The sequence below is a fragment of the Acinonyx jubatus genome, chromosome C1 (genome assembly GCF_027475565.1).
Source record: "Acinonyx jubatus isolate Ajub_Pintada_27869175 chromosome C1, VMU_Ajub_asm_v1.0, whole genome shotgun sequence".
NCBI classification, from domain to species: domain Eukaryota; kingdom Metazoa; phylum Chordata; class Mammalia; order Carnivora; family Felidae; genus Acinonyx; species Acinonyx jubatus.
Window position 1 is genome coordinate 115,971,803 of NC_069381.1, and position 68,893 is coordinate 116,040,695.

At 55.2% G+C, this 68,893-nt stretch overlaps 2 protein-coding genes and 2 long non-coding RNA genes across 9 annotated transcripts; all 4 read right to left on the reverse strand.

The window, feature by feature from the left end:
* Nucleotides 1-16,535: 16,535 nt before the first annotated feature.
* On the reverse strand, nucleotides 16,536-22,152 carry LOC128313992 (uncharacterized). 3 transcript variants are annotated; one of them, XM_053214890.1, is made up of 4 exons: nucleotides 20,083-20,402; nucleotides 18,762-19,186; nucleotides 18,569-18,675; nucleotides 16,536-17,352 (listed from the first exon to the last, which is right to left on the reverse strand). In XM_053214890.1, exons 1-4 carry the CDS (start codon nucleotides 20,247-20,249, stop codon nucleotides 17,248-17,250), a joined length of 804 nt encoding a protein of 267 aa, XP_053070865.1. In that variant the 5' UTR covers nucleotides 20,250-20,402; the 3' UTR covers nucleotides 16,536-17,247. The 3 variants fall into 3 exon arrangements, 1 of the variants encoding a protein (XP_053070865.1); XR_008295260.1 differs by lacking the exon at nucleotides 18,762-19,186 and having other exon boundaries at nucleotides 16,545-17,507; nucleotides 20,083-22,152; XR_008295259.1 differs by having other exon boundaries at nucleotides 16,546-17,507; nucleotides 18,762-22,152.
* Nucleotides 22,153-22,159: 7 nt separating this feature from the next.
* Nucleotides 22,160-24,984, reverse strand: LOC128313994 (uncharacterized). The gene is made up of 4 exons (XR_008295265.1): nucleotides 23,744-24,984; nucleotides 23,441-23,511; nucleotides 22,857-22,989; nucleotides 22,160-22,711 (listed from the first exon to the last, which is right to left on the reverse strand). It is a non-coding gene; the product is annotated as an uncharacterized LOC128313994 (long non-coding RNA).
* An 836-nt stretch (nucleotides 24,985-25,820) lies between these two features.
* LOC128313993 (uncharacterized) lies at nucleotides 25,821-37,260 on the reverse strand. Of its 4 annotated transcripts, none has more exons than XR_008295262.1 (6): nucleotides 36,448-37,260; nucleotides 29,648-29,854; nucleotides 28,731-28,872; nucleotides 28,137-28,198; nucleotides 27,718-27,924; nucleotides 25,821-27,623 (listed from the first exon to the last, which is right to left on the reverse strand). It is a non-coding gene; the product is annotated as an uncharacterized LOC128313993 (long non-coding RNA). The 4 variants fall into 4 exon arrangements; XR_008295263.1 differs by having other exon boundaries at nucleotides 25,821-26,241; nucleotides 26,552-27,924; nucleotides 36,448-37,258; XR_008295264.1 differs by lacking the exon at nucleotides 27,718-27,924 and having other exon boundaries at nucleotides 36,448-37,259.
* A 13,935-nt stretch (nucleotides 37,261-51,195) lies between these two features.
* On the reverse strand, nucleotides 51,196-56,945 carry INHBB (inhibin subunit beta B). The gene is made up of 2 exons (XM_027056002.2): nucleotides 56,437-56,945; nucleotides 51,196-53,965 (listed from the first exon to the last, which is right to left on the reverse strand). The coding sequence occupies exons 1-2, from the start codon at nucleotides 56,882-56,884 to the stop codon at nucleotides 53,190-53,192; spliced, it is 1,224 nt and encodes a 407-aa protein (XP_026911803.1). The 5' UTR covers nucleotides 56,885-56,945; the 3' UTR covers nucleotides 51,196-53,189.
* Between the last annotated feature and the right edge of the window lie 11,948 nt (nucleotides 56,946-68,893).

A 68,893-nucleotide genomic window follows, 5' to 3' on the forward strand; every position in this document is an offset into this window, starting at 1 on the left:
TTTTCAATGTCACTTTGGTGTCCTTTACTGAATAGAAATCTTTAATATTGATTTTTTTGTCTTATGGTTTGTTCTTTTTAGATCTTGTTTAAAGAGTCTTTGCCATTTGAACTCAAGCTGAATATGAGATAATAATATTGAACAGGGGGGCTGTCATCATTTTTTGTGTGGATATAAAAATGTAAAAAATAAAATAAACAGGTCTTTTCCCATTCCAGGTCACACACACAAAAATTCTTCTACACCTTCTACTATTAATCTTATAAATCTGTCATTCTCATTTAGATCTTCAATGTGTCTAGTCTACTTTTATATATGATTTAGGGTATGGATACAACTTTATCCTTTTCCATATAGTCAGTTGTTCCAGGATGATCTACCAAAGTCTATTCTTTCCTGGTGTTCTGTGTTGCCATCTGTATCACTCTATCTTGTCCCTGTATACTCATGAGACTATTTCTGGGCTCCCTGTTCTGGTCTATTGTCTGTGTGTGTATTCCTGCTCCCATCTTATTGCTATAGCTTGTAGTATTCTTATTGTCTGGAGGAAATAATACCCCATCAAATGGGATATTGTTTTGGCTGTTTTCACAAAGATCATAAAGCAAGAGTTTCAGCAAAATAAAAGTTAATTATGTTCTACATAAATTCCTGAGCTGGTAGGCAGTTCTGCACATGGGCACTCAAATTTCCAGGTTCTATCAACTCCGTTGCTCCTCTGTTCCCTTGAAGACGATCCTCATCCATGGGGGAGAGTGGCTGATTGTTCAAGCATGTGAAAAGGAGAGAGATGTCCTTTTAAGGACGTGGCCCCAAAGTTGCTCACATGTCTAGTCACATTTCATTGACCTAAACTTGGTTACAAGCCACATCTAGCCACAGAGGATTCTGGGAAATATGGTGGCTGACTGGGCAGCCATGTGCTTGGGCTAAAACTGTGGAGTTTTATACTAAGAAAATGTAGAAAGAAATGTAGAAAGAATATGGAGGGGGGGAAAATGTCTTGCTATTTTTTTTCAAAGTTGATTTACTACTCATGGACCTTTATTTTTCCACATAAACTTTGGAATGAATTTGTTGACTTCTTTGGGAAATCCAGTAAAATTTTGTGCTAAGATTGCTTTTTAATTTACAGATGACTATGGAGTTTGTTAATATCTTCCCTATGTTAACTCATCTCATTTGTGGATATAGAATATCTCTTTATCTTTTCAAATCTTTTAAAATTTCCTTCAGAAAACAGTCTGTTCTCTCTAAGAAAGTCTTGTTTGTTTTCTGTTAGATTAATTCCTAGATAGTTCTTAGGTCCTATGATGTGAATAGTTATCTCCGGTTTCATTATATGTTCTGGCCACTATTGCAGTGACAGACCAGGGAGTGGCAAACTATGGCCTGCAGCTCAAATTCAGCCTATGGCCTGCTTCTGTATAACCCACGGAGATAATAATTGTTTTCATGCTTTGAAAGGGTTGTTAAGAAAAGAACGAAAAGGAAAAGGAATGTAGGATAGGAACCATCTGTGCCCCGCAAAGCCTAAAGTCATTACTATTTGGCTATTTATAGATAGTTTGCCAACCTCTGGTGTAAAGGAATGCTGATATATTTTTTTAAGTTTATTATTTTGAGAGAGAAAGAAAGAGGGAGCAGGGGAGGGGTAGAGAAAGAGAGAGTCCCAAGCAGACTCCACACAGAGCCCAACTTGGGGCCCAAACTCACAAACTACAAGATCATGACCTGAGCTGAAGTCAAGAGTCGGACACTTAACTGACTGAGCCACTCAGGCACCCCAGGAATGCTGATATTTAAAAAAAATGTTTTTTTAATCTTTATTTTTGAGAGACAGACAGAGTATGAGCAGGGGAGGAACAGAGAGAGAAGGAGACACAGAATCTGAAGCAGACTCTGTGCTGACAGCTCAGAGCCTGACGTGGGGCTCAAACTCATGAACCGCGAGTTCATGACCTGAGCCAAAGTCAGGCACTTAACTGACTGAGCCACCCAGGAGCCCCTTTAAGTTAGACATTCATCTTGCCACCTCATGAGTTTCTTACCAGTTCTCATTGTTTTTCTGTTGATTTACTTGGGCTTTCCACGCAGTTTATAGTGTCTTCAACAAATGATCGTCTTTTCTCTTCCCTTTCAATCCTTATGTTTTGTTGCCTTTTCTTTGTCTTATAGCATTGGCCATTCGCTGTAATACTATGTTAAAAAAAAACAAAACACAGTAGTGACAGTATAAGTATAACTGCCTTGCTCTAAATCTTAATGAAAATGAACCTAAAGTTTCTCCAATGATTAAGATTTTGCAGTTTTTTGGGATATGAACTTTATCAAGGAAACCCCTTTCTATTCTTGGTTTTCTTAGAGGTTTCAAAACAGAAATAGCTACTAGAATTTCTCAAGGGCTATTGAAATAATCATACGATTTTGTTCTTTCATTAATAGGAAGAACTGCATGATAGATTTTTCTAATGCTAAACTATCCTCCAATTCCTAGAACACACCCCATGTCCACTATGCTCATAAGTTAAATAAGTCTACAATTTCCTGTACTGTCCTTATCATGTTTCAGAATCTAGCTTATAACCAGCATTATTAAATTAATTGTGATCTTTCCTGCTTTGTCTAATTCTGGAACGAATTTTGTCGGAGAGCAAATTTAATAAAACTCACTTATAAGACAGTCTGGACTTAGACTTTTTTGTAAAAAGAATTGTGTTTTCATTTCAATTTTTTAAATAACTATTGACCTGCTCAACATTTTTATTCCTTCTTGAAGGAATTCCGTTGCTCCGTGTTTTCCAGGAATTTAATCATTTTGCTCAGGGGAATCAGTTTATGACCATGTGGCTATTCTTACTATTATTATATTCTTAGACTATCATTTATTTGTAGTAATTTTCATGTTTTATTATATCTTGTATTTGTATATTTATTCTATTTTTTTTATCAGTCATATTGCTTTATTCAAAGGAGCAACTTTTGGCATTCGGTGCCTTGTCTTTTTTTTTTTTTTTTTTTACCTCAAATTTCTGTTTCCTCAAATTTCTACCTTCTCAAGCTGAATGCTTCACGTGTTTGTTTCCTTTTTTCTTGTTTTCTGATAAATGGATCTAAAGCTATATATTTTCCTGCGAGTCTTTTTTTATTTTTTAACTGTGTCTCAAAATGTGGCCATACAGAATTTTTATGGTCATTCAAGTCTAAGTATTATATAATTCCCCCTGGTGATTTCCTCTTTAATCCGGGTGTAATTTACTAGGATGTTATATAGCTTCCAGACATACAGAATGTTTGCGACCATTCTTCAGCCCCTGATTTATTATTTTATTGCGTGGTCATCAGAGAACATAGTTTGTATGGAGTTGATTCTAAAGCCTGCACGGAGACTTCCTCTGAGGCCCAGAACAAGGATGATTTTTGGAAATCCTCCGTTCAGGCTTCGATAAAACTTGCACTCTCTGTTTGTGCAACATGTTATGTGCCTATGTCAACTTCAGTTTATTCATCGTGTCTATCAGGCTTTTTACATCATTTTTGGTCTGCCTGCTCTATGACTCGCTGAGATGTAGTGAAACTGATGATCGCCATCGTTGGTTTACCAAAACCGTCTTTCTAACGCCAAAATCCGACTACATCAGTCCCATTGCTTTCGAAGAAAAAAGAAAGAAAAAGGAAGAAATTCTTGGCGGGGCTTGGGTTCATGCCACGCTCATGCCCCTCTTACCCAGACCCGGCTCACCTCCTTCATCAGTTCACCTCTGCTCCATCAACAGCCCCCTCCCGACACACGCCTCACGTTCCCACCCCAGGGAACCCCTTGCTGTGCACAAACAAGAGGGACGCCCTCCTTTCACACCCTGTGCCTGCGCACTGTGACTCTTCCCCCTGGATTTTCTCCTGAGGCCTATCTGGCTCCTTGTAAATACTCACTTGCCCTTCAAGATTCAGCTCAGGTTTCCCACCACCGTGGCCCCGCAGACACCTGGACTGCAGCCAGGCCTTGCCACCTCCAACTCCCCTCGGGTGCCATACCCTCTTCTACCTCTGAGCCTCTGCCCAGGTGGCCGCTCCTCCTGGGGAGGCACTTCTCCAGATGCTTCTATGTCTGCCACGTCTTCATGACCTTAGCCTGGCCTCCCTTTCTCTTAAAAAAAAATTCCTCCCCCTGTTGCACGTGTTTCCTTCAGCGACATCTTGCAAACATTTATTGGGTGTCCCTCCCCTCGCACCCCCCCATTCTGCCACCTCCCTACCCCCATGTGCTACGCTTGTGGTTGACACTGAGTAAAGGGATAAATGAGACTCCAGGCACCTCCCTGGAGGAATTTCTACTCTGGAGCCTGGAGTGGCCCAACTCAAACGCCAACGGGCTCCAGGGAGGTACCATAAACCCATCCGCAGCCAGACGGCTATGGCGAGACCCCGTCCCGTGTAAAGGGCACAGCTATGCCTCGGTCACCACCACTGCCAGTGTTTGAAAATGTGGGCCCCACGTGACCCCGTTGCCCAACGTTTCGAGAAAAGCCATAAACTTGAAGATGTTGCTAACCAACTCAACTGTTTCTGGAAACAGTACTGAGCAAACGGAAGAAGCCTGTGGCCTGTGGCTGCCCAGGCTTCAGCCTCTGGTCTGGAGGCATGGTGAGAGGGCATCTAATCCAGCCAGAAGGGAGGTTCCCAGGGGAGAGGCCACTTGAGCGGGTGCTGGGTGATGAGCAAGAGGAAAGAGTAGAGAGGATCTGGGGAGACTGTTCCCAGAAGAGGGACAAGAGATCAAATAATAACCTCACCTCGGTGGTTCTGGGTGGCACCCACCTTGCCAGCCAGGAGCAGGGAAGGTCTGACAAGCCTCCCTGGGCGCCTGCGTCTGCCTCCACCTCAGGTTGTACAAAAAGGACCTCCCACGCGTGGGGCCCCCTCGTCTGCCTCCACCCCAGACCTGGCCCCCTCCACAGGAATGGTAAAGGGGGAGGAGAAACCAGGGCCCCTTTGCCACGCCTGGGCTGGCACCAGGGGAAGCCAGATTTAGGTACACAAGGCCAGGACAAGACTGAGGCCCATTTGGCGGAGACGGAGCCCTGGCTTTGGGGGTGGTGATGGGTGGGGCAGGCCACAGCTTCCAGGTGCCCCCTCCACAGACCTGGCACATCCCTGCTGGAGGACAGCCTCCTCTTTCGCTGTGAGCCAGGCCAGCCCGGGAGACAGGTGGACGGGAGGTTCAAAGAGGGGCGTGCCCTCTCCTTCGGATGGCCTGGCTCTGGCGGGCGTGTACCCCACTGGGTTGTTTTGTCTTTTGTGTTCAGTAGAATTTTCTGTTTTCTGAGGGGGTGGGGAACTATTGGAAGACTTTGTGCCAGAGCCGACAGGAGAGGGGCTCCCAGGTTGTTCTGGCTCAGGGCCGCAGAGGTGAGAACAGGTATGACGAGGCTCCCTGTGCCAGGGGCCTCACTAGGCCAGCATGCCGCACCCTGCCCCCCACCCCTGTGCCGGTCTGTGAGTGGCGCACGTTCGCTGGGCACCCACTGAAGTGTCTGAGGGTGGAGGGAGTCTGGGGGCCGGGAGGGGCTTCAGGAAAGAACACAGAGCAGGAACGGCAGGCAGGCTGTGTCTTGAGAGGTAAGGAAGTGTTTGCCAAAGTGATAGGGAGAAGGGCACTCCGGGCAGCGGGAAGAGCTTGGCAAAGGCACAGAGTGAGAACATCCCGCAGTATCAGCAAATGCCCGCTGGCTCTTGGATAGGGGCTTATAGTTCAAGGGAATGGGGACCGTGGGGAATGCTGTGGAGCCTGAACTTCATCCTGCAGACCGTGGGGACCACTTAGAGAAGCCACCTGGGCAAGGGAGGCGAGGGGCAAGCCCCGTGATGCAGACCGGAAGCTATGAAGTCTGCTGGAGACAGAGCCGGCAGGACTCAGTGAACAGGTGCCGGGGACGGGGGCGGGCTGAGCAGTCACCCCCGATGCTCAGGGTGTCTGAACTCTGCCAAGAGCTCTTTTTCCCCAGAAGGCAGACCCTGACACCAGAGAAAGCTTGGTTGAGTGCAAGGTTTCGCCACAGAAGCTCTCTGCGCACTGACCTTTGTGGGGTCACACTCTCCTAAGGCCCAGAGTGGCACATGGCCTCTGTCAGAGACCCGGGGATTCTGTTCCTGGGACTCTGAAGCCGTGAGTCCTCTTTTGGAGTCTCAGGGCTCTAGAGCCAAGGGACCCATGGGGCAGTCCAGGATGCACTCTGCAGGGTGCTTTTGGAAGTGAATCCCTGTCCCCAGCAGCAAGGCCAGGGGAGGGGGTGGGGGGCTTGGAGTCCAGCTAAGCTGCCATTGAAAGCTAGCTCTCACCTGGAGACAAATGAGACCCTGGCCTGGTCTCTCGCCTGTTTCTTCAAGCCGCATACTGTGCTAAGTGACCTTCTGCTTAATTTCATCCAATCGGCACAAATTTCCAGGGCAGGCACTTTCACTTGGCCTCGTTTAATAAATGGAGAGACTGGGGCGCCTGGGTGGCTCGGTTCGGTTAAGCGTCTGACTTCAGCTCAGGTCATGATCTCTCGGTCGGTGAGTTCGAGCCCCACGTCGGGCTCTGTGCTGACAGCTCAGAGCCTGGAGACTGTTTCAGATTCTGTGTCTCCCTCTCTCTCTGTCCGTCCTCTGTTCATGCTCCGTCTCTCTCTGTCTCAAAAATAAATAAACGCTAAAAAAATTAATAAATTATTAAATAAAATTAATAAAATAATAAATTTATAAATTTATTAATACATTAATTAATAAATTAATAAACACGCTCTGTTTCCTCTTTCTCTCTCTCAAAAATAAATAAATATTTTAAAAATTTTTAAACAAAGGTTGTAATCGTCCGAAACCACCCACATCCAGGGCCCGAGTTGCTCAGTATCCGTAGGTCTCCCAACCCTGACTCTGTGCTTCTAGGCCTGGCGAGAGAAGGAGCCAGCCCCTGGGAGACACTTTGCCCTCCCCATCATCTCCCATCCCTACCCTCCTGTGCCCTGGGAAGTTGTCGGTCAGATAGAGTGGCCCTGTCCCAAGTTAGTTTTCCTGTCTTTTTTTTTTCTGCCTCAAAGCAGAAGACAACCCCCCAAATTCCTAAAATTCCAGAAACTGTCAAATAAACCTCTTGTGTCTGTACCATGTGACCTTGGGCAGGTCACACAGCCTCTGTGAGTATGGACCACGAGAGGCAGGTGGGGTGGGAAAGCTTCCCAGCAGGGAAGTCGCCCTGCGCCTGGAGGGTGGCTGTCGAAGCTGGTGCAAGTTGTACAGCAGGCGGGCTGGCACACACACTTGGACTCATGCACACTTGTGTGCCCAGTCACAGAGCCAAGCAAAGCCTCTGGAGTAAAAGGAGGCAGGAGGGTGTCCTTCCCACATGTCCCCTTCCTTCCAAGGCCACCTAAGCCTCCAGCCCCTGAAGCCACCTTGGGTCAACACATTGGCCAAAGAAGCTTAGCTCCTCTGGCCACCAGCAAAATGCAAAGTGTCCCTGGGACGGTGGGTTTCGGGGCTAGGCCTGCACCCCACCTCCCCCTCAGCCACAACCCACAGCACCTATCATTGTGGCGCCCGTAAGAGCAGACACATGCCCTCAACAAGTGACTTCTCAACTCTCGGTCCCTGCCAGAAATGTCCTCCCTGGGGCCCCGCACCCCTACACCCTCCACACACACACTCATTAACATACTCCCACAGGCACACGCTGTCGTGTGCACGCACATTTACACACCAGGACGCATGTATGCACACTCACACAGACGCTCACACAAAGCCCAGCAAATCTCAGCACACCGCGTCAGATGCTCTTGCCCACAGCGTGGGGCCGGTACCTGTTAAATTATGCCAACTCCACCAGAAGAAAGGTATTCTCTTTTAAATCGATTCTTTTTCAACAGCTGCTAATTATATCCAGGGGTTTGGGGCTTGCAAGCCTGAACATCCTTCTAACATTCATTAATCTCTCTTTTTGACAGGGAGCAGACCCCAAGCTCAGAACCATCCCACGGACAACCACACCTAGCTGGAATTAAATAACCATTTTTGTTTCTGTTGCTTCCTGTAAATGGCAGATGTAAGGTTTTCTGTTTACGGTAGTGGCATGGTTTCCTTTCAGACTGAAGGGTTGTTTTTTTTCTGGTGTGTGTGTGTGTGTGTGTGTGTGTGTGTGTTTAGTGCATTAATCTAAAGAAAAATATTACATAGGTAATGGTGTAGGAAGTTCCAGAAAACGGCACAGGTGGGCAAGATTTGACTGACTCAAGGATCACCTCCAACAAAAGGTCCTTTCTGACCCTCCCCTGTTTGGGGTGCCCCACAGTTGCTATGGTAACCATGTGCTTTTACGTCTGCCGCCCCTGCGGACCCTAAGCGACCTATATCCCCGATGAGCCACACTGGGCCCAGGGCCGCGGCTCAGCCAGGTCGGTGCTGGGTTTTGTGGGGTGAATGCGTTAGCACCCAAGTCCCGGCCTCTGCCCAGTCTGGCCATCCTGTTCATGCCCTTGCACATTTATGTCATCTTTGGGTCCAGCCCCGTCTGATGGATCAGCCTCCAGTCCAGAGGCGCAGTGTTGCCCAAATCTAACCTTATCTCTTTCTGAGAAGCGCTGACCTCTCTCCTGAGGCGGGATTCAGTTTCCCCCCTGCCTGCCAGACCCTCCACTGGGATGTGCCCCCACCTCCATTCCCCCAAACCCACCACCCACCTCCCTCTTCCCCAGACTACACCAGCACCACTACTCAGCTCCAGCCCTGCCTCAGTGTCCCCAATGGAAAGCTGTGGTGTCATCTGTCTGTCCTCCCTTAGGGTCCTCCCGCAGCCAGGGTCATGAGGCCTGAGGGGGCACCTCCCCCCCTGCCATTGCTCCTTGAATCAGATTCTGTTCACTGCCTCCCTGAACCGGCACTCTGGCCTTTGAGCACCTCTGCCTTCAAGACCCTCCCTGCACAGTTCAGAGGATGCTACTCCCTCTTCAGCCCACCATGGCTCCCTATTGCTCACAGAGCAAAGTGTGAGGAGACTGGCATTTATGGAGCTCCTTCCATGAGCTGTAAACTGGGTGGGGGTTTACACACAGCACCTCACTTAATCTTCATGATAACCTGCCAGATGAGGAAACTGAGGCTCAGAGAGGTGAAGTCAGTTCTTGAAGGACAGAGCGGAAGAAAGACAGTCCATGTGGAGAGAATCATGTACAAAATGGCACAAGGGCATGAGGGTGTTTTGTGAGTCGGGGAAAGGTTGGGTGTGACTAGAAGCAAGCGAGGAGGCCCAGGGAGATGGCCTCTGACTTCCAGGGAAGCAGGCTGCAGGAACTTTTTTCTTTTTAAGTTAATTAATTAATTTATTTATTTATTTATTTATCTCAACTTTTTAATTTATTTTTGGGACAGAGAGAGACAGAGCATGAACGGGGGAGGGGCAGATAGAGAGGGAGACACAGAACCAGAAACAGGCTCCAGGCTCTGAGCCATCAGCCCAGAGCCTGACGCGGGGCTCGAACTCACGGACCACGAGATGGTGACCACCCAGGCGCCCAATTTATTTATTTTTGAGAGAGACGGCGTGCAAGCGGAGGGGAAGGGCAGAGAGAGAGGGAGACACAGAATTGGAAGCAGGCTCCAGGCTCTGAGCTGTCAGTGCAGAGCCTGACGCGGGGCGTGAACCCACGAACTGTGAGATCATGACCTGAGCTGAAGTCGGATGTTTAACCGACTGAGCCACCCAGGCACCCCCAGGTCGCAGGAGATTTATACCAAGATTGGCACGAACAGTAGGTGTCTTAGGAAGACAGGATGGAGCGGGGCGGGGGGGGGGGGGAGAGGGTGAAGTCCAGACCAAGGCAGCAGGACCTCACGAGGAACGGGGACCCACTTGCTAGAATTCGCCAGCTGGGTGTTTCAAGGCCCACGGAGGAGGTCAGAGGCGCTCCGAGGTGTCTAGAACACGGGGACTCGGCACCCTCGCTCTCCTCTTCTTACCCCTCCACGCCACCCGACTCACTGTGTGTGGATTTGTCTGGCTGTCATCTCTCCTCACCCCGCCACCACCCACAATCCGCAATGTGAATTCCACAAAGGCGGGGACTCTGTCCGTTCTGTTCCCTGCCGAAGCCCCAGTGCCTGGCCCCACACCGCGTTCCAACGAAAATATGACGAACGAGTGAATGATTCAATGTATTCGCCGAATTTGTACTTGGGAAGGTAGAAAAGGAAATCTGTCCGTGGAAAAAGAAAAACAGCTCCCCCCCCCCCCCCCCCCCCCCCGCTACCCTTTCCCCGACACTCCGCAGGTAATCGATGCTGACCTGGGGGGTGTTTGTTAGCAAATCGGTTGGACTTTCTTTCTCCTCCTCTGAGTCCCTGTTCTCTAGCAAGAGCCGGAAGGGCGGGTGTGGAGCTCACACACCTTTGACTACCCAAGAGGCAGTGGGGATGGTGGGCAAGAACACAAGAGACACAGGAGTTGCCCCCCGCTCCCCCGCCCCCCACACACTGCTGACCCCTGGCTGAATTTCCTCCGTCTTGGCAGTTGCCTGATAAGCCTGCGGGGTGAGAAAGGGGTGATACCTTTTTACCTCCCCCTGGATAGACCAGGGAGGGTGGGGACGTCTGTCCTCTGGTGGTCCTGTCTTCTTCTGGGATGGTCAGACTTTAAAGGAGACCCCCCAAAGACCCACCGACCTACCCACCTGCCTCTGGACACTGTCTGACCTTGCAGCAAGGCCGGAGAAGGAGGGCCTGTCCCTAGCCATGGGGCTGCGGTCTCTGGAACACGGCACAGTGCCCAACGCATGGTAGGTGGTCAACCAATATTCTTGAATGAACAAAGGACTGTCACTCTGAGTGGCTCGTTTTTCCTGGTGTGTAGAGACGCCTTGACTGCCAGGTAGTAACAATTGCCTTCATACTCTCCATGATCATAGTGACCCCAAAAATGGTCACCCACAAGAATGTCACCACGCATTGGTGCAATGCCTTCCTGTGGGCTTCCCTGAGCTGACAGCAACTCTTTTCGTTAAGATGTAAATCACATGCCCGTCTTACAAGTGGGGACAACTTTGAAGGTCACTGCCAGCCCGGGAGGGGAAGCAGGACATTCTGAGGCCCCATCCTGCTTTGCGCTGCCTCGGGGAACCTCTGATCCTCAGGGTGTGTCGTTGGGGACAGGTTGTGGGGAGATCTGACCTCACCTAAGGGCGGTGGTGAAAGGCTGCTCCGGCGGCGGGACATAAAAGCTAAGTTTGAAAGCCAAGAGCTCCTGGCATTCCCCTGGTGGGCGGGCGGGTGGCAGGGTGTAAGCACTCGCTAAGGCATCCCATTGTTTCTTCTTGAAAAACATCAGGCCGAGCCGTGCTTCCCAGATCCTTGTTCCTGGGCCGGCTGACCAGAAGCAGTAGAGAGCAGGGACTCCGTGCAATCTGGGGCCCTGGACCGCCCTGGCCTCCCAGGTCACACAGTCCAGCCCTGCCTAGACCTGCTGGCTTCTTAGTGCCCAGCCTGACATCATTCAGGGAAATCTGGGCCTCTCCTGGGAGACTCCAAGCTCCCTAAGGCAGGGTGGGTGTCACTGTGTGCCCTCAGTGTCCTGCCCTAGCTGAGAGAGGGAGAGGGAGAGACCTCACAGTCTCCTGCTCCTGGGGGAAGAACTTGGTGAGTGCCAGGCTTAAACAACGGCTGGCCCTCCTGGGTTTGCCCCCTAACCTCCCTGCAGGCTGGGCTATTGGGGGTCTGCTTGGCTGGCAATGGCCTTAATGGCAGTCGAAGACAGGTGGCTCTCAGGTTCAGGGTCTAGAACCTGTAGAACAAAGGCTGGGCCAATCTGAACCGAGGGCTGGGCCGGTTCATGGGGAAAGCCAGAGAAAGTAGAGAAAGTCACAAGGTGCTACTAAGACTCCTGTAGGCAGAGGGAGGGGACAGGAACCACACAGAAAAAAAAGAAACAGAGACGGGAAGTGTCCCTGGCCCAGGAGGGAGAGTACAGGGGAGCAGAGTGGAAGTGAACACAACACCCTCAGCAGTCTTGGTTCTGGAGGCTTCTGGTCCAGGCCGTCCATGTGTACAATTACCCCCTTCTCTTCCAGCAAATGGCAGCATCTCTATCCTCAAAACCAAAGTGGCCCTGCCAGCACGCATCCCCCCCATCCCTCGTCGTATTGGTTTACTCTGCATTCAGGGGACCTGTGGCCCCCACAGATGGGGCTCCTGACTCCTGCTTCCCATGCGGAATCTGTCTCTCAGCCAGCGGCTGGGAGGCACTGGCGGGGGAAGGAAGCCCGCTTCCCTGTGGGACCCCGGGTTTTGTGATTTTCATCATTATCACATGGCACTTTAAAAATCAGATTTATGCCCCGGACTTCCATCACCCGCAGAGCAGCTAATGCCATAGGTACTTTGTGCTAGTAGGGTCTTTTAGCCCCATGGCACTGAAGACCTTGTTTCGAGCTACATCCCAGAGTCCACCACGGAATCTGTACTTGATAAATACTTGTGGCAATGAATGAATGAATGAATGATAAAAATAGCTAATACTCACTTGCTATACACTGGGCCCTGTTCGGGCTGCTTTTCTATAGTATTTCAGTTAATCTTCACAGCCAGCTAAGGGTGAGGCACTGCTTATAGTGCCCATTTTACAGATGGGAAACTGAGGCTCCAACAGGTTGCATGGCTTGCCCAAGGTCCCTCAGCCTAGGCCTTGATCTCACCTCTGGAGTTCTCCTGCTCAGGAAACCTCACCTGCTGTTTTGAGGGATGTCTCACCACCCTAAACATTTTATAACCAGCACTCAGGGTGTCTGCTGCTCCCCCGTCCCAGGCTCCTCCTGTCCAGTGAAGTTTTGCCCTGCATATTCCATCCAATCCCACTGGACCGAAGGAAAGAGTAAGTCCCGCACATTTGAGCTTGAGTCAGTTGCGAGCAGCTCTCAAGCCAGGCGGCCAGCGTCGGGGAGGCAGGTGGGGCCTCTCTGCAGCCGCTTGTCTCTCCTCATGTCCGCCATCCATTTAACATGACGTCCCCGCCCCTCACCAAGTTCCAGCCTACGCCAGGCTCTGAGCAGGGCACTGGGACTGAGGAGAGGAGGGGCCCTAGAGCAACCCACAGGAGTGTCCTGGGGGCCACTGCCCCAGAGAGCCCCCCGGGGGCTCCGGAGAGTAAGACCACCTCGCCAGGCAGTGATCAGAACCACCTTGGTGGCATAAATGAACTTGTGGACGATGACTCAGCTGCCGTGCGGGTTAGTAACTATTGTGTCCCTCACAGGCTGGGAACCACGGAGAGAGCCTGCCGGGAGGACATATTGAATTGCCTAGCATTTGTGAGTCTTTGCCCAGGTGACCTTCCTCAGATCCCTCTGTGGCCCAAGGCAAGTATACGGAATAAATCAATTCAAGGGCTGCCCAGGCTCTGTGCCTGAAAATGGCACCCCCGGGGTCAGCAGGGTTTAGAGCAAGGACTGTCATCCCACACGCTGCCACCCCCTGCACCCTAATCCTCACGAGGCTATGGGAGCCTCCTAACGGCTCCAAGACTCCAATGCCCCTCTTGACATGGGGCAGCAGAGGCTGGCTGTGGCCCTGGCCCTCCCTTAGGGTCACCTAAGCTTCTGTGAATAGTTCCCGAGCAGAGCACTGGGATCGCTCCCAGCCAGCAAGGGGTCAGCCCCAACCCTCTGTGCGACCAGGGCTTTCACCAACAGCTGCACCCTGCCAGCCTCGGGACCAGGAGAGGAGGAGGTCCTTCCTCCCCGACTTCCCTACATCACCCCTGGCCCAGCCAGGGCAGGGGAAGGCAGAGGAGAATTCTTTCCATCTCCATCTCCTAAGAAGTATCCTTTACAGAGGGCTCCCTGTGCACAATCCACTCCCGACAACAGCCCTGAGAGGTCAGCAGGCTGGGCCATCAACCCCACTTGACAATTGGGAAAACTGAGGCTAAGGCCGCCACAAGGCCGGTGTCAGAGCTGAAAGCAGCCTTCAGAGCTCCAGAACACTCCCCTGCCCTTTCTGCCCCCCCCACCCCCGCCATGGCAACTGTCCCCCATCCGTCACTGACTCCCTGAGAAAGAAAAAGTGGCAGCCGGATGGGACGATCCATAGCTGGGTTGTGAGCCCCTGTCCTCCTCAGTGCCCCCATGGGTGGCAAGGCCTCTCAGAGATGGCTACAAGGAAGACCAGGGAAGGTGTGGTCTGCCCTGCCTCCGATGAGACTGGTTTGGGTGTTGGCGTGGGCACCGACCGGCACAGCAAACTTCTGCGAGTTTAGTCTACACTCTTGAGCACACACGTGCACGCATCCAAGCGTGCGCACACAGCCCCGCCCTCCACCAGCACTCCCCAAGTGCCCCGTGTGTGTGCGTGAGAGAGTGGGTGGGTGCCGGCATCTCCAGAGCTCGCTCAGAGCCCCCCCCCCCCCCCCCCCCCCCCGCTCGTGGCTCTGCGTCAGCTGCAACCTTATGCACGGGCAGCCGCCTCTGGAGAATGATTTGAAGGCTCCCAGAAACATCCTTCCCCTCCCCCAAGCCTGCCACGGGCCTTCCCAAGGCCCCGCTGAGATGCAGGATGGGAGGGGACCCCAGCAGAGGTCTCATGGAGGGCCAGGTGCTGTGCTAAGTGATTTACGCACACCTTTCCTCCGTATCCCCACAACAACCCTGCGAGAGGGCCATTATTTATTTCATGGTTCACCACCCTTTTGGTAGAGCTGAGAAAAGGCAGGCTCGGGGAGGTGGACAGAGTCGTTCAGGTCCCAAACAGAAAGGCGCAGACCCAGCACTGAAACCCAGGTGCCCTGGGGTCCCCATCAGACTAAGAAAAGAGGCCAAGGGACCAGGTCCTTTGGTGACTCCGGCCTGGCTCAGAATAGAGGAGTCTCAGGAGAGAGAGAAGCCCAAGATGGGACGGCACAGGCCACCCTGAAAGAATTTTCTCGATTTGCAATTCAGCCACAGTCGTCCACAGCTCTTTAAAGTAATAAGACCTAAAAGTGGCCAGGGCCGTGCTGTCACCAGATGTGCATACACACACACACACACACACACACACACACACACACATGCACGAGCATACACACATCCACACGTGCATCCGTGGCAAGAATGACCCTGAGAAGAAGGAAACGTCTGCGGGCTGGGGACGGGGAGAGGGTTCTGGTACCCTGATGCCCGAGGACAGAGATCGATACCTGAGAACGCCCCCTACACCCCATTCTTCAGCCTCCCCAGACAGTTGCTGCCTGTCTAGCAAACCCCCAAGGGGCCCCTACTTCGAGCTGGACCCTGTGCTGGCACACGGCCTGTGTCGGCTCACTGTCCCGACTGTCTCAGACATGGTTAAGCAACATCCCAAGAGGACACAGAGCTGGACTCTGAACCTGGGTCTGTCAGACTCTACAGCTTTGGGTACTTGAGGTGGTGCGGTTTGGGGAATGGAAGGGAGAGGTAAGACGCACTCTGGAGCCCAAGGTTCGTTCCAAGAGGGAAGTCGCAAAGGAGATGAAGGCCGTGGACTGCCAGGGACACCTCTTCAGAAAGAATTTTCTAGCCAAGAGGAGGCTCAGAGAAGTTCGAGGCCCACGGTGGGCCCTCGAAAGGGGCGGGTGTCCTTTCAGCCCAGGACCTGTCATCTGGGGAGGGCGGATGCCAGCAACCAGGACCACCGAGCAACAAAGGCTGGGACACCTGTGTTGGTGGTGGGGGTGACACCAGATCCTAGGTCACCCACTGGGGACCTACAGGCAGAATTTGGCCCTCAGGTATGTTGTGCTTGGTCCCTACAATACCGGTCCACAAGTGACGTTTTAAAAATCTTGGGGCGCCTGGGGGGCTCAGTCCTTTGAGCATCCAGCTCTTGATTTCAGCTCAGGTCACGATCCCAGGGTTGTGGGATCAAGCCCCGCATTGGGCTCAGCTCTGAGTGTGAAGCCTGTTTGGGAGTCTCTCTCTCTCTCTCTCTCTCTCTCCCTCTGTCCCTCTCTCATGCTCACTCACTCTCTCAAAAATAAAAAGAAAAATTTTTTTAATCAAATTAGTTGCCAACATTTAAAAATCAGGAGGTTGTTGGAAATCTAACAACCAGGCACCGATCTGCAGGTGAGTAGCAGCTGTCCACCGTAGAGGGGCTTGCACATCTCCCTGAAGTCCCCACCCCTCCCTAGGGCCCACCCCAGTTTTCCGTGTCCTTCCTGCCAGTCCCTGTGGGTCTTCGATTTTGCCAGACCTTGACTGGATGGGGGGCCTTCTAGAACTTAGATGCCAGGTTCTCAGGCAAGCGGATCTATTTCCAACACCTCCTCAATGTGCCGGGACCTGTAGGGAAGCCCCTAGGTGTCGGAGACATACAACGTGACACGACAGTGTGTGCGAGTAACTTGCCCTCCAGTGGGCGAGCAGAAAATCGAACTCAAGGAGAAGGCCCATCCCAACACTAAGATTCTGGGATGCAACGAATAGATTGGAAGCGGAAAAGGAGGAAAATAGACGTAAAGGGAAAATGTAACCTGGAGGCCTGGTGGTAAGAATAAGGTGGCAAATATGGCTGCCTTTTTAATATTTCAAAGTCTCTGGGATGGCTCCATTTGGTGGATACGAGTGCATCGTTTAGCTAATGATGTGTGACAAACCACCCCGAAACTTAGAGGCCTCAAACAACAGCCATTTACTCAGCTCGACATCATGCAGGTCAGCAATTTAAGTCTGGCTTAGCTGGAAGGTTCTTCCGGCCTCTGCAGGCTGGAGGCTGATCTTGGCTGGGTGGTTCATGCATCAGAGATGGGTCAGCGGGGGGCTGGCCGGTCTAGGATGACACTCTCACGTGTCTGAGGTCGGCTGGTGGTCAGCTAGGACGATGATGGGGACTGAGCCGTGCGTCGCTCGTCGTCCAGCAGACCAGCTGCGCAGGGTTCCAAGAAAGTGAGCGGGAGCATGCGAAACTTCCTGAGACCGAGGTCTGGACCCGTTTCACAGTCACTTCTGCCATGTTCTGTTGGCCAGAGCAAGTCACAAGGCCAGGCCAGATTCAGATGGTGAGGAAACCAGCTCCGTCTCTGATGGGGGAACTGCAAAGTCACTCCGCAAAGAGTGTCTGTATAGGAAGAAATGTATGATCTACATATTTTCGTCATTGATCTACCACAAAGAGAAGACACACACAAGTGGCTTAAACAAGATAGACTTTTACTTTTCTCTCATATAAAGAAGTCCAGCAATGATTGGGAAGCTCCTTAAAGTCCTCAGCAACTCAGACTTCCATCTTTCTGCTCTGCCACTTTGGTGCACCGTCTACCCTTAAGTGGACCACGTGTTCCAAAATAGCCACTGGAGCTCCAGCCATCAAGTCTTCATTCTGGGCAGGAAGCAGAAAGAATTACAGTGGAAAGGAGAGACGATGCACTAAAGAGCATGCCTTCCCACTCAACAACTTTTGTCCAGGTCTCCTTGGTCAATACTGGCTGTAGACGGGGGCAAGGGACGCGGTCCTTGAGTTGGGGACTTTGCCATCTGAGTAAAATCAGGTTTCCGTGAGGAAAAAAAAAGATACGGAGAATAAATACGAGGTATGAAACTAGCAGCATCTGCCAAAGGGAAGAGAGGTAGAGGGGAAGAGTTAGAGCCTCTTGGCGTTTTAACTCTCTCGAGAGCAATGAAGAACTCTTTTCCAATTATCTTATTTGTGAGATTATAAAGAAAATGAACATCCGTGTGCCTAACAGGTAGGAAAGAATGATCAGTCACTACCCCATCAACAGGGCCTACAGACCCAGGACCCGTCCTCAAATCATCCGTCCTGGAGAGGCAACACCCCAACATAGTAAGTCTCCCCACATCACCCCCTTCCCTCCAGCTGAGAAGCCTGGGAGGGACCCCGGCCCCAGGAAGGGCCCGACTCCTATCCGGATCGTGTCTGCAGGGAAAACCTGGGGGCACTGCCATGCCTTGGGTGGGGGACAGCTCCCCTCCACCCTCGGCCCTCCAGACCTGCCGGCTTCAACTACCTCCCCTTCTCTCACAAGACTTGCTGACTCCAGATGAGCCCTCCAAGGGCCCTAAAGGGGACAATAAACGTCAGGAGAGCCTGACGTCAGAAGGAGGTGATAAAACATAAGAAGCAGACAGAGCTTCTCAAGTCTGGCCCAGACGCACGGGCCCTGACCGTGACTTCCCGCCCAAGAGCCATTTCCTCAGACATCTGCGTAGCCGCGACACCTCACGCGAGAGGCTGGGCCTGGGGCAGAGGACAGAACGGCCTGGGAGCCACAGCCTCAGTGTCAGCCTCTCGGCAAGCAGAGCAGAGTCACGGCCGAGCTGCAGCTCCCTGGAGGCTGTTCCTCCCCCAGCCCAAGGAAGAGCAAAGCCCGTTCCATTTGTCATCCAACGGGGTATTGACCAGACACCCGCTGGCACCCACGTCCTCTGCCACAGTCATGTGGCCACCTCCAGGCTCGGTGCTCTCAGCTGACGTCAAGCAGGAGGGATCTGAGCCAGCGAGGGCCACCAAGAATTCTATGGCATCGCCTTGCTCACGTGGAATGAATACCATGTCTCAGGACCCCCGGGCGCACCTGGGGAAGGAAGGGCGTGCTGTGCGGAGACCTCAAAGCTGGTCCATCAAGTATGTTCCTCATCTTTGGCTCCTGCCAAGTATTCCATTTGAAGAAAGGGCTCCCAGCTATGAAGGCACGAACGAGTGGGTGAGTGAATGGTTGACAGCCGTGCACCACGAGAGCATCGTTGGTCTACTCCACACGCACTTACCAAGTGAGTAGTAGGTGTGCCGGGCCAGGGGTACAGGGAGGAAAAGATGGGCCGTGCCCACCGTTCCTGCACAAGACGGTTCAATGACCCTGCCCCCGTTCATAGCCCGTCTGCCCAGTCTGGTCATGTCCTCCCTCCTACCAGCGCCCTGATCCGGGACCCACGACCCACCACCCCACCAGCTGCCCGGTGTTCCTCCCCCAGGGGTAGCCCCGACTGCCGCCCCCGTCGTGGTGGCACCCGCTCCTGGCTGGTGATCGGATGTGGGTTGCCAAAGCTGGAATAGAGGTTTCTGGGGGCTCTGGGACCATGGTTTCTCTCTCGTCCAGAGAGCGTCCAGGATCGACCCTCTGCCTCCTCTTCCAGCCGCCGTCCTGGAGGGGCGTGAGCCCAGAGCCGGCTCGTTCCCTGCCCAGAGAGGCTGTCTGCCCACAGAGGAAGCAGGGCCAAGATTGCTGTGGTGAACAGGTGCTGAGCCTTCCCCAAAGGCCCCGCCCCTGGGCCTACAGTTCTGTGAGACCCAGATCACCCCACCGCTTAAGCCTGCTCTTTTGGGGTTTCCGCATCTTGCAGCTGAAGGCATCCCTGTGACCTGGCCCCATAGGGGCTATGACAGAAGGAACGCTTTTCTGCCTGGGGGAGAGGACATTTGGGCAGAGTGTTAAAAGCACGAGCTTCAACTGGCCAGAAGGATAAGGAAGGAAGAACATTTCAGGCAAAGGGAATGGCATGAGGAAGAACATGAAAATTTTAAAAAGCATAACTTCCTCAGGGTGTGGGAAGGGAATGGGCTTTGGAGGGACAGAATGACACTTGGGACTCTTCTAAGTAATTAAGCTCATTCAATCCTCATGGTGACCTACCAGGACATACAAATTTGTTCCCCACTTGAGGATGATAATCAGCTTTATCCACACGAGGAGACTGAGGCACAGAGAGGCTAAGTGATATACTCAAGGTCACACAGCTGATGTTAGAGCTGGGATATCCAGTCAAGCGCCTGCCTCCAGCGTTCAGACTCTGAAGCCTGACTGTCGTGTCACCTTGGGCAAGTCATTTAACTCACCCAGCCTCTGTCTTCTCAACTGCAAACTGGAGAGAGGAAGCCCTAATGACGGACCACAGACCTGAACAACAGGGTTTTATATCTTTTGTTTGTGTTTCACTGGGGCCCCCTATCCTTCCTCCTTGAGGGAGGCAGTCTCAGGAAACAGGTGGATACCCAGGGCCACAGGCCTGAGTCTACATCCCCCTTTGACCAGTTTCTTCCTAAACAGCTTTGGGCAAGTATCTGGCCTCACAGAAATCTCAGTTTACTCACCTGTAGAATGGGACCAACGGAGCAAATGGAACCTGCGTCATTGGGTGACTGACCAGGTGTCTGTTCGGTGCGCCTGGCCAGCCGCAGGGTGGGGAGGGCGAGGCATCTAGGAACACAGACTCTGTCCCGGGGGCTTTCAGAGGCGGCAGAGGAAACCATGGGAGCATGCCTGCACCCCAGGAGAGTGCACAGCTAGAGCCCTGGGAACTCCACAAGGAGCTGAGGGGGCACAGCCCACAGAGGCACACGGGAATGGGAACCCGGGAGGTCACCGAATAGCAGCTGTCCGGAGCCCGGACCAGCCAAGGAAGCGAGAGAGCAGGCGGGCAGGGTCAGCCTCCTCCGATGCCACAGAGAAGACAACTGCGATAAGAACCCCCAAGTGCCTGTCAGATCTGGCAATTAGGAGGTCATCAGTGACCTTGGTTGGCAGAGGCTGTGGGGGCAGTGGGAGGACAGGAGGCAGGCGCGGAGGGAGTGGAAGCTGGCAAGGCAGGAAAAGCCCTCCCACGAGAGAAGATAAGTAGTAACACCAAACAGTAGCGATAAGGCGGCAGGCTGCGTGGGCCACCAAGTTCTCAGGCTCACCGGCTGGGAGGGGGTGGCCGAGCCCCACCCCCACCCCAGTGAGGACAACCCAAACTCCGCAAAGGCGGGACAGGGACTTCCAAGGACACACAGGAAGGTGTGATTTTACGTTTCAAGTCACCAGGGAATCGCCTCGAAGCACAGTCTCCCAGGATGTGGGGCAGATCCTGCTCCAACGTTGATGTTGTAAGTGACTGTAGACACTTGGGAAGATAGATGTGGGCAGACATCCCATATGGATGCGTGCACGGGTGGATGGATGGAGTCCTAATGATACATGAAAATTGCACTATTTCAAAATCTAAACCTAGCTAGCAGCGATTTAGTGACTACTGAAAAGCAGACTTCCTGCTAATGGTGAGTGGATGGAAACACATAAAAGCAAATGCTCCCTCTCCAGCCCCACCCCTCCCACTGGATTATTCGGATGGATGGATGGATGAGTGGATGAGTGGATGGGTGGGTGGATAGATGAGTGGATGGATAACTGGATGGATGAAACACTATTGGGGTATACGATTTGGGTGCATTGGCAACTGACCACCCAGATCGCGGATACATTTGGAAACAAACCAGAGACACAGTATGTTTTCCCATGAATAAAGAAAGTCAGTTAAAACCATCCAGCCTTTTCCTCTAATATGACCGTCACTATTTTGGTTACAAAACTCGAGCGTTGCTTCCAATTGCACTCTGGGAATGAGACCATTTTCATTTTATTACTTGCAGGCTCCTGACTTGAAATAACAAAATAAAGTTGTCTCTTATGCTAAGTGTCTGCACCCGGTTGGTCGGATTTAGAGCCCGCGGAATGTAAAGACATTGCTTTGCATCTGTAGGACAGGTGTGACAATAGCTATCCCCCACGGCCCAATGGTCTTTTAGCCCCGGAGGAGCACCTGGGACAGGGCCCAGCATCCAGTAGTTGCTCAATAAATGCTGGTTCTTATTTTTCTTTTGAGTCAAACTCATCACCCATTTCAGGGAGTCCTGACCAGGTGGTTTTCCCAGGACTAGCATCTTGACAGGCGTTCTGGGAACAACGCTGAACCTCCGTGACAGCATCAGCTTCGCCTAGGCCCCCAGCAAGGCCTCAGATTCTCACTCCTCAGGAGAAGACAGGTCACTCCTCCTCTGAAGCCAGACTGCCTTGCTGCAGGCCCCAGGACAGCTGCCTCCTCCCCCAGGCCCATGGCACATCATCCCTGCAGCCACTGAATCCACTGCTGGCTCTCCTCTTACCAGCTGTGTGACCTCAGGCCAGTGACTTAACCTCTCAGAGCCCCATTCCTCTCATCTGTAAAATGGAGACAATACTAACCCATGGGTGCAAGGATGGTTGGGAGGCTCACATGAAAAATAAGTGTAAAGCATTTGGCTCTGCACCCAGACAGTGAGACTTTAATAAATGGTAAGATGGTGATAGTCATTTTTATTTTCTCAAATGATGACAGTTCACTTTAGGTAGATCATTCAAAATTATGCAAAGGTTCTCATTCAGATTATGTCCATAAGGAAATGCACTGATCAGAAAGGGTAAGAGACTGGCCTGCGGTCACACAGCAAAAAGGCTGACCTCAGGAAGACGCCTCCAGCTCCTGCCCAGGCACCTTCCCGGGGCCCCCCAGAAACCTAGCAAGACATCCCTTCTGACTGCCCAGGGCCAGGCCCTGCTCATCTTTGTCCCATCTTCCCCTCCCCCTTCTCCAGGCTAACATGATTTCATTCAGCCCCAAACGTGTGAGAAGCTTGGGCTGATGCATAATTCATGACGCCAATTTGCATTCTCTCCACCAGGCCTTCAGCCTCCTCCCCCACCGCCCCCAGCCCAGCCCAGCCGCTCCTCCCAGATCTAGCATCTGTGTTCCCAGTGACATTTTTCTAGCAGCAGTGGTCTGGAAGCCCCATCCCAGAGCTGGAAATGCTTCGTGAATCACAAGGCGGTTCCTTCTCCCATGGACATTGTCAGAGCAATTCAGGGGCCTGCCCTTGGGGATCACGAGACAGGCCTCCTTCTGGAACCTGTGTTGGGCAGGTGGGGCTGGAGGAGAGTATGAACACAGCATTTCAAACAAGGCCATGCTGGGGGGGGGGGGGGGGGTCTTCTCGTCTTCCCCCTCCTGCAGCCAGGCACACGCATTCCATTTGGGCCCGCCCCCCAGGGTGCTCAAGTCAGGTTCACTGACCTCCCCCCGTGCCCAGCCCTTGTCAGAGTTTGTCCTTCGATGAGAAGGTGAGTCTGGTTGAGCCCAAACTCCATGCTCCTTCTGTGACCAGGACTTGGGGGCCCCAGGCCTCTGCAGAAGAGTTGGCTGAGGCCTAGGGAGGATGAGGCTTTGACTCAGTGGCCAGGATGGGACTGAGGGAAAGGGGTATAGTCACGGGGCAGGGGGTGGGGAGGGAGGAACACCCCAGGACTGCCTGATGAGAGACATAGGCCCAGCGCAGAGACCTGCAAGGCCGGCCAGACTCCCCCATCCAGATTCCACCCCCCTCCCAGGGAACCAGGCCAAGGCCCTCCTAGATGGGGCCCCCAGAATGGACAGACATCAGGACATGGTGGCACCCTCTGGGACATCAAGGAGGCCTGTAAGGCCCACACGGGCGTGGCCACCTCAAACGAGTGTCCTGGTGTGGCAGATTGTGGGGATGGCCAGATTCCCCCGTGGGGGGAGGGGCCTCTGTGGGTGAGAGCCTTGTCCGTCCGATCTGTCCATCCCTGTTGTGGCCACACAACAGGTGCTCGGCCACAGTAGGGGCTCGGCCTTACCAGATGCTTCCGTGATGGGTGTCTGCTACATGCCAGGCATCCTGCACAGCCACAGTCCTCAATGCCCAACCCTATTGGCATGTGGGAAAAAAACAGGGAGGTGATGTGGTCCATCCAAAGTCACACACTGGGGAAGGACAGCCGGGCCCTCTGCTGCACCCCAGGGCCTCGGGGCAAGGGAGAGGGGTGGAGCACATTCCTAGCAGAGGAGAGCCCCTCCCGCCAGCCCCACGCCAAGGCCAGGCTCCGTCCAGACCCGGGCACTCAGCAGTGAGCGCAGGAGGGAAGAGATAGTTCGCTCACCCTCATCGGGTCTTATCGGTCAGTAGCCATGACGAGGTCAGTGTGCGGCTCCTCGCCCTTCACCTCAGCCCTGACTTCCTGGGCCCCTCTGTTGTGTCTCCCAGAGGTGGGTAGACTCAACTGGCCATCTTGCCATCTCTAGGCCAGAGCAGAGGAGTCCCAGATGAACTCGCTGGCATGCATCTCCAGCCTTGGGGAGCCACAGGAGGTGAGCAGGAGCCCGGAGGCTTGCCCAAGGGGCCCTGGGAGCCCAGTGCCCTTTCTAGAGATGGCCTTTGAGAGCACTCGTTTCACCCAACTTGACCTTGGTCCAGAGGGCTTCCTTCCCTTGGTGTTCATGGGTAAAATGAGGCACAGATCAATTACATCTCTTTACAAGTCCCAAGAAAAAGGGGAGCCCCCGGCACATGTCCCATGTCTCCTGATTACCCGCTGTTCCCTTCATTACCTCGTGGAGTCCTCAAAATCATCCCCTGTGGTGGGTGCTATCGTCCCGTTTCTCTAGATGGGAGAACCGAGGCCAGTGAAGTTATTTGACCATGGTCGAAATGCTAGATGAATGATTGGCAGAGCTGGACATCCAGGCCCCAGCTAGCTCCTGAGCTGTGGGACTCTGACCGTGTCGTCACCACCTGCTGAGCCTCAGGGTGGTCTGGCAGTTCATGCTGTGCGACTAGAGCCGGGTGCCTGGGTGATAACCCCTAGCAGTGTGAGCTGGCCACATTCTAGTTTGCCTCTCTGTGACACAGGGTCATGGCCACGACTGCCTCACAGGCTGTCCTGGGACAATGCATGGCAGGTGCCCAGGGTGGGACCCAGAAAATGCCCAATACCCATCAGTTACAGCTGTCACTAGCACTATCGCTGGTAAAAAGGGTGGAACAGAGCTTGGAATGTCTAAAACCTTACAGCTCGGTGGTTCTCGAACTTTAGAGCATCAGCATCACCTGGAGCGCCACCCAGCCCCCAGTCTCCGACACAGCAGGGGTGGGGGGTGGGGGCCCAAGGATCTGCATTTGTAGAAATTCCAGGTGAGGCTGAGGCTGCTGGTCCGGGTCCTCTACGGGGACACAGCGTAGATCTTGACGTTGTAAAAATCCACAGAGGGGCGCCTGGGTGGCTCAGTCTGTTGAGCGTCTGACTTCAGCTCAGGTCATGATCTCACGCTTCATGGGTTCGAGCCCCGTGTCAGGCTCTGTGCTGACAGCTCAGAGCCTGGAGCCTGCTTCGGATTCTGTGTCTCCCTCTCTCTGCCCCTCCCCTGCTCGTGCTTTGTCTCACTCTGTCTCTCAAAAATAAATAAATGTAAAAAAAAAAAAATCCACAGAAAGCCCCACTGACAGGGGTGAAAATCTGACTGCTGGGCTCAGGGAGACAGCTTGGGGTGGTCCCTAGAGGCCCAGAAGCAGGAGGGCACAATTAAGTCCATAATTGTGCCCTAATTGTTGAGCGTTTACTAGCCTTATCTCTCTGGACTGTGATTGTCCCCTATCCCCAGTTGCCAGGCGGCTCTTTTGGGTGGTATTTGCTCTCAGTCCAGAACCTTGGGTGGCAGGTCACAGTCAGTGCTCTTCCCTCTCCCATCCCCAGGCACAGCCAGTCAAATGCAGCGGTTTCTCAAATGAAGTACTGGCCTCTGGCAGCTGCCCCCCACCACCACCCCCAGCACCCACTGAAGCCTCCCACCAACTGGGAATAGATGCGGACCATCTCCATGGTACAGAGGAAGCACCAAGGCTCAGAGACACCAAGCCACTTGCCCAAGGTCACACAGCCCTAAAGGGGCCAGCCTGGTCACAATCCCACAGCGCTTTTCCAGCTGCTCCCCCATCATCCTTGGAATAGCAGCTCACGTTTCGCAGGGCCCTCCCAGACTAGGTCTGAGGCCACCCGCCTGAGCCCCCTTTGTCCTTCATGGCACTGACCACAGCCGCAATGAAATCGGTCTGCTTCTGGTTGGGAGCTCATGCCTCTCTTCTACTGGGAGTGCCAACGCCGCGAAGACAGGGGCTGTGTCGTTCCTCGCCAAGCCCCCAGAGCTTGGCACCACCCCCCCCCCCCCCGCCCCCAGCACCGCACAAAGTGAGCGCTCCCTCAGCATTATTTCGTGAACGATTGCTGACCCGGGTGGTGCCACAGAGCTGCCCGGGACAGCCAGCTCAGGCGGCAGGCCCTCTGCAGGTAGGGACTCGGAGCTCCTGCCTCCCCCCGCGGGCCCCTTTCCCAGTGGGGCCCAGGAGCCCAGGGGAGCTGTCTCTCGTTCTCAAAGACTTCTTGATCCAGCCAGCCCCAAAGCACTCGGGCACAGCCGCAGAGCCCACAGCCCACTCGGGGCCAGCTCATTCCTGGGTCCCTGTTTCCACCTCAGGTAGCCTCAGGGGATGGAAAGATCCATGTGAGGCCGACACAGTGCCTGCCCTGGCCTCTGGCATGGACCTCTGGGCTTTTCAAAGCACTCGTCTTACACCAATGACAGCAGGATTCTTCACCATCTAAAACTGAAGTTTGAGAAACTTGACAGAAAGCCATGGGGGAAGGAAAGGGGGAAAAAATAGATACAAACAGAGAGGGAGGGAGGCAATCCGTAAGAGACTCTTAAATACAGAGAAGGGTTGATGGGGGGCAGGGGGAGAGGGGAAAGTGGGAGATGGGCACTGAGGAGGGCACCTGTTGGGATGAGCACTGGGTGTTGTATGGAAGCCAATTTGGCAATAAATTGTATTCATAAAAAAATTTTTTTTAAATAAAATATAATTGAAGTTTTGCCAATCTTACTTTTTCCACACCTGTGAAATGGAAAAGGCTTACGGGGTGAGCAGTTGTCCTGGTTTGTCCAAGCCCGAGGTGTTTCTCAAGGCGCAGGACTCTCAGTGCTAAGTGAAGCAGTCCCAGGCCGAAAGGAACAGTTGCTCATGAGAAGTCTGACAAGCACTTGACACGTATTTTGGCTCTCAGGCTGCGGAGGAGAGGTTAAGGGATTCGCCCGTAAGATGGCCCAGCAAGTCAGCTGACCTTGGCAAAGACACCAATCATCATCCCTGCCTCCTGCGTCCGCTCACCTGCCAGGTGCCCCTGGCACCCATTCTCCGTGGCTTTGGCCGAGGGTCTGCACACGGCTGGGGGGGGGGTGGGGAGCTCGCCAGGTAGAGAGAACCCCCCAGAGGGAGGTTCAGCAGCCTGGGGGGCTGGGGGGGCAGCCCCCTCTGCCCGACTCCCTGCCTCACTTGCCCCTCCCTTCGAAGCATTTTCCTCCAACAAACATCATCAAGTTCAAAACAAACATTACCGTTAAACCCAGCTGCCAGCCATGGCGCAACCACTGTGCAAGAGGCTGGTGGGAGAAACTGTTCGCTCTGCTCGGAGGACTTGGGGGAGGCGCTGAGCACCCTGCCAGAAGGGACCTACGCCCGGCTGGGGATCAGGACACTCTGGGAACCCTGCAAGGTCTTCAGATGGGCCAACCCAGGGATCCTGTAGGGCATGGCTCTCCAGAAACCTAGCCAGCCAGTGTGGCCAAACAGTCAGGCCAGGGGACCGGGGACCAGACGAAGAGGCAGCCGAGAGGCTCAGGTTTCTTGGGACGCTGGCCTTCCTCAGGCCTGGGTTCAAACGCAATCCGTGTCCCTGGGCAAGTGGCTTAACCTCTCTGAACCTGCTTCCTCATCTCGTCTTTCCTGAACAGCCTTCCACGTGCCAGGCGTTGGGCTGGGCGCCATATGTGAAGGACGTCACTTATTCCTCAGTGCAACCAGGCAAGGAGGCTGTGCAGAGGTGAAGTAACAAGGCGGAGGTCACGGGCTAGAAAGTCAGCACGGAGGCGCCGGAGGACCATGGCTGGCACGCAGGTTTTTGCCCCAACCGGCAAAAGCACGTGTTTCACCTGTGACACAGAGAGGGAACAACAATGAACGTGGGTTTCTTTCCTTCCACCTTTTTATTTCTGAAACCTCAGTGCCAGGCAAGCATCAGCATACAGGAGGCGTTCAGTGAAGGTCTCTGGAATGAATGAGTGAACTGTTTCCTCCCGTGAGCGACTGTAGCAAAAACGAACGCCCCACGAAACGGGTGCTTTCCCATGGACAACTCCTCGAGGATCTGGTTCTCCAGGCACGGATGTCTCCATGCCCACATGCATCCCCAGCAGCTTCTCTGGGAGACCCTGTGGTCAGGCACAACACCTACTGGAAGGTGGATAGACCCGCTGATGGGTTGACGGCACCAGGGACTCGAGGGTGCCTGCCCCCCAGCCAGCTTCTTGCTCTAGCCCCCTCAGACCCATGCGCCCCCACCCTCCCTGCCCACCCAGGACTCTGGCCGTTGCTCCGAATTGCTGACCTTCCTCCGGGGGTACACAACACCCCAGCCCCGCCCCCTGATCTTGCTGCTAACTTACTTTTTGGATTAGCGTTGTGTCTGGATTAGGCACAGCCCAGCACAGTCTCTAGAGATCAGCTCCTAGGGCAGAAGCCATCCCTGGATAGGCTCAGTGGGTCCTGGGGTTGGCGGTGAACTTTGCGGGGGGCGGGGGGGGGGGGGTGGTGGCTTCCCAAAGCGTGCACACCTTCTGGAACATCTTGAAGTGAATCTGCCTACAAGCAGCCTGCAGTAGGGCCCACAGCCACGCTCCCAGCCTGGGGTGCACGTATACACCAGCCAGACTAAGAAACGGGAGGCTCAGTGGCCGGTGTGGAGCCCTGGGCCTTGTTCTCTGGGTCTGGACCAGAAGGCAGTCTTGGGCCGCAAGGGCCGGCCCAGCCCAGAGACTCTTGAGTGGGAGAGACTCAGAGTAGGGGAGTAGGCCCAGGCCACAGAAATAGAGCCAGAAGTGCTAGAAGTTTCGAAGTCTGAGTCACCTGCCCCCTTGGGGGGTGCAGAGGCCTGTGCTCTCCCCGACTGACACCCTCTCCCACCATCCCTCCCCCACCAGCCCACATAGACTCTCCAACCCACCCCCCCTCCCCGGCCTTCTGCAGCACAAGCTACTTACCTCTGCCCACCCGAGGCTGCTTTCTCTCTGTCCTGCCCCAGGCTGCAAACCTGCCTGCGGTGATTTTCTGTTGCTTTCCAGATTAAATCTGGAGTCGACAGCTGGGTGACCGTGGGCAAGTCACTTGACCTGAGTCTCGTTTCTGTCACATGTAAATGGTGGTAAGGACACCTGACACCACACGTGTTGAAGGGCCAATATCTTTCCTGCTCTTCCCTCTCCTTCTCCTCGGCTGGTTATTGAAGGCCAGCATCACCTCCCAGCGCCACGTCTACCTCCTTCCCAATGTGGAGCCTTGGCTCATGCTAGCCCAATTTCCTGACTCTGCCCCCGCTTGTACCAAATCACACCCACCCCCTGGCCTTGGCCCACGGGGAGCCCTTCTTCTGTCCCTCCAGTTACCCACACCCCACGCATCATGTCAGGCCTCTCAGCACCCTGGGAGTGACCCTGGAAACCACCCCCACCACCCCCAGTCCTGATCAACCATCCCTCTCTGGTCCCCACTGCCAAGAGAGTCACACGCCAGTGTAGCCGTTGCTCAGACCGGCACGCGGGAGCCCGCCATGTTTTCTCCTGGACCCCTCTTGGAGTGCTGGCTGCTGGGAGGCGGGGGGCATTTTCTGCTTCTCCCACAGAAGCCCTGGGCTGTACACTCAGCGGGCACATTTGCTGGCCTGACATACCTGATCCTCAACCACCACCCACGTCCAGACGCCCTCCCAGACCAAGGGCCCCATTATCATAATGAAAACGATCATTTGTCGCCAGCCCACCATGAGTCAGGCACTTGTACAAATACTGACTTGCTTAATCCTCACGGCTCTGCATGTAAGTACTTATTAGCCCATTTTACGGACAAGGAAGCTAAGGCTCAGAGAGCTTGGGTAAGAGGCCAGAGTCCCCAGCAAGGATACAGCAGGGTGGCAGGCAGACTCAAGCCTGTCAGGTTCCGATGTGTCCACTGCACGGCGGGCAATGCCCACAACAGCGCCCTATAGCACGTCCTGGCAGGATGATCCCCACCGTCTGGGGCCCCTGAAAGGGACAAAGGAATGGGCTTCTGGCTAGACTGAGGTTCTCCCGGGCTTAGGAATCTTGCCACAAAGCCTCTGCTGTTCTGCCTGTAAATGGAGTGAGGCCAGACCCACTAAGTCAAGCGAGAGCACAGAGGTGCTGAGGCTGGAGACCACAGGACACGTGGTGGGGCCGAAAGGAAGTGTGTGAGTGTAGCAGCCGCAGGAGCGTCAGAGCAGCGGTGGGACTAAGGGGGGCGGGGGGGACTAGACGTGGAGCGGGGGGCACAGGCGGGCCCGATGGTGGCGGCCTGGCTGGGAGCCTCTGGAGGCTGCACCTTAGGGCCTCGCTCTTCAGTTTATAAGTTCCGTCTGTTTGCAGTGCGGAGGGCCAGGGAACGAGGGAGTCCCGCTAGGAGGTGTGGCAGGGAAGTGACCGGGGCCTATATGGTAAGGCACCGGCCTGGGGACAGGGAGAAGCAGACAAGCACAGACAAGATGGTTCCAGAAGTAGAATTAATGGTCCTGGCTGGTGGACTGGGTGTGGGGCAGGTGGCAAAGGGAGTCAAGATGAGACCCAGCTTTCTGACAGAAGTGGCTGAGGGATGGGGGGGGGAGGGGGGGCAGTTGATATTTATTGAGAAGATGGGGAACAAGGGACAACCAAAAACTTGGGTTGGCCCTGATGAGCTTGGGGCGCCTGGGAGGCCCCCAGGTGGCGATGTCAGGTTGGCAGCTGGGGAGGGACTAGGGTGCACCCACCGGGCCTGGAGGGCTCGCCTCACCTCAGGGTATCCCCACAGAGAGGACAGGGCCGAGGACGACGCCCTGCCAGAGGGCGGGAAGGGTGACGAGTGGGCCGCAAAGGAGTCTGATGAAGCAAGATGGGGACGAAGAAGCGGCCACCGGGCCCGGCAGCCTTGGGCTGGAGAGGGCGCGGGTCTGTTTAGAGCAGCTCAGGCTGGACGGAGTGCAGAGGAGGAGATGTGGCTGGAGGTTGCTAGATCTTGTCCCAGGACGGTGGGCCAGCAGAGAGGGGCCCTATAGCCCAAAGTCCTCAAGAAGTCAGGAGGGCTGGGGCCCAGGGCCCAAGAGGAAGTGTGGCCTCAGAGACGAGGGGCCCTTCCCCCACTTGCAGCAGGAGATGAGGAGACTGAAGTGTGTGAATTGGGGTCTGAGGAGAGAGACGGGGAGACCGCTGTGCAACAGCTCCTGTTTGCCCAGCATGAGGTGTGGGGAGGACATCACATGGGGGTAAGGGGTCACCGGAGGCAGAGGGGGCATGAGGAATGCCCCGACGGGGTGCTAAGGCACAGCAAGGGGCTCCCAGGGCATGGGCAGCACGCCCTCCCCACCCACCGTGCAGCCTCAGGAGTAGCTAGAACAGAAGCCCAACTTCTGGGCTCCTGCAAGGGCCCCCCACTCCTGGGGACAGGGCTGGGTAAGGATGAGGCCACACAGGACAAGAGGGGAGGGTCTGGCACCCCACACCCTAGGGGGCCCGCTGTCGAGGGTGTGGGCCCTCATGCGGGAAGCAGGGGTGGGTGATACACCATCTGGGACCTGCCCTCCCTCACACACCTCTGCTCCAAGCAGGGGTAGGGCCAGACTTTGTCGTGCCAGGTACAGGTGACACTGGGGAATTCAACCCCAGGGAGAAGAGAACAGGAAAGAGAAGAAACATGCACACCAGGTACAACGTCAGACCCTGCCCAGGTAGGACAGCATCAAATCCCCTTTTGAGGGACATCCTATGCCCCCATTTCACAGACAAACGAACTGAGGCTCAAGGAGGCTGCATCAGCATTGTGGTTCAAAGCTCGGGCTCTGGGGCCAGTGGACTTGGGTTTAAACTCTGGCCCTAACCAGCTGTGGTTTGGGGCGAGTGACTTAACCAGCTGTGCCTCAACTTCCTTCTCTGTAAAGTAAAAATAACACTTCCTCCCTGCTCAGGTCGCCATGTGGATCACAGGAAGCCCTCTGAGCCCAGTGCTGCTGGACACGCAAGGAGGGCTTACAAGGGGGGCCACGGTGAAAACCAAGATGCCAGAGGGGGCCCCAGGGGCGCCCAGCCTGAAGGCCACACCCTGTCCTCCTTCTGGGCTGAAAGGTGCATCTACCTCTAAGAGTCTTTCCAAGACGCCATTTCTTTGTGTTGGTTTCTGTTGAAGTCAGTGGATGGCAGGGAGGGAGAAAGGCAGAGGCCACAGGCCCTGGAGGAGACAGGAGAAAGGGAGGGAGCCCCCAGCCTGGTGATAGATCAGAGGGACAGGGGCGGCCACAGCAGGCAGAGGGGAGATTAGAGGCCGGAGAAGGAAGGAATGCCAAGGTCGCCGGGACAGGGCCCGCTGGAGCCACTAAGACCGCCTGAGCCCCGTATCATGGCCTGACCTTCTGGGCTAAGTCACCTATGTGGTGCGACTGGGAGGAGGGGCCCCAGAAAGCCCCTCACCCCTCACGAGAGCTTCTCCTCTGTGGTCCTCACTGTGTCACAGTGCCTCACTTCCACCATTAGTGCTGAAGCCAGTCAGCAGTGGAGCCCGGCTCCAAACTCACGTCTGCTCCCAGCGCCCAGGGCTCAGCCACGGCTCTGGCACCCCCACCAGCCTGAGCCCTCCTGCCTTAAATGTGCACCTTTAAGAAAGTCCCTGGGCTGAGTGATTCTGGCCTATCACCCCTGGTGGGAGACTGCAGCTCAGACCAACTTGTCGTGCCAAGGGGGAGTGCAGGGTAGGGTGTGGAGGGAGCTGTGGCTGGCTGGAGGGTGGGCTGGGGCGGGGGGAGGGTCATTGCACAGACAAGGACCTCACAGGAAAGGCTCCAAAACCCACCTGCTTCAAACTCCCAATTTCCCAGATATTGCAAACTGAAGCCAACCGAGGTGGGGTCGGCCTGGAGGGGGGAGTCCTGCCTGAGACATCGCCCAGTCGGGGCTAGACACAGAAAGGTAAGTGGGACCCCTGGGGGCCTGGTCTGTGGTCACGCCGAGCTGTTCCAGCCCTTCCCTGTGGGCCTCAGGAAGGATCTGGGGTGCACTGTGTAGTGCACTACCGACTACTACTGTGTCGGTAGGGCAGGGGCGAGAACCAGCCCAGAGGCTGTCCAGAGCCACGCGGGAACAAGAGTAGCCGGGCTTTGGGGTCCCTGGGCGGAAGGCCAGGGCCAGCTGCTTCTCATTCCATCCTGCCATTCCATACAACCCAGGCACTGCCAGGAAGAGCTCAAGGGCCCACATTTCAAATGAGAAAGCGTATGCTTAGGGGACACGCAGTGTTTCGGCCCAGAAGGAGGCAACAAAGTCAGTCTGGGGTGCGGGTCCATAGCCAGTCAGCCAGGCTCTTTGGCAGCTCCCGGGGCTCTGTCTGTTCAGACAGATTCAAGAGCTGGTCCTCCAGCCCCTGGGGGTCTGGCAGGATGGCAAGAGGGCAGGGGAGCCGATGCCAAGAGCTGGGGCAAAGGAGAGCTCCAGCCTGCCCTGGACAGCCCCCAGCCAGCAAGACACAACAGAGATAAGGGGCTATCTGGGGTGGCGGGTGGGGCACAGGAGGGCGGCCCGCCTGCCGTCTTCTCCAGCTCCGGGCAACCCCACCTTACCAGCTCCCCAAGGGGCTGGGGTAGTCAGGGGAGCACCTCTCCTTCGGGAGGCCGAGTCAGGGAGGAAGCAATCTAGGGATGTCCCCTTTAGAAGGAGATGCCCCCCGAAAGTTGCACCGGGGACACATTATCCCAGAAACTCACACTGTCCAAATTCAGGGCTCGCTCCCCCCAAGCTCCTCGACAGCTGGAGGGGCAGGTGTCTTAGGCAGAGGAAGAGCTCGGCAGCCAAAAAGAAAGCTTCTGCCTGAGGTACAGCCATAGCCCTAAGTCCATCCTTAGCGTCCGGCCCCTACCCAACCCACCTTGGCCGTGCCCTCCCCCACCCTCTGGCTAGCCAGTTTTTTTCTTTAGGGAAAAGGAAAAGTCTCCATTGCCATGCAGACTCTGTTTCCATGAGCATCCAGGCGGGGGGTTCCTCTCACTCTGGGACCCGCCCTCACACAGGCTTAGCAGGGGCTGGGGCCCGGGAAACGTTCGCATGTTCTAAGTTCATTGTAGTAGTTCCGCTTGCCACACTCTGGAAATCGTTCCTTTTTCTTTAAAAAAAAAATTGTTCCTTTTGGCACTGTAATTAATTTTGTTGCAAGTAAATTCAGGTAAACCTTATTCTTGTAAAAATAGGAAGGAAGGAAGGAAGGAAGGAAGGAAGGAAGGAAGGAAGGAAGGAAGGAAGGGAAGGAAGGAAAGGAAGGAAGGAAGGAAGGAAGGAAGGAAGGAAAGAAGGAAGGAAAGGAAGGAAGGAAAGAAGGAAGGAGAGAAAAAGAAAAGAAAAGAAAAGAAAAGGAAAAAGAAAAGAAAAGAAAAACCAACAAAACAAAAACCTAAGCAAGATGAAAATCTTGCTTAGAAAATCCCCTTAGAAATAAAGCCTACTTGGGGCGCCTGGGTGGCGCAGTCGGTTAAGCGTCCAACTTCAGCCAGGTCACGATCTCGCGGTCCGTGAGTTCGAGCCCCGCGTCGGGCTCTGGGCTGATGGCTCAGAGCCTGGAGCCTGTTTCCAATTCTGTGTCTCCCTCTCTCTCTGCCCCTCCCCCGTTCATGCTCTGCCTCTCTCTGTCCCAAAAATAAATAAACGTTGAAAAAAAAAAAAAAGAAAGCCTACTCGAGGACCTTCTGCTTGCCTTCCCCAGGTAGAACCACAGGAGCCATTCTGATGCCTTTTGTTCCGTCATATACATGGATATGTGTCCACAGGAAGCACATCGAACACGTTGAGCACACATGCGTGCCGCAAACTCACACAAATGGCACCACTCCACTTCTTGCTTTTTTTCCCCAAGGATCCAACTTTGAACTCTCCCTGTCTTGACACCTGGTTAGAAATCTTTTTGAGTCCTTGCTCTTTCCCCAGCCATGGGCTCTTCCCCTGACAGCCCACCTGATCCCTGCCTTCTGGTGGTTTCTCCCCTCCTGGGACAGGAGTTGAGCCCAGGGTCCTGCCATGAGGGCAGCATTTCCCGAGGTGAGATACGGGTATCACCAGGCCGAGGAGATGCCATAAGGAAAACACAATCTCCTGGTCGAGTTGACTGGGGGGAAACGTAGTATGTTAGCCCTCTCTTGAAAACTCCTGGGAACATAACAATAGTGGCCCTGAGAAGTCCTGCAACCAAGAAGCTTACTGACTTTTCTTAACCAAGGATGACCCAAGCTTGGGAAACCATGGAAGCCTTCAGGATATTTACATCACACCAGATGATACGCTGAGGAGAGGGGCCCTGGGTAGTTCCTTCCAGGTTCATGATCTCACGGTTCATGGGTTGCAGCCCCGCATAAGACTCTGCGCTGACAGCTCAGAGCCTGGAGCCTGCTTCAGATGCTGTGTCTCCCTCTCTCTCTTCCCCTCCCCTGCTCTCTCTCTCTCTCTCGAAAATAAATAAACATTAAAAAAAAAATTTTTTTTAACACCATCAAGAAAGTGGCGTGGGCGGCGGGGGGGAGGGGAACACAGCATGGGAGAAAATATTTATTTGCCAATCACATATCTTATAAAGAAACTGTATCATAATATATGAAGAACACTTACCCCTCGATAATAAAAAGACAAGTGATCCAATCTAAAAATGGGCAAAAGATCTGAACAGACATTTCTCCAAGGAAGATATGTAAAGCGATGAAAAGATGCTCATCGTCCCTAGCCATCAGGGGAATGCAAAGCAAAGCCACAGCGAGATAGCTCTTCATACCCATTGAGATAACTATAATAATAAGTACTGGCAAGAATGCAGAGAACTCGGAACCCTCATACATTGCCGGTAGGAGTGTGAAATGGTGCAACCACTTTGGAAAACGCTTGGGAAGTTCTTCAAAAAGTTAAACATAGGGTCACCACATGAGCCAGCAGTCCATGCATTGGCATATACTCAAGAGAACTGAAAATCTGTGTCCACATAAACACACACACACACACACACATGCTCGCAGCAGCCTTCTCCACAAGAGCCAAGAAGTGGAAACAGCCCAAATGTCTATCAACTGATGAACGGATGAGCAGAACGTGGTATATCCATGCAATGGAATGTTACTCAGCCATAAAAAGGACTGAGATACTGAGGCGTGCTATGACGTGGATGAGCCTTGAAAACATTATGCTGAGCCAAAGAAGCCGCACACAAAAGGCTTCTTCTGTACTGCATGATTTCATTTACGTGAACTGTCTGTAATAGGCAGACCTACAGAGGCAGAGAGGAGGTCAGTGATTGCCTAGGGCTCGGGGTGGGGGCAGAGGAAAAAGGGGAGTGACTGCTAATGGGTGTGGGGTGGGGCTTGGGGGGGTGACGAAAATGTTCTAAAATTGGTGGTGCTAATGATGGCCCAACTCCGTGACTGTACTGAAAACCACTGAATCGCATACCTTAAAGAGGTGAATTGTATGATATGTGAATTCTATCCCAGTAATACTCCTACAATTAAAAAAAAAAAAAAAACCAGCAGCTATGGACTCATAAAGGCCTGGCACCGGGGTTGGGGGTCGTGGGCACAAACCCTCCTCGCTTGCGCACTCTCCGTCCTGGCTCCTGCCAATGGACCTGACTCTTCCGCGAGCATTCCTTCCTGCGCCCCTCCCCCCGCCCTTCTCCTTCAGTCACCCCAGGTGACCTCACCTTCTCCTCGCACCTCTCGCATCCAGGTGCCCTTGATGTGAGGCGTGCTCTTGGCCCCCTTGCTCTGTTCAGGAGCTGTCGTCTGAGCTGCTGGGTGCTGAACCCATGTCCCTCTCTCCTGATTAGAATGACAGCGACAATTACCACAGCAATGGTAATAGCTGTGACACTTACAGGGCCATTATTGTGCACTAAGCACCGTGGCTGCACCGAAGCCCTGAATCCCCCCGCCCCCGCCCCCAGGGCTTCGCGTGCCCATGAGGCTGGCCCGTTCAGGCCCTCGGTGCTCCCTGGGCTCATGGAGCGGGCTCCCGACGGCAGAAATGACTCAGGCCCACCCACTGATGCCCAGCTCTGTTCCAGGAACAGCATTTTAAACGAAGTGACTCAGGGCCCAGATGAGTAAGGCAGGTATTCAGCCCAACAGACAGACAGACAGACAGACAGAACATTGCAGTTCGTGTGCGTGGCCTCTAGTCCGTAGGCGCCTCGGGCCCTCTGTAGGACCTGTCTGAGCTCACACACTCAGGAATTGGGTTCAGAGGACAGGGTCTGCTCCTGGCAGGCCTGCCCCCTGGGGCCCATGAAATACCCCCAGGGCTGGCCCGCCCCAATCCCAGCTGCGGAGAGGAGCCCCCAGCCTTCCTGCCTGCTGACAGGATCACTTCTTTTCTGTGCCAAGCACAGCCCTTCCCCAGGGCTCTGTGATCTAGTTTTCCTTTTCCTACCTTAGAAATAGCTCATCGCAAGTTTACCCACAAGCCCTTCGGAGGGCAGAGGGCCCCGCACCCCCAGGAGGAGACACTCACAGATTAGGAATTTCTGAGGGCACAGCCGGCCTTGTAGTGATATTCAAATAATTTTTTTCTTGAGTGACAAGAAAGGGAGATGAGAGAAAGGGAGGACGGGAGGGAGGGAAGGGAGATTCTGGGCACCCCTGGTTCACGGAGTGTCCTTGAATTTGCCTACCGGGTTTACTCTTGCCTCTTGCTGGTCTTCCAGTCACTGCGTGACCTTGGGGAAGTCACAGGGTGTCTCTGGGCCTCCTTCCACCAGTAGTCAGAGAGGAGGTAATAGATTAGGCCACCGCCTACCTGCCGAGCTGCTGTGATGTAATTCCAGGCATGGGGCCTTTGCCAGGCCTCCCCAGTGCTCGGAGCTGGCTTGCCTGGGTCTCGCCTCCACGGCCCATCTCCTTCCCTCACCCGTCAGCACCTACCTGGGGCCTTGCTTGGCAGCCGGGCTGCCTGGCATGTGCTACACGAAGTGAATCAAGCAGGTCGGCAGCGCTGGCTAGAGACAGAAGTGAGCCCCTCTGGGAGAATGGCTTGGAGCACACACACCCCTCGGGCCCTGGGACACGTGGGGAAACACGGCTGGAACTGTCTGTTTCCTAACCAGTTTACATCCAGATGACCTCCCCTGTTTCCACCCCCCGCCCCCAATGACATGTGGCTCCCTGTCACTGCATTCCCACTGAGCCCTAAGCTACTGGAGTGTAGACTTCGGCCCCTTGACCATGGCCTGGGCACAGGAACCACTCATCATTCTACGAGTCTGGAAACTGTCCTGAGGCCTGGGGGGGGGGGGGGGGGGGGAGTGGGGCTCATCTGGGAAAGAATCTCAAAAGCCCTGCCCAACCTTCCACCCGCCTCCTGCTCCTCCTTCCAACAGTCCCAGCATATGGCTGCCCCCTCCCACGCAGAGCCCCCCCAAAGCCACCGTCCACACGTGTGCATGCACGCATGCACGCAGACACACGCATGCACATGCCAACCCCACCTCTCAGCCCCACCGCTGCCCTGGAATTCTGGCCGAGCAAAGGTTCTCTCCTCCTTCACAAGAAACAAGGTTGTGGGAGGTTGGAACAGAAATGTAGCCTGCTGAGTCCACTTGGTGAGAGATGGGGGACTGTCCCCCATCGCCCAGCCCGCAGGACAGGGGAGCACCACCGCAAAGATAGAACACCTCAGCTTATTCTGCGGCAAGGCTGTGGGGCGGCTTCGGCAGAGGGCGAAGTCAGGACCGCGAGGGCAGGTCCCACCTGGCGTCCTGGAGGGCAGCAACCACAGCCTCGTACCTGCCCTCCTGCCCTCTCCACACCGACACCCCGCACTTTGTGATCCTGGCCCCTCCCTGCCCATCACCGAGCCCTGCCTGTCCTGCCTTCAGAGTCCCGCCTGAGCGCCGCCTTTTCTGCGGACTTTCTCACCACCACCTGGTCCCAGCTCCCATGGGAGCCTCCCGGCTGGGCTCCCTTCACCTCCTTGCCCTGTGAAGGTCCATTCTCCACACAGCAGCTGGGACGGCCTTTTGAAAACATAAGTCGGGCCACCCCACGCCCTTGCCAAAGACCCCCAGCCCGCTCCCCACCCTGGCGCTCCACTGCACACGGGCCAGCATGGCCGGGCCCCTGCCCCTGACTTCCGCTGGTAACTTCTTCCTGCTCACCTCACTTTGTCTCTTCTAGGCTTCTTCCTGTTTCTCCAACATGCCAAACGCTTTGCTGCTTCAGGGCCTTTGCACATACTCTCTCCCCATCTGGACTGCTCCTCCCACCCACCCCCCCCCCGACACACCGCTTCCCTGATCAGCTCCTTCCCAGGCACTCAGCTGAACTGTCTCCTCTGAAGTGTGTTCACCTGGTGGGAAGCAGGCCTCCCCGGCGCCAGCCTATGAGGGGCGTTTGTTATCATTTACATGTATTTGTCGCTATTTATGCACTCACATCTGTCACCCTCACTGGACAGCGGGCTCTGGGAGGATGGGCACCACAGCCACCTGTTGTGGCCCCTGCCACAGCTCCAGCACTTGTGGACGCTCGTAAGAAGCTGTGAAATGAAGAGAGGGCTTCACAGATGGGCCCGAGGACACTGGAGGGGTGAAACAACAGGGAAAGTCAGAACGGAGACGGCTCCACCTGTGCCCTGATCTCAGTCCCCCAACTGCCCACTCCACTGAGGGGGAAATGAGGGACCTCTGTGGGCCCAAGGGGCTGAAGAGGAGTGACCCAGCCCAGTGTTGGCTGGCCACATGAGAGCTTTGGGGACCCCCAAGGGTGACTGAGTGTCACAGACCTCCGGGCACCTCTGGAAGAGCCATTGCAAAGGTGCAGGGTAGAGACCATGACTGCAAACCTGCCTGGGACCCACAGGGGACCCCCCCCCCCCAATAGGGCCTGGGCTTCCCAAAGTGCCCAGGACAGAGGAGAAGTCCCGATTAGCTAAAGTCCCTCCCCGGAGCTCATCCCTGGCTGGTGGTGGCCTCGTAGGAACACCTCAAAGAGGCCTCAATGCTCAAAGTACCCCTTTCACCTGGGAGCAACTTAGAGCCTGCTTGGGATTCATTCCCTCTCTCTCTGCCCCTCCCCCGTTTGTGCGTGCACATAAGAGCGCTCCCTCTCTCTCTCTCTCTCTCTCTCTCTCTCTCTCTCTCAAAAATCAATAAGTAAACATTGTTTTTAAAAAAGAAAAGCCGGCTTAGACCAGCATACAGACATATACAGCATAGTGTGTACATGTGTGATTATTGAGGTTGTGGTGTTTTTTTTTTTTTATGTTTCCTTTTCCTTTTACATGTTTTCCTAATGGTCCCAGTGAACATGCTTTACGACAATGATAGCGAAACCACCAGGAAATGACACTCTTTTTTAAACAAGAAAATGTGATGATTCCTTTCGAGAAGCACCTTGCATCGATTTATTCTGCCGAAGGGCCTGACACATAAGGTTTTGGGACAATGCCTGAGGTGAGGCCCTGAGGAGGGACTGTGGGAGGAGGGGAGGTCGTGAAGGGGGTGTGAGAGGCAAGGGTGTCATGGGCACCTCCCCTGGGCAGGTTGGCCTTCCAAGGGCCCAGCTAGGGCTGAGGGAAGCCTGGGGGAGTGGGGCGGGCGGGGGGTGCTGAAGGCCAAAGCCACCCACTCCGGAGCCTTTTCCCTTCCTACAACTTCTTTCTTTCTTTCTTTCTTTCTTTCTTTCTTTCTTTCTTTCTTCTTTCTTTTTATTTTCATTTATTTATTTTGAGAGAGAGAGAGTGCGCAAGCAGGGGAGGGGCAGAGAGAGAGGGAGACAGAATCCCAAGCAGGCTCTACACCGTCAGCACGGAGCCCAATGCAGGGCTTGAACCCACAAACCATGAGATCATGACCTGAGCCAAAACCAAGAGTCAGAGGCTTAACAACTGAGCCACCCAGGTGGCCTCCTACGTTTACTTCCCTTTCCTTTTAACCCTCTTCCCTGGCCAACAAGACCTGGCTCAGCGACCGCTTCCTCCAAGAAGACTTCCCTGATAACTCCAGAGCTCTGGGCAAGGTTAGGTGCTTTCCTATGGGCTCCTACAGGAGCTTCTTGGATCCCAGACCCAAGACGTGTGAAGACGTGCCGGAAGATGTTTCATGCGTCCATTCCTGACCACGACCAGCACCCAGAAAGTCCTCGGTAAACAGCCGCCATGCAGGCCCCAGGTCCCCTCCTTATTCCCAGCTCACCCAGATTCCCCTGTGTGAGTGTCCACTGATCTTCCAGCTATCTGCTCTGGCCTAGGCACAGCCCCCTCCTTTGGGTTCTGCGTACCAGTTGCTAAGGGCCTTCACGTAAGACCTGAGGCAGAGCAGTTTTACGAAAGCATTTAGAGGCGGATGCCAAGCGTTTCTGGCAGGTCCCGGTGCCGGTCAAACCCCTCCTCAGCCCCTGGGTCTCAGAGCCCCACTTGGCAAGTGTCCAGGCTCCAAGCCTTTCCGGATCTCCTCAAGCCTGGGGTCTTGAGGCAACTGACGGGCAGGCAGGAACTCTGGTGCCTACGTCTCATTGAGTAATCGTAGAATAAAGTGACACGCGAAAGTCCCCCTCCGGTGCCGGGCAGAGACAACGTGCTCAGAGACTGCAGATTCTCATCTCCCTCCAGACCCATAAGGGGAAGGTAGTGGCAATTCTAGACGGGGTGCAGGTGAGGCGCTGAGTTCTAAAGACTGTACCCAACCAGCTGGCCTGGGCCAGGCTATTCTTTGAGACGGCCCCACTTTAGGCAGACGTGGCATCCGCAGTGGGAACATCGGCCTTCTCTGGAGAGGATCCTTGGGCAACCCACTCCCTCAGGGGCCACCCTTGGCACCATTTCCAGGGTTTCTTGGGCTGGTTGTGACATCTGCTTCTGGATTCTGCTCCAGGTGAGATCTGACATCTGAAGGCGCAGGTCATATCCACCCACTCACTCACAGAGAGAACTCCATAGGTGCAAAAGGCCGAGATAATGTGGGCCCTTGTGCATCCGGCCCCTGGAAAGGGGGTGAGGTCAGCAGGCAGGATACACTGATGTCTGTTGCCAAGGAGGCCATAAATGAGGCTGCCCACAGGGATTTGTTGGTTTTTTTTTTTTTTAATTAAAAAAAATGTAATTGTAAAATATATGTAACATAAAATTTACCACGTTAACCATTTGTAAATGTACCGCTCAGTGGCATTAAGTGCATTTGCATTGCGGTGCAACCATCCCCACCATCAATCCCCAGAGCTTTTTCATCTTCCCACTGAAACTCTACCCATTAAACGCTAACTCCCCATTCCTCAGCCCCAAGCCCCCAGCACCCACCCTTCTTTCTGCCTCCATGACTTCGACTCTAGGAATCTGACTATTCTAGGTACCTCCTAGATGTTGAGTTCTCCGGTATTTGTCTTTCTGAGACTGGCTCGTTTCACGTCGCATAACGTCCTCCAGGCTCACCCACGTTGTGGCGCGTGTCATTAGGAGGGCTCTGAAAAATCAGAGTACAGTCCTCAGCCCTCCAGGGCCCTTCATTCTAAATGTTGAGGACAGACACGCTCACTGTGAATTTCAGCACCCAGCTGACTATGACTGTCTTGACCACAGTCATGTGTCCTTTTCTGCCCGCATCAACACTAGGAAGGTCCTGGAGGTGTGGTGGCCTCTCAGGAGGGGCTCCCAGAAGAAGGAGAGAAGGGGACACTACAGTGGCCTCCTGGGACATCGGCCCAGCCAAAGAAGCGTCTCTATCAGTGGTCGGCTAACTTTTCCTGTAAAGGGCCAGTATTTTAGGCTTTGCAGGCCATATGGGTCTCTGTCATAACTAATATATAAATGAACGAGGTAGCCGTCTTCCAATAAAACTTTATTTACAGGCACTAAATTTGGATCTCCCATTTTCATGTCATGCATTATTCTTCTTTTGATTTCTTTTCAGCCATTTAAAAATGTAAACACCAGGGGTTCCTGGGTGGCTCACTCGGTTAAGCGTCCAACTTTCAGCTCAGGTCATGATCTCGCTGTCCGGGAGTTCGAGCCCCGCGTCGGGCTCTGGGCTGACAGCTTCGGATTCTGTGTCTCCTTCTCTCTGCACCTCCCCTGCTCATGCTTTGTTTCTCCCTCAAAAATAAATAAACATACAAAAAACTTTTTAAAAAATAAATTACATTAAATTAAAATGTAAAAACCATTCAGAGCTTGTGGATTTGGCTGGCTGGCTGGAATCTACCAACCCCTGTTCTGGAATTAAGGTGGCATTGTGAGGGCACGCGGCCCTGTTCCACCCACAGGGCAGGACCTTCCTCCAGCTCTCCTCAAGGGTCAGGCAGCCCCGGGGAACCTGGTTCCCTGACACACAGCTTCAATAGTGAGCTGTGCAGGCGTTGGCCCTCGGGATCTGTTAGCATTGCATCCCAACCCATGCCTGGCTCCACGTCCCCGTTGATGGCCGCAGCAATCGGAGGGCATCTGCTGAAGTTCGAGAAGCCTTGCGACCAAAGATAGGGAATAAGATACTACAAACTACTGGGGAAATGGTGTGGGAGTGCTTGCTTCCTATTTCCTAAAACAACCTCAGAACCAATCTCAGCTTCGGCCTGGAAGGAGGGTCACGGTCATCGGCCTGGGCTCTCGAAGCCCTAAGACAGGCAGGGGAAGAGGGGAAGTTTGCCCCATTCCCCAGAATGAGCCAACTAGACAAGGCCGGCAGGGTGCAGACCCCATAGGCCAGAGCCCCGTGTCCTGGGACCTGAGATTTCATTTCGGATCTTCCCAGACTATGCGACCCTGGGCAAGTCACTTAGGCCCCCTACACTCCGGTTTCTCCACCTGTGTAATAGAAATAATGATACTCCCTAGAGCTATGGCAGATTAGTTGGGAGAAAATATATCAAGGGTTTAGAAGAGTTCTAGGCACATTATGAGCACTCAGTCAGTGGTAGCTATTATTATTATCTCATCATTCCACACGATAAGCCTCTGTGGTAGATACTATTATTAGCCTCCTTGTATGATGAGGGGAACTGAGACACAGAGAGGTTAAGTAACTAGCCCTAGGGCACACAGCTAGGACTGGGTGGGGCTGGAGTGTGGAAAGCCTCACCACAGTCTATGAAGCTTTTAGCCCCTGGCCTATGTGCCCTCTTGGGAAACCACAGGAGCTGAGAGCCCTGGGTCCAGGGAGGACCCTGCAGGAAGGTGCCTGGAGGTGACGCGGCCAAGACCTGCCTCCTCTGGAATGCCTCTCTTTGTGCTCCCATAGCCTCACCGCTTGCCTTTGGGAACCATGTGCACATTCCTGTACATCACAGGCCAGGTGAGGATCACATCTGCTTAGGAGAGACCCTGCACCCTGTGCACACACACACAGCAAGCCCTGGGAAAGGGTCTGGGCTGCTAAGCGGAGCTCCATTAGCTTGGGGGCCTCAGGCAAGTCTGTACCCTCTTTGCACCTCAGTTGTCCCTCTGCAGAAGGAGAGGTTGGATGGGCTTCTCTGCAGTTCTATGATCTAATCAGCTTCTGACACATCTTCTGCTTTTAGCAACCTGCCCCACCCCCCATCTCCCAAAACACTAAATCTTGGGGCCTGCCTTCCCATGACTCACGGAAGACAGAACAAGAGCTTTTTTTTTCTTCCCCCTCTCATGGGGAGACCACCAGCCTTTCCCACACCAAACCAGCACATGTTTTGACTGGCCCAGCCAGCCATCCCTCCCTGCCCACTCTAGATGGGCACTAGATAAGAGCCCATCTCAGCCTGGTACTCAAAAGAGGCAAAATACTGTGTGAAGCCAACATTCTGTCCTGTCTTTAGGACAGGCTTTAGCCATGGTGTCCCCAGCCACCAAAGGCCATAGAATAATCCCGCAAGTGGATGTCAGGGGCATGCCTGCTCTCTGCTTGGGAGCTGAAGTTCACGTGAAGTTCATGTGAAGTTGGTTCAGGATAACCTGCCCCTCTGAATGCCATCCCAGAAAGAACCCTGGGACCTTGCCTCTCCCAAGGGAACGGCTGCTGGCCAGGGCAGGCGCCTGTGGGTGCTGTAGGTAACTGTCCTCAAGAAGACAGCATTAGTGCTGGCATATAAGAGGCACTTATGAATAACCAAGGAATTACAGGAAATGAATGAATGAATGAACCATCTCGTCTAACCCAATTTCAAATGAGGAAAATGCAGGCTAGAGAGGGCAGACAGCTTGCCTGAGATTGCATGACTGAGGGGCAGTGCCCAGATAGGGCAGTCAGCCAGCAGGGATTTACTGAGCACCTGTTATGTGCTGGGTGGTGGTCCTGGCATTGCGGATTCAGCAGTACACAAGCAGACGGGGCCCCTGCCCTGGTGAGGCTTACAGTCTGCCTCCACAGTCCAGTCCCCTGACCCCTCATCCAGGCACCTTTCTCACGCTGAAATAGCCAAGGGGACACTCTGCCCTAGGGCCTTGCTCAGACCCCCGCGGGGAGACGGTGAACCCCAGCGGGTGATGGGCTGGCCCGTGGAGCTGACTGTGCACTTTCCGCGCCTTCTCAACACGCTTGGAGCATTAATTATTTTTTTTTTAATTTTTTTTAACGTTTTATTTATTTTTTGAGACAGGGAGAGACAGAGCATGAACAGGGGAGGGTCAGAGAGAGAGAGAGAGAGACACAGAATCTGAAACAGGCTCCAGGCTCTGAGCTGTCAGCCCAGAGCCCGACGCGGGGCTCGAACTCACGGACCGCGAGATCATGACCTGAGCCGAAGTCGGCCGCTTAACCGACTGAGCCACGCAGGCGCCCCGAGAGCATTAATTATTAATGCTGCAATAATTGACACTCATTCACGTGCCAGTCACCCACGGGGGAGCGGGGCCCGCATTAACCAATTCATGTCTCAGTGATTGATTAATTAAAGCTGAGCTTTTATAAGACACCCTCGGGTGGCAAACCACACTTTCCCGGGAGTGGAAGTCCCAGGGCAGGGAGGGATGGGCCTTCTTCGGGGTGCCACGAGCCCCAGGGAGGAACCAGGAAGCCAACATGGACACTTTACTGGAGCCTGGGCACTTGGTTGCCACCCGGGCAGGTGGGCATTGCCTTTGCCCACGGCAACAGCAGAAGTTCGTGTGGCCTGAACACTCGGGGCAAATTGCAGGCTTTTGAAATGCTATCACGTGAGTCACCTGTGCGCTCGGGGGCACGGGCGCTCTTAAAAGGGAGAAAAATAACCAAGGCGTGGTCAGGAGTACCAGTCCGGCCAGAAGAAGCGCTGGCTTTTGGTCTTAGCCGCCTGAGCCTCTCCCCGGGTCCTGCTGGTCCCCTTAGCCTCAGTTGCTCCATCAGGGAAATGGGTGAGCAGGGTCAGCCCTCGCCCTGAGCGTGTGTTCCTTCATTTAATTGTGTGTTGAGCATTAATCCTTCCCAGCCTCAGGACGGTGGAGTGGTGAACAAGGCAGACCCCAGCTCCCCTAGAGTCCAGGCTTGCTGCCTCAAATCAGTGACGATACAGGTAAGACCGCGAGAGGAGCTTCCTAAGCCTTGGGAGTCAGCACTCCTACTCCAGAGCCCCAAAGGGTAAAGCACAGTTACCCAAGTAGCGAGGAGGAGAAAGGGGGCAAGAAAGGGCATTTGGAGGCACAGAGGTGAAGGTGGGGAGCTGCAGACTGGAAGGAAACCTGGGTGGGGAACGCAAGGTGGGGACTGCGGGCTCCGGGGTGGGAGGGGAGGTGGTAAGCGGCAGGCTCGGGGCCCTGGGGAGCCCACTAGCCACCAGACTTCTTCCTAGGGCCGTGGGGTCCTGGAAGAATTCTATACAGGAGAGTGACAGGGGCCACCACCAAGTTTTCCTTAAAACGTTACCCAGGAAGGGTAGGAGAAGGCCACGGGCACGTTTCAAAAACAAGATCTGTGGTCCCCAACTGCAGTGCTGGCCTGTGGCTGCCACCACCAGATAGGTGAAGGACACAGCCTTAGGCCCTCTGGGCCAGCCCCTTCCTGGTTCCCACTACTGGCCATCCCCCAAAGAAAGGTACGCCTTACCTGTGATGGATCTGATGTGTCACAGCCCCCAGGGATCAATGCACCTGAAGGACAGGGAGCAGCTCCAGGGCCGGGATCTGCTAAGGCCACTCGTGCTATTAGAGCTAAGAAGAGTCACTGAACCTGCTCTCAGGAAGGGAAGGGAGGTGGCCTGGAAGGAGCCACAGGGGGTCCTCAGGGCCTGGCCCATAGCAGGGAAGTTAGGAAGCTGTCCCAGAGCCAGTGTGGAGTGCTTACCTGCCCAGGGAGCTGGGAAGTGGCCCCGTGACCTCATCTGTGGAGGGGGTGACCAGCAATGACTTACCTCCCTCACTGTGTTCCTGTGGGAAGCCAGAAGATGCCCCAAAGCCCCAACACAGAACCAGACTGTCTTCAGAATGTCCCCTGAGGCTGAGGGTGGGACTCCTAGTAGGTAAATGAGGGCTCCCAAGTAGCCTAAAAACCAGGGCTCTCTCCTTGAGGCTCAGAGCTCCCTGGGCTGTGGGGATGTCTATCAGATTCACACACACACACACACACACACACACACACACATGCATGCACATACACATCCATCCACAGGGGCCGAGGTACTGTGCACATGGAAGATTGTCCAGACCGCCTTCTCCACCACTGCGGGACCCAGAGGCAAGGCCTCCGGCTTCTGGCCACACCCCCCCAACTCTGCTTTGTTCATAATCTGTTTTCCAAGAATTGGGCCCAGCAGCCATCTCACCCACCTAGCCACGGAGGGAGTGGGGATGGACCATGGATGGCAGTCCCCATGGGCAGAGAGAACATCTCAACGCACAGATGCCATTAATATGCCAGGCTTAGGCAGGACTTTCAGGCAGGAGTGGGAGCAGAGAAAACCCTGAGCCCCAGCCTCTCCTGTCTTCCAGGTAGGCCCCAGAACAGCTCTGTCTTTCCTTACCCCTCCTCCTAGACAGCCCAGTGGCTATAGGTTACTTTGGAAACAGCTCCTGGGGGGCAAATCCCAGCTCTGCCACTTATGAGCTGAGCCATCAGCGAATGGCTTTCCCAGCCTTAATTTTCTCATCTGGAAAATGGGGATAATAATACCTGTTCCCACTCTGACCCCGGATTGTCACGAGATCTTTGTCAAACTGAGATGATCTTACCTGCTGATTCCCCAGCACATCAGAACAGGCACCCAGAAAACGACTGGCCAGATTGTACCATTCTACTGTTAAAGTGATCCGGCTTCAGGGCTGCGGGGACACCATGGTGACCCCCCACCCCCACCCCAGGCATTGAGTGGCCAGGGCAGGACAGAAGGGGCTGTGACACCACACCATGGGCAACCACAAGGACCACAGAAATCATGCCTGTGCCCCCTGGCCCAACCCGCCCAGCACCTGCCCAACATGGGGGTGATCTAGTCTCCAGCTGCAAGGGGGGGGGGTGCCAGCAACAGGCCACATTTACAAACAGAGCTACCCCAATCACAAAGCATATAACCGGCAGGGTGCATTGCCTCATGACGAGGAAAACATGAAAATGGCACGAAATACACACAACCAACCATGCTCCCACACTCCACAGTCGCAGTCTCAAACCCCACATGGTCTCACGCTCAACCACACACATACACGCTCGCCCACACAGCCTCAGAGACAGCCAACCACACGCCCCAAGCTCACGCCCATGCCTCACCTACAACAGGCTCAGCTCCTTGTGCGAGACCCACGGGTAACATCATTTGCTCAAACATCCCGTTGAAAGCTGAATATGGGCCGGGTTCCTCCTGGAGCCTCTGCCCGCAAGGAGGGGCCTTGGTTTTCTGCTTCTTTGCCCACACAGGCATGCTTTCTTTCCCCGTAGCAGTCTTCGTGGCTTGCTGGCAGCCTATGCCCACCACCCCTGACCTTGAAGGAGGTCAAGGCTGCTGTATAGGGATTATCTGCCAGGCTGCTTGTGGGGTCCCCAGCAAGAATCCCCGGGGTCTGCAGGCGGCATGCTAGTCATGTGCTGGGCAAGCCTGGGTTCCAGGTGGGGCAGGGGCCCAGTCACAGAGCAAAAGCTGCTGAGTCCCCTTCCCAGACCCTTGTCTGCACTGAGCGGGCACCCTTGGCCTTTGCACCGGGTGGCAGTGGTGCCACACCCAGTAGCTGGAACAGGCACAAAAGCTCTGACACATAATGGGCCCTCCTCAGTGCTGCCTCCACACTGGACTGGGCCGCAGGGGATGCACCATGTGCCCCACTCTGAACCAAACTGAGAGGGCGGAGAGAGAAAACAGACATAGGACACCCCGGAGCCTCTGCTGAGTGGACCCTCAGTGTGCCCATCTGGGAAATAGGGGAGAACAGAGGGCTGGTAGGCGTGGCGCCGTCTGCACAGGGGATCTCCTCACCCCAGCGCTCTCCCCATCCCCGCACCCCCAGACTTGGCTCCACTGGGTCCCTGAGCACTCAGGGCACGTCTGAAGGTCCACCAAGGATGAATCTGACATAGCGGGAGCTCACGAATCACAGCGGATAGGGGGTGGAGACATTTGAGGCAGGTAGGGAAGCAGCCTCTGGCTCTAGCTGGCCCTGTGTGACCCATTTGTCCTATGAGAGGCTAACAGCCTGGTGGCCGGAAGAAGGAAGAGAGGGACACGGGGGAAGGAAGAGGAACCTTAAAGCAGCGCACGAGTGCTCAGGGTCACAGGCGCTGGACTTGCTGAGCGTTGTGGGAGGCTTGCTCTCTGGGCCTGTGCTGTGGGGTTCCAAGGGCATCGCCAGGGAGAGGTGGGGCCCTCAGGCCAGGCCCACTGGAAAGATAAGGGCAGAGAATGGGAAAAAGCAGTAGGTAGAAAAGGACTAAGGACTGAATGAGGAAGAAGGAACAGGGGAGCCAATTGGCCACAGAAGCACAGGAAGGAAGATGTGCATCCCTACTGGAGAAAGAACACTCAGCCCTGGGACAGAGGAGGCATGCCTGTCCTCAGGGCACCTGTCAGGAAAAGTAATTGCCAACTACCATTGCCCCAGGGGGACCGGAGTGCACAGGCACGTATGCCTGCAAAGGGCAGCAGAGTACCACTCAGAGACCATCTCCCAGCCCGCTGGCCTCATGACCTCAGAGTCCCAGACCCTTCCTGGGACTAACGGTGGGATCCATGGACCACCCTGTAAAGCTCAGCCCCAGAGGTGGGTCCCAGGAGGTGCTCAATATCCAAACAGTGTGGGACCCTGGTGACTTACACTGCCCCTCCTAGAGGCTGCCGGCGAAAGCTCCTGGGCCAGGGGTGGGCAGGGGCTGGATCAAGGGCCTGGAGCAGCCAGCAGCAGGTGGATGCAGCCCACTGCAGAGCAGAGAAGCGGCTGGATCCTGACTTACACCCCAAATGCCCAGGCCAGGCCTTTTTAAATGAAATTTTCCTCTTCACCCCTATTAACTTGTATACCGTCTGAAGACTTTGCAGATCAATAAATCCACCCCTTAGGACAAAACGCTGGCAGAGCAGTAGCTCTCTCGGATGGGCAAAGGATGGGAAAAGAGGCCAGAGGCTGCCTCCTGCTACCAGGTAAATTGAGATATGTAAATTGAGGCTGTGTAAATTGAGATATGTCCCTCCTGCTGCCCAGGGCCTCCCTCAGTTTCCCCACTGTTACCTTCACGGGGTTAAATCAATCTGTAAGGTCCCACCTGCTCAACTGTCCTGAGATTTTCTAGGAAGACCACATGTGACCCAAAGACCAAGGCGCAGCCCCATGGCTCTGCAGGGCCTCGGATGAAGGCGAGGCTTTAGGGCTGCCGTCCTCCCAGAGAACAGGTGGCCCGGCCACGGCACCTGGGCTCAAGCGCCCAGGGTGTCTGTGCCAGCTGTGTTGACCTCGGGCAAGCTCTGAACCTTTCCGCACCTCAGATTCCCGACTCTGGAAAATGGTGAAATCGCTTCCCCAAAGAGCACGACATAAAACAGCACTTTGTGGGTGTCTCAAGTCAGACCTGCCATCGCAGTTGGACATCTGTCACTACTAAAACCACCACCACCACCTACTCCAGTTCAAATCCCCACAGGCAAGGACAGTTAGCATGCTCACGGCCTCCTTTCTGTTCACCCTTCTGTTCCCAAGGCCCTAGCCTCTTCTGGGTTACAGTCACTAGATCAGTAAATGCATGGCACGGAGGTCAGCTGCACTTCAACCTTCCAGGTTTTACATTTCCTTCCAGGGATGGGGGCTCAAACCGGCACTTTCAAGCAGTAATAGATGCGCCTTTAGTAAAACATAATTAGTCTCGGGAGAAGGAGGGTAAACAAACGTGCAATTCCTGGATTTGCTCATTGTCCTTCATGTTGATCTTCTGCCATTTTTCCTAGCCTCTCCGACTGACATCCGTGCTCGTGGCAAGGACTCAGAGAGTGCCGGGAGCGGGCCGCGGAGGCAACCAGCGTCAAAGCTGGACGCCTGGCCGCGCCCTCCTCCCCGCCGCCGCCTCCAGCCCAGACCCCACCGCCCCACACACCACACCAGGCAGGAAGCCTGTGGCACTCGATCTTTTATTTTCTTTAACTGTACACAGATGTAAAATACTTTAACAGCAAGTCTATGGGAAAATTGTTTGGTTTTAAATTATTATGAAACAGAACCTAAGGGGAGCTTTATTAAATAAACACAAAGGTGGGGAATTAAGGACGCACACCTGCATTCTACCATAGTCATTTTTACTGTACCTTCTGGGTGTGTAAAGGTAGAAAAGACACATCAAACTGAATAAACAAAATCCATTTATACCCTGAAACGTTGGCAGGCCACTCACGGGATTGTTCAGAACGTCTACCTCACAGAAGATGGCCTCACCATCTAATAAAAATTAAAACTGATCTGTTGGCCTCTTTGGTTCCAAAATTATGTATAATACATTTAACTGTATTTTTTTTTTTGCTGCTATAAAAATAACTTCTTTTTTCAAATGGCAGTTTCTGACTAATCATGCAACTAAATCAGTGCAAACATTAAAAGCAATCATTCGCTTAAAAAAGAAGCAAAGGATTTCATTTCAAGTATAAAAAATATAAAAAGAGTCGTACGAGTCCAGTTTCGTCTAGTGTGGGTCAACCCTTTAAATTGCATAGTTCACGTGGCACTTGGACATCTGGGGGTGAGCGAGTTCAGTGATATGCCAAGGGCCACTTCTGGACACACGCAGATGGGCAAGTGCTATATCGTGTGCGTTCAGGCAAGTCGGCAAGTGCTAGGAGGGGCAGGCGGGCAGGCTGGGGCCACATCCATGGCCGGCCCTGGTGGCCGGGACCCACACGGGCAACTTCTGTAAAGCAGCTGAAAGCCTTCCCCATCTCTCCAAGACCGGCTAAACTGCTCCCCTCCCACAACCCCACTGGGGGAGGAGGCACCCCCACCCCCCAACACCAGCATTTCCAGAATGCCTCCACTGCACCATTTCCTCCTCAGGGCTCATTCCCCTGCCTCGGGGGTCATTTCCACCCCTCCCCAATAAGTCCTAGAGGAACATCCCCAGTGAAGGGCACAGATTGCAACTTTTAGTTTTCTTCCCGTGTAAAACAATTCAAATTTTAACTTAAAAGGTCATACCTGGTGAAAAAAAAAAAAAAATCCCTTTTCAATTATACAACTGGAATGAATGACCTGTCAACTGCTAGTGATCAGTTAAAGCATCAAATTAAGACCCTCCTCCTCTCCCTCCCTCCCTACCCCAAAACAAACACACACAGAAGTCACGCCAGGGACCCAAGCAACAGTCAAACGGTCATTGCCACTGCTCCACGGTCTCTGGCAGGTTGTGTCCTTTCTGGGCCTCTTTCTCTCCACAAGGGTGGGAAAAGACAGGCCCCCCTGGTCCTGCAGCATGAAGGATCCCAGGCAGGGAAGGAAGCCAACACGTCTGAGCCAGGAGATGCTGAGGTATGGCAGGCTTTGCACACAAGCAAAGGGGGCCACGCAGCCCTCCCGCCTGTCCGCACGCTCGCCACCCCCGCATCTGCTTTTCCTGTCTGTGGCTCCCGTGCGCTCTCTCTCGTTCTCTCTCTCTCTCTCTCTCTCTCTCTCTCTTTCTCTGCGTCTCTGTCTTTGTGCTTTTATGTGTGCTCGGAAGGCGCGATTCAGAGTGGCCGGGCCAGCTGGTGGGAACGGTGGCTGTTCACCCCATTCTCTCCGACTGACGGGCATTTGTAGCTAAGCTGCCATTTGTCACCGCATCCATTTGCTGGTATCCTGGAGGCTGCTGTGTGGGTGGCAGGATGCGTCTGGCTGTGCGTGTCTACGTGTGCATCTGAAAGTATTTCATGTCAGTTGAGGGTTCTTGCTCTGGCTTTGACTGATTGCTCGATGAAGTAGTAGAAAAATATTTCAGGCCTCGCCCCGGCACCTCCCGGGCGGCCCAACGGAAGGACCGGAAGGACCGCGCTCAGCCTGCTGGGCCCCCGGTTCCCACAGGGGCTGGCAGGAGACCCTCTGGGACTGCCCTCGCGCCCCGCTGCCGCAGCCCCGCCGCGGTCAGGCGCAGCCACACTCCTCCACAATCATGTTGGGCACGTCCCGCTTGACGATGTTGTACTCGTCGTCGAAGTAGAGCATGGACATGGTGCTCAGCTTGGTGGGGATACAGCAGGAGTTCACCGTGCCAGGGTTCAGGCCCCGCATGCGGTACTGGTTCACCACGGCCGTGTGGAAGGAGGAGGCGGAGCCGGGGACCCCTGCCAGGTAGGCCGGGCAGCTGCCCTCACAGTAGTTCCCGTAGTAGCCGGTGGGCGCGATGATCCAGTCGTTCCAGCCGATGAGGCGGAAGTCGATGAAGAACTGTTGCCTGCAACAGAGGTTGGTCCGGCCATCGCACTCCAGGCCCCGCTTGCGGATGCGGTGCCTGCTGTCACCCAGCCGCGCCTGCACCACCACAAAGGGCCGGTGCGACTCCTCACCGGGGTCCACGAACACCGGCACCACGGCCAGCTCCTGGCAGCCGTCACACTGCACGTCCAGGTTGAGCCGGCGCTCGCCCCGCTCGAACAACGACTGGATGGCCTCGGTGAGCGGGAAGGTGTGCCAGCCGCTGCGCTTGAGGTCCACCTTCTTCTCCACCACGTTCCACCGGTCGCCGTGACCCTGCTCCTGGAAGTACACCTTGACCCGCACCTTCCTCCGACTGCCCTTCTCCAGGACGTAGGGCAGGAGCTTCAGGTAAAGCCACAGGCTGGCCTGCACCACAAACAGGTTCTGGTTGCCTTCGTTGGAGATGAAGAAGTACAGGCGGACCCGGGAGGAGGCAAGGCCATCTGTGGAGAAGTGGGAGAGCAGGCCAAGTTAATTCAAGGAGAACACGAGGCAACGCAGAAAGACACTGCTGCCTGATGCTGGAATGTGAACTTGCCACGCAGCTGGAAAACGTTATTGACCAGAAATGCCGTTTCTGGGGCCAGGGCCTCTCACTGGAACCTGGGAGAGGCAGGGAAAAATCATTTTCCATTGAGAAACCCGGACCGACTTGGAGCTGGAGGGTCCGGGCCTATAAAATCCTGCCTCACCTCTCCCAGGCCAGGGCTCCCTGGAGACAGGCTGTCAGGCCTCAAAGCTCAACAGAGGAACTTGTCAAGAGGCCAAGATCTTAACAAGTTGTTATGGGTATCTGTGAAATCTGGAAAACAAAACCAGGATCGCACCGAGGATTTTGGGGTGGGTTGTTTCAGTAGAGAATTTTTTTTTTTTTTTTTTTTTTTGGTTAACTCCGGGCATTGCAAAATCAAGCTGAGCCACCTACTGCCTCTTCCTAGTGTTTACCTAAGCATGATCTGATCCAACCCCCAGTGGATCCTCCACTGCAAACAAGCGAGCTCTGCTCAGATTTCTGACACGGGAACCTGTGCTTTGCAGGCTGCAAAGCGCAGCCTCCTTTCTGACGGGTTCCAAGGCACAGGACCTTCAGCCTTGAAACTTGAGGTCCACTCCTTTCGTGAGACACCGGCTCCCCGTTAATGGCGCGTTCAAAATCTCTGAGGAAAAGGGGAACTGGCTTGTTAAGTTTCCTCCATAATTCAGCTCAACAAGAGAAACCATGCCAACCGAGATACAACTACACACGCTCATCCTACATTTTTCAGTGACTCTTCTGACAATTTGTACTTTTTTCTTTTTCTTTTTCTTTCTCTCTCTCTCTCTCTCTTTTTTTTTTTTTTTGGCAGGAAGAACAAATAAGGCAACTGTGTGGCCATAGCTGGTTTTATCAAACCTCCTACCACCGCCCTGCAGCCCCCTCCTCAGGCTTCGCCTGGCTCCTCTAATAACACTGACATCTGACTTTGAAATGGGGGAAAGTGCAGCCTTAAAAGCTGGTCTTGGACGAGCTGCCTGTGACCTGAATCTGTTATTTATAAGTCAAAGAGCTGGCTCCGTGAAACGGACCAGAAATATACCAGCCCCCGCTGTCATTTTGTGCCACCGGGACCAAAAGGCCTCCTCGACCTTCCAGAATCACATTTCTACTCTGGGCCCCAAAGCACCTTTTAATCCAAGCTCTCTAATTGCATGTCGAGCTTTCCCTGACTCGGTCGGACAGCTAAAACGGCAATGCATTTCTTTCTAAGCACAAACCAGCCCGATTGTCTCTGCTTTTCTCCACACTCGGCCATGCAAAACTTTTCATCCCTTTTCATCCCCAGGCGGCACCAGCACCGTCTGCCTGCTGCCTGGAAGAGTGGGGGGCATTTTCAGCCTGGTGACACAACCGCTCCCCCCTCCTACAAGCTCCCTGCCCACCCCAGCCCAGCCCGCACCAGGGCTTCCCCCTCTGCGACCTTCTCCGCAGTCCCCTCGGCACAAATGGGGCTGAGCTCCAGGCACAAAAGCCAGCCTGGCTCATTCAAGTCCTGAAAAGGACAGCGGAGTGGAAAGCACTTGCAGCATTTCCGCGCGGGCACATTTTCCTTCTTCTTTTAAAGTTCCGAAAGATTTTCTCTATTATTATATTTAGACAGTGGTAGAAATTTGCAATCCAGGGCCGGAAGAAAATTCCCAAAAGGACTCCTACCCTTTGTTAACTACGAACTCTGCGGCTCTAAAGTGAGGGGGCTGCTGCCGCTGCCAGGCAAGCCTAGAGGCACGGGGCTGCCCCCGAGCCGCGTCTTTCTCTGCGTAAATGATGGGACCTGTTGAGAAGCCTGCCTTCCGCCCGATTCCGGTGCCCACACAATCGGAAGAGAGGTTGCCTAGCTCTCCCCAGTGAGGCTTCAGCAATCCTGGCAAGCCCACGCTGCCCGGCGATGGAAGCGGCCCCGGGGCCTCTCACGCAGGCACAGGCGCGCGCACACACACACACACACACACACACACACACTTACTTCTCCGGCCCACGGATATCAACAAGCACACACATCTCCAACCACACTGCTAAGCCTACACTCCGATCGTGGGAAACAAAAACATTAAGCAATCACCAAGCAAGTGCCCGCGGAGCCAGGGCCGCACGCATCTGCCGGGAGGGGGATGCGCGCCCAGAGGCGCTGGGGCCCGATTTCAGAGCAGTGGTGGAGGGCGAGGCGCTCAGTGGCGGGGACGGAGGAGCAGGGGTACGCTGCCTGAGGGAAGAGGACGGCAACCAGGACGGGGTGCACAGGGCCAGGGGCGAACGGCAGGGCCGGGAGTCAGCGCTTCCCCCAAGGTGCACTGGCTGCGGCGGCCAGAACGGGCAGGAAGGGAGTGGAAGAGGGTGGGGAATGAGGGCCGCAGCTGGCCGCCCGGGGGACCGACCCACCTGTCTCGGCGAAGCTGATGATCTCAGAGACGCGCTCCTGGCCGTCGGCGCCCGGGCTGGCGTGGCCGTCGAGGTGCGGGATCTCCACGCGGCCGTCTTCGCGCACCTTGCCCGCGTGCAGCTTGCGCAGGGCCGTGACCATGGCGGCCTTGGGCACGGCGTGCGTGATGTTGGGTCGGCCCCGCATCTGCAGGCGGCTCAAGATGTGTCGCTTCACCGCCTCCAGGAAGTCGCCGTCCACCCGGCCCAGCTCCTCTGGCCGCCGGAAGCCGCCGCACGACGTGCAGGTGTCCTGCGAGCCGCCGGGGGCTCCGGGCGGCGGGGGCGGCGGCGGCGCGGCGGGCGAAGGCGGGGGCGTGGGCGAGCCCCAGGCCTCGGGCCCCAACCAGCCGGCCGCCAGCAGCAAGAGGCAGGCGGCCCCCAGCGCCCGACCGGGCAGCCCGTCCATGGTGCGCCGCTGGCGACGAGGGCGCCCGCCGCGAGGCGAGCCGAGCCGAGCGCAGGGCCGGGCTCCGGGCTCCCGGCGCGCCGCCCCGCCCCGCCCCCGCCCGCGCCCGCCCGGGCCTCCGCCCGCCCGCCCGCCGGGAGGGCCGCCGCCGGCTAGCAGGGGGAGGGGGCCGGCCAGGCCGCGGGGGTTCCCGCGCGACGGGGAAGGGGCGCCGAGGGCCGCGGGGGCCGGAGAGGCGCGCAGGCGAGGAGGGGGTCGGAGGGTCACTGCCGCGCGGGCGTCTCAGGGCGCCTCGGCATCCGCAGCCTTCCCCCCATCCTCTCCGCGTCGGGGCCCCGCAGCCCCCAGCTCCGGTGAAGCGAAAGCGGCGGCGGCGGCGCCTTGGCCGCCGCGCGGGGAAGGTGGCGAAAGGGCTGGTCGACGCAACTTGGCCGAGACGGAAGCGAAGGCGCCCGAGTCCCCGGAGCGGAGCCGGGCGCGGCTTGGCGCGGCGCTGCGGCGGGCGCTGCGGCGGGGCCCCGCGCTCGCACCTGAGCGCCGAGGAAGGGCCGCGGCTGCCGGCGACGGGCCGGTAGTCTTCGCCGCGGGCCGGCGGGTGGGCGGCTGAACGGGGCGAGCGCAGTGGCGGGAGCGCCGGGGAGCGCTGGCCGCGCGGCCCCTCTCAGAGGCGGCGCGGAGCCCCCGGCCGCGGGCCCTGCAGTCCTCCCGGCGCGTCACACGGCAAAGTTGTCTTTAGGCTCCCGGGGCGCCGCATCCACCGGCGGGCGGGCCGGCCGCTGCGCGCTCCGCCGGGGCCTCCGCTCCGCCCGCCTTCTCGCTGCCTCCCTCCCTCCGCCTGCCTGCGCGGGCCGGCCAGGCGCGGGGCGCCGTGCGAGGAAGGCGAGGCGGAGGCAGGGCCCTTCTCGCCCCTGTCTCTGCTGCCTGCGGCGGCGGCGGCGAGGTTGGTTCGAGCGCCTAAAAGTCTCGCAGCGTCCCCGGGTGCGGGTGCCCTAGCTCGCTCTCCCACTGGCACACGCCGCAGGGCCGGGAGAGAGCGGGCGGGTGGCGGCCGCGTCCCCGTGCCCGGCCGCGACACGGTGCAGAGCCTGCCGAGGAGTTCTTCTCTTTGCCCTCTCTTCTTTTACTCTCCTCGTTTTTTCTCCCAAGGGGGAAAAAAAAGCCGCACAATCTCCGTAAGTGCGCGCGCGTTGAGATAGACGTTGGCATAAAAAAAAAGGGGGGGGTGGTGGTGAGCGAGTCTCGTCCTGGCCATGCGGGAGGAGGCTGTCCGTGCCTCCCCGCTCCGGCTTTCCCCCGGAGGGGGGGGGGCGGAATCTGTTCAGGTCGCTGCCGCCCGCTCCCCACGCCCACCCCCGCTTCCCCCCGCTTTTTTCCTTTCTGCCTTCGCGGGAAGGAGGGGCGAGCCGGCCCGCTCCCCTCCCCCCACCCCCGCAATGCCCGGCCACTTTTGCAGTCTCGAAACTTTCCCACCACGTGGGCGCCCCGGACCCTCGCCCAACTGGGCGGCGGGCGACACCGACGGGCTCCCGGTCCGGGATCCCGGTGCTTGCCCCCCTCCCCGCGGTCGCGCAGGCCCTGCCCTCGTTCTGCGACCGGGAGAAACAACTCTCGCCGCGGCGGCCGGCCGCCCCCGGCCCTCCCGGGGTGCACCTTCTCGAGCTTGGCGAGGCGGGGGCGGCGGTTGCGGCCCCGGGCTGGCTCCGCGGGTGGATGTCGCTCCCGGGCTGCAGTGCCCTAGCCGAGCGCCTCGGGCCGCCGGCGCACTGGGCGAGGCGTGGGCCCCGCGGGCTGGAGGAGTAAAAGAGGCGGCGGCCGCTGGAGGCCTGGCCAGCCGCTGCCTCTGCCGGCTCCAAGCCCCAGGGAAATCCTCGTCCGTGCGGGGAACCAGCCTCGCGTCAGGGCGGCTCCGAGCCCCAGGACGAGGTCTCCAGCACCCCTATCCCCCCGCCCCAAGTGGTTGGTCTGGGTCTCAGACAAACCCGGGTTCCAGTGGAGACTCAGCCACTGGCAGCTTAGTAGGAGTGACCTTGGGTAGTCTTCCCCCTCTCTGCTTCCCATCTCCTCATCTGTAATGGGAGAGGACAATGACACATGTCACACCGTGGGAGCCTCAAACAACGCAACTTGGTGAAGCTCCTCACAGAACCCTATAAACTGTGATTCTAAAGCATCGTTTTTTGGGCAGCCAGACAAGCCACCCTGTCAATGAACACCGAACACCCAACCCATCCAGAACCCCGAGTGCAGTCGTTCCTTCTGTCTCTCCTGACGCCCCCACCTGGGTGTGGAGTAGCACAACAAGGCGGACAGGGCGCAGCGCCCGGGGCCAAGGAACTCCACCCTGCCCTCACCCCTCGCTCACCCAGACCCCTCACCCGCTGTGGCCGTGCCCTGCAACCGGCAGGACTGTGAGGCGGAATCAGGATGGGAAGTCATTCTGGCTCTCCTAGGATATTGGGGAACTAAAGTTGGAGCGGGTTCTCCAGCTCAGCATTCCCCACCCCCCACCCCCAAGCTCCCCTTCTGCCTGCTTTGGGCCTGCCCCTGCCCGTGCCTCTGTGAGCTCAGCCCAGGCTGCAGCCCCGCGGAGACCGAGAAGCTGGAGGCCGAGCGCCCCCTCCCTCCCAATCTGAGGAACCGCCCTGAAGGTGCCTGGTGTCTCCAACGGGGGACCATTGAGGCTGATAGGGGTTTATCAAGAGGAAGTTGGGGGGGGGGAAGGGGGGGCCAGGAGGGTCCCCACAATGGCAGCGCTTCTGCCTCCTTAGGGCTTTCTCCAGAGCCCAGTTCCCTCCTGTTCCCAAATATGCAGCCGTCTATGGCCTCTGCTTGCACCGCCTGCCCTATCCTGGACCCTCTGAGCCTGTGATCTCTGGGCAGGAAGGAGGGACTTCTGCTTCCTGCGCTGTAGCCCTAAGCCAGGAGAGACCCACCTCCATGGCTTTGCTTGGATCTTCCCCCAGGTACACGTGCTCTGGTCCTCTGGGTCTTTCCATCACCACAGCCGCTAGCCACTTAGCAAACTCCTCCGTTCTTCAAGACCCAGCCTGATCCCCCCTCCTTGGTGAAGCCCGCCATGGCCCTCTTGTGCCCTGAATAGTTATTTGCCATATTAGGCCCCCTGGCCCGCTGCCTGGCTGTTGTTATACTCTCGTCTGTCTGTCTCCTCTGTGGGGCCCCAGACTCCTGGAGGGCAAGGTCTCATGGGCCCTGTCTAATGCCAGATGAGGGGTGGCTTATTCAACTAATGCTTGGTTGATCAAATGAATGAATGATGAGAAAAATCATGAAGCCAGTGAAGAATTGAGCGCGCGCGCACACACACACACACACACACACACACACCCCAGCAAGAGCCCTCGCAGAAGCCGTCCTTGCCTGTTTGGCTACAACCGTTCTCTCTCTGAGCCCCACCCAGGCCAGACAAGGCTTGGAGGGAGCCTTTGGGAAGATGCAGCATCCTGCCCATTGACCTGGCTCCGGGGAGAGTCAAAAGCCACCTCAACCTTGCTGGTAAGAGGAGGGAAGAGAAGGTTGAGAGGAGGGTCCACGTTTTGCTCCCCTGGTGGAGAGCTGTCAGCCCCACTGCCAGTCGGCTGGGAGGGAACTGGGTCAAGCGGTAGTCAGAAACCATCTGCTCGAGAAGCTGGGATTATCCCGCCCTCTGCTGATCCCCCAGCCCACAGGAGCCAAGGGTGTAAATTGAGTTCTTCCAGATCACCTTGTGCTTGGGGAGGGGGGAGCCCCCCATCTCCTACCGAGGGGCCAGGACCTGTTCCTGTTGCTTCAAAACCTCTCTTAGCACGGGGCTCTGTTCTCCTTGGGCTGGTGTCCTCAGCCAGGGATGTGACTGCACCTGTCAGTGTTGAATACAGTAACGCACATCAGTGCTGTAGCCAGTGCCCTCCACGTAGGCTGCAGGACCAGGCCACCCCCCGCCTCCACAGAATGCTGGCTCCCTGCTGCCATCAAGGAATGCAAGCCCGATGAGGAAGGCAGGCAGGAAACATGGCGGCATCACGGATATGGCACGCAGAACACGAGAAGGCTTCCTCCAGGAGGCGCAGAGCCCACACTCTCACGTAACTGAGAGGTAAGTGTCAATTTGGGGATAATGAAAACGTCCACAAGTGACAAAGCAAACCATGAATGACCTTTAGAACTCATTTGCCAGAAAAGAACCCAGATGCGGTTCCTGACCACATGGCCCCTGCAGCGTGGGGATGGAGAGAAGGCCTTCACGTCAGTGGCACTCGGGACTCGGGCTGAAGAAAAGGCCTTGGGCACCGTTGGGCTCCGGGACCTGGTGTTCACTTTCCCACCCCTGGATGGAGAGCCAATCTTGCCAGACATTGCTCTCCCACATCACACTTCTCCGGAACGGCTCGGGGTCCGAATGGAAGGAGCAGCGTGTGAGACCCAGACGAGAGGTCCCGTCTACCTGCCAGCTCAAGACACAGAACAGGAGCCAGGCTGGAACCGGGCGTGAAATAGGACACAGCCACGGGGCCGGGGCCCCCGAGGGACAAGGAGCCAAGCTGACCTTTGTAAAAGCTCAGACACCAGCATGGAGTCCCTCAGAACGCCCCCGATGCCACTTCATGCCTTAGAGGTCACAGAGGCAAGTCCCTGATGAGAGAGTGAGAGTGGGACAGGTAACTTGATGAGACAGCCCTATATTTGTCACCAGGGTAGCAGAATGGTGCTCGCCTCTGGAGGACCCCACCAGCTTTCCACATCCTTAAGTTCTGCTGTGGCCAGGGAAGGGATGTTTGTCATCTCTGAAATGCATGAGCTCCAGGGCTGGGACCCTTCATCTGTATCTGCCCGGCTCTCAGCCCAGCCCGGCTCTGGGAATGCTTATAAACTACAGTCGGTTCATCCCGTGTAACTGATGAAGGAGCTGACGCGCCGGAAGGTGGCCTGGCCGACGGGCCTGGGGTTCGCGTGCACACTCCCAAGTTCCAGGTGGCTTGCACGTGCAACAGGCCGCCACATATGTGCTCCCTCCTGCTTCTCAGTAGGCAGAAGCATGCTGACCCACCTTCACGTGCCCCCATGCCAGTGTGGTGCAAAACCATCTTGCGGGACTCCCCCCCCAAGTTGTTCCCTTCGAACCGACTCCCTCAGCAGCCCGTCCCCTGAAATCTGTCATTTGTTAGCAATAGTCCTACCAAGCATTGTTCCCAGACCCATTCTCCGTAAGACCAAGGTGTCGGGAAGGAGCTAGCTGAAGGCCCCGGGGAACCCTCCTCCACTTCACCCAGCAAGGTGCTGGGGGCTGTTCTGGAATAGGATTTAGCATGTTTTGAACACTCAGGAAATACTTCAACAGCAGGCTTCGTCGGGATGGCCGTCCAAGTTGGTATACTTTCTAGAAAAATAGAGGCGCTATTTTTTCTAGAAAAAAAAAATAGCAAAGCTTAAGCCCAACCTTATTACCCTGGTTATCCAGTTCCAGTCTATTGGGGAGGCCCGTACACAAACCAACTGGGAGCTAACTGGGATAATGCAGTGCAACGGGGGCAAGAAGGAACAGCCTACATCTGCCGCAAGTCTCCGAGGAAGCAGGATTTGAACTGAGCTTTGAGACATGAGGAGGCATTTTCCAGGGGGACACAAGAGAGGAAAGGTCATCTGGGAGAGGAGCTTCTGTGAGGAGAATACGGGGACAGGCAGGCCTTGTCAGCCCGGAAAGGGGTGATAAGCCAGGAGAGGATGTGACCCCTTGGAAGAGTGTTTTAGGAGGACATAGGTGGCATCGTACCAGAAGAGAGAGCCAGCCCACCGGGGAGGAGATGAGATGAGAGGTGGTAGCAGTGAGGACCAAAAGGAAGAAAGGGGAAGGCTTGGACGCCTTCTGCCAAGAGACCAGAGCTGGGCTGAACAGAAATTGCTGGGGATGCTTCCTTATTCCCATTTCTGCACGAATGGGCCTGGATACAGCTCCTGTGTGCCCGCGTGTGGCGAGAACCTAATGAGCTGGTTATTCTGCAACTAACAAAGGAAAAATGGAGCATTTCAAAGGTTTCTTGGCTTTGGGTCCCCAAACCCAACCGCGTCCACTTTGGGAACACTTGAGTCCAAGCATCAAACTCTCCTTAAATAGCACCCCGCCCCCCACCGCCACCCTTAGCCGTTCTTGAACTTCAGAGCTGGATCCATGCCTTGGAGAATGAGAAGTGATCCGCCTAGCCAATGAGCCACCAGAAAAAAAGGCATGCACAACTGACCCAAGATAGCACATCTTGGGTTCTCATGTGTGACCGGATCAACACAGAAAAGAAACGAGGAAATTGCTCTGTACGTGACTATAAACAAGACCTCCTTTCTGCTTTTAAACAAAACCAACGAACGGGTTAATTCATATATATATATGAAAGCTGAAGACCTCTATTCCCAATAGTCAGTACACCCCCCGGTGCACCTGGATAGTCCATATTCACACAAATCAATACCTGTGAGTCTCCCACAGTGAAGTAGCTGGGAAAGAGAGCCGCCATGATGTTCTGCTTCTCGCAAGATCCACCCCCCGCCCCTTTGTAACATAAGACTCTGAATTCTCACAGTGACGTGTGCCATGGAAGGGAATTCTGCAGGGAGAGCCACCGTGGCTATAGAAGAAACGAGAACAGGGCCATTACCAGCTTAATCCCCCGCCCAGCCCAGGCCTATTGCTGGCTCCTAAAGCTGTGTTAATTTCAAGTGCTCCAAACTTTGAGCCCTTTCCCCCCAGTCCAGCACTGAGCAGCCTTGGAGCCTGGGCAGTGGGCAGGCATGCTCGATTGTGCTGGTCTCCCCAGTCTTGCCTTCGGTGCTTCTCACCCTCCCCTTATCCTCCCCCAACCCTGGCCCCAGGCCCCTGGGAGTCAGGTGCTAATCCGAGAAAGGAGGGCTCTCTCACCCATCTCCCTGAGCTCAAGCACATTCAGCTCCTTCCCTGCCTTTCCTTTCCCGTAGGTTAGATTACGGATTGAAATGCTGGAGGAAAAACAAAAAGAATGAAAAGGGAGTGATCAGAGTTTTGTTGATGGGGAAATGTATTTACATCTAATGAGGACACCTCACTGTGAAAGGGGTAAAGTGTTTTAGTTCCGGCCTATTGAAGGGCAAGTACATACTATGCAGTCATTCTCCAAGTTGGTAAAAGATGCCCAGAGTCGGTCCACATTGGTGGTGCCAGTAGAACCGTGAGCAGAGCTCAGGCTGACGGGCAGCAGTAGCCGGAGGGGGGGGGGGCGCCCCCCTGCCAGCGGAGTCTGTCTGCCTAGTTTTTTCATGCAAGCTGGTCTTAAGCCAGGGATTTGAGGGGATTTGCCCTTCTCCACATTTCCAAAAAGGGCAAAAGGAAAAGAAAGATACAGTTAGATATAGCCAGATGATTGATAGATGATAGATAGATAGATAGATAGATGATAAAGGAACAAGCATCTTTAGGATGAAGAAATACAAATGTTAAGTTTTCATTTGACCTTCATCTCTCTGAGAGCACCTAACACTTCTCATACCCCCACAACTTCCTACTGATTCAGAAATAACAGCACAGAGCAAGGAACTTAATTAAAAATAAAAAGAAGAAGCTGCCAGTGCCTTGGCTTTCATCAGGGACACAGATACTAAAATACTCATCAACTTACATTCACTATCACTCATCAAAAGAAGCTAAGAATATGCATTAGTATAAAATCCCTTTACGACATCGTTTGTACCTGTAAATAATGTGGTCGAAACCGTTATCTCCCTGAGCTCAGCCGACCAAGAGTCTTTTGTTAGTTAAATATGGACACACTCTTGCACACTCACTTATCTTGCGCGTAGGGGCGATAACTGACCCTCTCCAGCCACAAGGGTGTATTCTGGGTTCAGGGCCCCTCAGCATCATCTCCAACCCTTCCCGATGCCTCCATCTATTGTTCAAAACGTGTTCTTTCATTCTCTGGGCAGCGCATTTGTTCAGAGGACCTAGGAGGAGCGGGGCACGGCACCAGGCAATGACAGGACTAGGCTCCAGGGACAGGGAGGGGCAGGCCCCTGGGCCACACAGAAGGCGGTATGTCAGGAGAGGCCCCGGCACTGTGGGATTTGCAGAGGGAGGAGGGAAGAGGGGAACTTGGAGAATTCACTGGGGCTGGTGTTGAGGGTTGGAGTGACCCTGGAGGAGGCAGGGCAGAGCCGGTCAGGGTCAGACAACAGACTCCTCGCAAATTAAGGATGGCGGAACAGAGCAGGGTCATGGTGACTTCCTGGGGCCACACCAGCCACGCCAGCTCTGCGCTGCCTCCTGCGTCTTCTTCTTACACAGGAGAAGAAAACCCTGGGAGTTTAAGCCACCACTATTTGGGGGATTTTTTCTTCTTTGCAGCCAAACTTAAAGTGAACTGACCCAGGAGACTTACTGCTGAGATGGGGTGACCCCCAGGTAGGGAGCAGGAGGAGGAAGAAGAAAGGAAGCGGAAAAGGAGGGGTCTGGGAGACGGAAGAAAAACCGGGACAGGGTGGTGTCACCTGGGGGGATGGGGGGGGGAGCTATGGGAGCAGAGGTGACCAAATATGCCCAGTGTGGCAGAGTGACCCAAAGGAGGCCTGGAGAAGGCTCTGCTCTTGGTAGATGTGGCCAGGGGTGGGTGGTCTCTGAACGAGCAAACTGCTCAGGGGAAGGGAAGCATGTTCACACAAAAGGGTACCATCTTCCCACCCGGTCCAGGCCAGTGGGGCACAGTGCTTTGAGGCCAGAAGTGGGGGGGGGGTCTCTACAGTGGGGCAGCCTTGCAAAGTGGGTGGCAGGGCTGGCTGACACCCAGAAGCAGAGGCGAGCAGACCCCAGGCAGAGATCTGTAGGGAGTGCTCCAGGGCGGGAGGGGGGGGGGGGGAGGTGAAGGATTGCCTGGGGCATCTTAGACTGAGAGATGGAAATGGGGACCCAAACTGGAGCCCTGCCAATGGTATGGGTCTGTGTGTGTGTGTGTGTGTGTGTGTGTGTGTGTGGTATGTAGGCACCAGTCTCCGGATGCCTTTGCCAATAAAAGGAACGGCAAGCGAAACAATATTAAGGATGTTTTCTGCCCTATAAAATTTTACTGCTGACTTCAAGAGAGGCTTAGAGGGCAGAATTCATAGGAGTTTGTGGCTGGGTGAGGATGAGAAAGAGGAGGGAGAAGAGAGAAGGGCAGTCATCTGGTGCTGGGGCCATGCGTCCCCTTGGGCGTGTCAGACCTTAGGACGGGTCCTCAGTGGACCCATCGGACTAGATGGCTACTTGCCCGGGCACACTTGCTTCCCCCACATCACCACAACCACCGAAAGGAAAACATTCCCCCAATTCCCCTGGAATGACTTTCCCTGGAAGCACGGAGAAAGCGTGGTCTGCAGGATGAGACTGGCCAGGAGGAGGGAGGCAGCCCGGTCCTCCAGCGCGAGTTCCAGAGGAGCAGCTGAGAAGCGGGGTGACTCCCACAACGGCCCCCGAGCATTTGCCCTGGGGAGGGGGGGGGCAGCGTGTGGGCCGCTGCCGCAGGCCGGAGCCCATCCCCGGTCCACCGGGGGGTACGAGACGTGGCGGCCGCCAAGCCCGCCACCCGGAACATTAGCCCCTTGTGTGTTCCTGTGCGAAGAACCATTCTTCAACCAGAAAAGCGTTAACTCTTTTCTACGACTGCACGTCTTTTCCCAGGACTTTCTGCTGCCACGGCAAAGTTCGGTTTCCTCATGGAGCCCCCGGGGCCCCTCATCCAGCTCCTGCCGCCTCTCCCACAAAGAACGCCCCTTCCGCGGCCCCGTTCACTCGCTCGCTCCCCCTCTCTCTCCTCCGGCCCCTGGGAGCTACTTCCAGGGACCCTGACCGGCCCTGTGTCTCCCTGGGATAACCAGTCGTCCTGGCTTTCCTGGGGCAAAGGTGTTTCCCGGGACGTGGGACTTTCCATGGTAAAACTGGGATGGTCCCAGACAAACCAGGATAGTTGGTCACACTGCATGCCTCACCCCTTCTTATCTTATGTGATTAGCCCAGCCTGCACAGCCTTGTCTGCCAGGAAACACTCTCTCCACACTGGGCTCAAACACCTCTGCCTCCAGGAAGCCTCTCTTAGTCAGCTCCCGTCTCCCTTAAAACCAGAGAACCTGTCTCCTTTGAAACTGGACAGCCACGCTGTCCTTGGTACCCTCCTCGCAGCTTTGTACAGGGTCCCGCTTTGCCATTACAGGAGCTGAATAATCTGTCCTGCCTGCTACACTCGGAGCATCTGGAGGACAAAGCGCTATGCTGTCTTCATGTTTCCGCGACTGTCTCTAAGTTCCCAGCCATCATGGGTGAGCCACAGGCGTTTGCTGAACTATTGTGCTGAAATATATAGGGAAGGCTTCTGCGACATATGGCGACAACCACGATGAATTTCTTTCAAAAATTCTGAAAAGCCATTGCAGTCCACTGATTCGTTTAACAAATATTTATTAAGCACCTTTCATATGCCAAGGCCAGCAGACATAGCAGTGAGCAAGAGGGGTGCCTGGGCGACTCAGTCGGTTAAGCGTCAGACTCTCGGTTTCAGCTATTAGGTCGTGATCTCAGCGTTCGTGGGTTCGAGCCCCGCATCGGGCTCTGCACTGACAGTGTAGAGCCTGCTTGGGGTTCTCTCTCTCTCCCCCCTCTCTCTCTGCCCCTCCCTAGCTTGCACTGTGTGCTCTCTCTCTCTCAAAATAAATAAACTTAAAAAAAAAAACCCACAGTGAACAAGAGTAAAAATCTCTGTCCTCCTAGAACTTAACTAAGGGAGTAACAGACAACTAAATATGTTTTTTAAAAGTAAATAATTTCAAAGAGTGACATGTGTCATGAATTTTAATAAAAGAGGTTAATGGGAAGCAGACTTTAACGAAGGTGGCTACGTAAGTCAGGAAAAGCCTCTCTGAGGAGTGAGCAAAAGATAAGAGGCTGGCACAGAGATCTGGGGGAGGGGCTCCAACGTGAGACTAAGCTCAGAATCTTCAAGGAACAGGAAGAAAGCTAGTGTGATTGGAACATGGCCAAGCAAGAGGAGAAGATTTGAAGGAAGTACGAAGAGGGGTCAGATCACATCGAGCTTTGCAAGTTTACTCCTTAATATTAGATTTTACCTCCTTGGCTAACACAAGATATAACTCACCGAGGAAAAGCTCAGAATTAGGAGTTCCAAACCAGGAATATGAAGGCTCCATGGTCATTAAGAACTCATGCTCCTTCCATCTCTCTTATCATGAAGTTTCCATAAGTTTTCCATGAAGGTTACCTCACAACCACAATACGGCTGCTGGAGCACCATCCATCACATCTCTATTTCAACCAGTGTGAAAGAGGAAAGTGGAAGAGCAAAGCCTTGCATCCTCTTAGCTGAGACATCTCCTTGGCCTAGACGTAAAGGAGGTTGAAAAACACAGACACTTAGCTGGGTACTACACAGCTCCAAATTAAACAAGGGTTCAATCAGAAAATAGAAACACAGAATAAATACTGGGTGTGGCCCAGGAGCCCAGGGTTTGCTCTAAGTGTGGTGGAAAATTTTAGAGGGTTTTTTGTCAGTGCGCTGTGATCAGATTTACCCAGTGAGAAGTACCCAGGCAGCAGGTGGAGCAGGAACCATAGGCGAGGAGCGGGGAGCAGGAAGACGAGGTAGGCATCGTTGCAATCATCCAGGTGAGAGACGACGGTGCTGGGGTTAGCGTTTCAGCTGCAGGTGGTGAGAAGTGGCTGGACCTGGCCTCTGTTTGGGGGCTGATGCTGCCGGGACTTGCTCATGGATTGGGTGTGGGGTGTGAAGGGAAGACAGCTGAGGACAGAGCCCAGGTTCAGGGGTTGAGCAACCAAGAAGATATGGGCCATTAATGGCGGTGGGGAGATGGGGAGAGGAGGAGGGGGCCATAAAATGTTTTGCTTGAACGTACTGATGTTGAGGGGCTGCTCAGTAGGTGGTTGGAGGAAGTTTGGGGTTCAGGGCACGGGTCAAACGAATTTGGGAGCCGCAGGCGTATAGACGGTAC

What these genes read in the sequence shown, in the direction of transcription:
- LOC128313992 (XM_053214890.1), bottom strand. Translation starts at nt 20,249, where the DNA reads ATGCTCCCATGGTTTCCTCTGCCGCCTCTGAAAGCCCCCGGGACAGAG. An exon ending in GCACACCTACTACTCACTTG is followed by an intron (nt 18,676 to 18,761) that starts GTAAGTGCGTGT and finishes GTGCCTTCATAG; the next exon opens with CTGGGAGCCCTTTCTTCAAA. An exon ending in GCACGCCCTTCCTTCCCCAG is followed by an intron (nt 17,353 to 18,568) that starts GTGCGCCCGGGG and finishes CTTCCTGCCCAG; the next exon opens with AATGAAGACTTGATGGCTGG.
- INHBB (XM_027056002.2), bottom strand. Translation starts at nt 56,884, where the DNA reads ATGGACGGGCTGCCCGGTCGGGCGCTGGGGGCCGCCTGCCTCTTGCTG. An exon ending in CATCAGCTTCGCCGAGACAG is followed by an intron (nt 53,966 to 56,436) that starts GTGGGTCGGTCC and finishes ACTTCTCCACAG; the next exon opens with ATGGCCTTGCCTCCTCCCGG.